The sequence below is a fragment of the Rutidosis leptorrhynchoides genome, chromosome 6 (assembly GCF_046630445.1).
Source record: "Rutidosis leptorrhynchoides isolate AG116_Rl617_1_P2 chromosome 6, CSIRO_AGI_Rlap_v1, whole genome shotgun sequence".
Lineage (NCBI taxonomy): Eukaryota > Viridiplantae > Streptophyta > Magnoliopsida > Asterales > Asteraceae > Rutidosis > Rutidosis leptorrhynchoides.
The window spans coordinates 152409818-152481906 of NC_092338.1; the positions used below are offsets into that span (position 1 = coordinate 152409818).

Consider the following 72089-nt stretch of genomic DNA (forward strand, 5'->3'; position numbering starts at 1 on the left):
TCATTAAATGTTGTTTTTTATGATGGAAAATGATCACTTTCATAAGTTTCATCAAAGTTTGACCTATAACCTATGATTTCGAATACAAATTAAGGTATTTTCAGTTCATATTCTTAAAATTTGACTCCATCCAAGCAAGTGGCAAGTTGAACCAACAAAAACGGAGTTGTAATGAAGAAACTACGACTAAAACAAGATTGGGTATCCGAAGCTAGTTTAGCTACGAAAATATTTGGAGAAAAAGTAAATTAATCATATCTTTTCTAATTAATATGATATTTTATATATAATTACTTATGATTTGATTTTATATATTTCAGGACCACCCGTAAACAACACGAGAAGATTAATCATAAGACCTCATGATTGTACGCAACACGTCATTTGACAACACGGTACTTTATGTACGCAACACGTCATTTGACAACATGGTACCATGGGTCGAGATTAATTCTGATCAATACGAATACGATGGGGTCTTTATTTATTTTATTTAAGCAACTAATTGTGGACCACTAACATCGGACTGCTAACTACGGACTAAGAAAATATTAAAAGTATTAAAAGTATATATATATATGTAACGATTACTTAAAAAGAAAATATGTTGATATATTATATATATGGTTAGGTTTGTGATATCTATAGGAGACCAAGTCGAATTAAATACCTTCAAGGCAAAAGTGAGTTTCATTTGCTCCCTTTTTAATTGCTTTTGCAGTATATATTTTTGGGCTGAGAATACATGCGCTGCTTTTATAAATGTTTACAAAATAGACACAAGTACTGAAAAATATATTCTACGTTGAGTTGTACCACTGGCATATTTCCCTGTAGCTTGGTAACTACTATTTACATGGGTATTGTAAACGCGAATCCTGTTGATAGATCTATCGGGCCTGACAACCCCAACCGGACTGGACGACCAGTATTCAACGGTTGCACAGTACTTCGTTTTGGTGACTACACTTGGTACGGTGTAGTGAGATTTCATAATAAAGGGAATATGCGACGTTGATTAAATGTTAAGTATGGTTACCAAGTGCTCAACCACTTAGAATGCTTTACATACATTTGCGAGTGTATTATGTTTATGATTATGAAATCTTGTGGTCTATTAACATATTGAAATGATTGTTATGATAAACCTATGAACTCACCAACCTTTTGGTTGACACTTTAAAGCATGTTTATTCTCAGGTACGAATTAAGTCTTCTGCTGTGCATTTGCTCAATATAAGGACATTACTTGGAGCCGATCATCGCAATGGGACCAAATGTTGATGACTTCGTCCAGGTGGATTAGGACGGGTCCTTTCGGTGGTAAAACGCTCGAAGAAAAAAATGAAAACATTCATGCATTGAATGTTTTGATTCTAAGTTTATTTGCATCGTTTTGTTTTCATCTTTTGTGAAATGTTTTTTTTCGAAATTTAGCCCGATTTAGAGTTTAGGGTTTAGGGTTTAGTCCGTAAACCCAAAACCTTAAACCCTAAACTCTAAACCGTTCGTGTTAAAATATTCAATCTAAACCTTAATTTCTAAACCCTAAACCCTAATTTCTAAACCCAAAACCCTAATTTCTAAACCCTAATTTTTAACCCCCTAATTTATAAACCCTAGTTTCTAACCCCCTTAAAAAAAATCAGATTTAAAACATTCAATGCATTCACTACTACAGAAAATGTGATTAGAAATGGGTTGTTTGGAACTTTAGAGACGGCGTCTTGAACCCATTTCTAAAAAGGGACGTTTGTAAAACTTTTAAAGAGTCGGTTTCTATTGTCAATGTTTAGAGATGGTGTTCTGATATTCAACTGGTTTCTAAAAGTGTTTAGGAACCTAGTTATTATTTATAACCAGTTTCTCAAACGTTTTAGAGAACACTTTCATATCAAAACACCTATCTCTATTGTATGGAAGATAACAAAGGGAAAGATATTTATAGTTTGATATATATTTATATATAAGAAATGAATTTATATATTCCAGTACATTCCACCTGGACAATATTAAACAGTTACATAATCATAAATAAACTAGTCGTTGTATTTGCAACATTATTACTCGTATAATACAACAAGAAAGAAGAAAGCTGAATAATATATAAAAGCAAATAAAAACTTCATTTTCAATCTCAATTTGGCATAAGAAGCAAAGCAAAAATACCTTCAAAGACTTAATTCATAGTCATACAACAAAACTAACTATCACATGTCTTCATATAATATGATACCCATAAAGCAACAATAATGTCTAAATTCGCCGCTTCGTATGAGTCTATACGGTCCCAAGGGATCTGTTTAATAAAAAATAAATTATAATAATCGTTATGTAACAAATAAGAGGTCGGTTTATTTTGTACTTTATATATAAATGATTTAACAAACACTTACAGTTTACGAAAAATTATCTTGTTTAGAATAGATGAACTGTTCATCCACCGCATCACGCAGTAACCACACTCCAAACCTCCTTTTTGTTGGTGTCACTAATTTCAAAAGAAAGTATCTAAGAGTATCACTATTTAACTCAAACAATTCATACCATAGTGATGAGGTTTGGAGATGGCAGCAATTAAAGTGAATGATCTTCATTTAACCTATCAAGTTCAACACATATTTATACACAACCACATATTTAAGGTACAATTTTATATAATGTAAGCAGATGGGGGTGTCAATTACACGTAACCATCCATTCATAAGTAAATGGAATTTATACTCAAAATTCCGTATCTTATGTTACTTCCCCTCACTTCCCCCCCAAAAGGTAATTCCCTCTTGATTAAATCATATATATATATATATATATATATATATATATATATATATATATATATATATATATATATAGAGAGAGAGAGAGAGAGAGAGATAGTGATTTAATCAAGAGGAAAACACTTTTTCGGGGGGGGGGGGAAGTAAATTTTTTTTTTTTTTTTTAAATTTTTTTCAGGCATCAAGATCACATGAAAATATAAAGATTTAAAAAAGACACTTCGTGATGAATGTTATTATTTTAATGGGAAAAACGCTCAGAGAAATAAATGATAACATTCATTGCAATGAATGTTTTGCTTCTGAGTTTATTTTTTAGAGTTTAAAAATTAGGGTTTAGAAATTATGGTTTAGAAATTAGGGTTATAAACTAGGGTTTAGAAATTAGGGTTTTGGGTTTAGAAATTAGGGTTTAGGGTTTAAAAATTAGGGTTTAGATTGGATTTTTAACACGAACGGTTTAGAGTTATTAGGGTTTAGGGTTTAGGGCTTAAGGTTTTGGGTTTTGGGTTTAGTCCCTAAACCCAAAACCTTAAACCCTTAGCCCTAAACTCTAAATCGGGCTAGATCTTGAAAAAAGCTTCACATATGATGGAAAAAAACACTCGAAGAATAACATTACGCATCCTGCATGTTTTCAGTTTTTTCTTTGGGCGTTTTCCTGTCAAAATAATAATATTTATCACAAAATGTCTTTATTAAATGTTCATATTTTTGTGTGCTCTTAATGTTGGAAAAATAAAATTTCGAAAAAATAGTAAAAATAAATTTTACTTCCCCTTCCCTCCAAAAAAGTGTTTCCCTCTTGATTATGAACATATATATATATATATATATATATATATATATATATATATATATACTAGTATATATATATATATATATATATTTAATTTTATTTTAATTAAATATATTTATTATAATTTTATTTTACTTAGTTGTCAAAAATAATAATCTATATCCAAGTTATTCTTAACTTAGATTAAACTAATACATCAGTTAATTATTTATTTATACTTTGGTTTGAATTAAGATTAGTATTTTAATTATTCTGAATTTAAAAGCATATATATGTAAACCTTTATCATAAAGATTAATGTTTCAATTTTGTATGGTTAAAAGTGTGTAAAAATTAGAAAGTTGGAAAATTGTGTTAAAAGATCAAAAGACCTTCTCCACTAAGGCTTTGTTCTCAAGTTTTGTTTTGAAGAGAAAAGAATGAAAGTGATGGGAAATTAAAAATAAATATTGTGTTCTTGAGTTTTAAGAGGAAAGAAAGGAAATAAAGAGAATGGAATATTTGAGTGCATTTTCCTTTAATTCTTTCCTTCCAAATTGGAAGGATCCAACTCCCTCCCCTTTCATTTCCTTTCACTTCATTTCCTTTCCTTTATAATTTAACTCTGGAACAGACCCTAATAGATTATTAGATTTCCATTAAAGTTAACTCGAGTTTTCTTTTTTCCATCTAAACTGTAGTGACCCGAACTTTTTCATGATTATATATTAAATGAAAACTATTTTTGCATGATTAAATGTTTCCAACATGTTAAGCAATCAAACTTGTTAAGACTTGATTATTTGAAATGGGTTTCATGTAGACAATTGACCACCCAAGTTGACCGGCGATTCACGAACGTTAAAACTTGTAAAAACTACATGATAATATATATATATATATATATATATATATATATATATATATATATATATATATATATATATATATATATAGTTAACATGAGATTATGATCAGTAAGTATCTCCATAAGTATATTAACAATGAGTTATATACATAAAAAATAAAACTACTGAATTAAAGAAACTCGAAACGATATATATAACGATTATCGTTATAACAACGTTTTAATTAAAATAAATACATATGTATTGTATTAAGATATGAACACACTATGTTTAACATGATAAAATGATAATTAGGTATATCATTAAGTGTATTAACAATGAACTACACAAATAAGATGAGACTACTAACTTAAGAATTTCGAAACAACATATATATATATATATATATATATATATATATATATATATATATATATATATATATATATATATATAACGACTATCGTTGTAAAAGTATTTTAACATATATATATATATATATATATATATATATATATATATATATATATATATATATATATATATATATATATGTGATATTAAGATATATTCATACACCATGTTATCATGTTAACATAACAATTTAACATCTCATTTAAGTATAATAACAATGGATTAATTACATTCAACAAGATTGTTAACTTAAAGGTTTCGAAACAACACTTACATGTAACGACTAACGATGACTTAACGACTCAGTTAAAATGTATATACATGTAATGTATTAAGATGTATTGTTACACTTTTGAAAGACTTCATGACACATATCAAAGTACTTCTACTTAACAAAAATTCATACAATTACATTCTCATTCATTTTCATCAACAATTCTACTCGTATGCACCCGTATTCGTACTCGTACAATACACAGTTCCTAGATGTATTTACTATTGGTATATACACTCCAATGATCAGCTCTTAGCAGCCCTTGTGAGTCACCAAGACATGTGAGAACCATCATTTGGAAACTAGCATGAAATATCTAACAAAACAACAAACTAATGGAGCCTATATCACACATGCTCATTCACGTATCTTTACCACCAACCATAAACACTTTCATTTTTCAACTTTCATGCATCAAACACATCTCTCTCAAGTTCTCTCTTGGTGTTCTAAGTGTTCTTCATCATCTTCATCAAAATGTAGCTCAATCTAGCTCATAAATCCTAACCTAGATTAACATACAAAACAACTACTTAAGAAAACTTCAAGAACACTTTCAAGTTTACAAGTCTACTTCCAAGCTTTCTAATCCATTCCAAGTAATCATCTAAGATCAAGAAACCTCTGTTATTTACAGTAGGTTATCATTCTAATTCAAGGTAATACTCAAATTCAAATTTTGATTCAATTTCTATAACTATAACAATCTTAATTCGAGTAGAAATCTTACTTGAATTTGTTTTCGTGTCATGATTCTACTTCAAGAACTTTCAAGCCATCCAAGATCCTTTGAAGCTAAATCATTTCTTGTCACTTCCAGTAGGTTTACCTATTAAACTTGAGGTAGTAATGATGTTCATAACATCATTCGATTCATATATATATATATATATATATATATATATATATATATATATATATATATATATATATATATATATATATATAACTATCTTATTCGAAGATTTAAACTTGTAATAACTAGAACATAGTTTAGTTAATTCTAAAATTGTTTGCAAACAAAGTTAATCCTTCTAACTTGACTTTTAAAATCAACTAAAAACATGTTCTATATCAATATGATATGCTAACTTAATGATTTAAAACATGGAAACACGAAGAACACCGTAAAATCGAACATATGCCGTCGTAGTGAAACCGGGGGCTGTTTTGGGTTAGATAATTAAAAATATGATAAACTTTGATTTAAAAGTTGTCCTTCTGGAAAAATGATTTTTCTTATGAACATGAAACTATATCCAAAAATCATGGTTAAACTCAAAGTGGAAGTATGTTTTTCAAAATGGTCATCAAGACGTCATTTTTTCGACTGAAATGACTACCATTACAAAAATGACTTGTAACCTGTATTTCCGACTATAAACCTATACTTTTTATGTTTAGTTTCATAAAATATAGTTCAATATAAAACCATAGCAAGTTGATTCACTCAAAACGGATTTAAAACGAAGAAGTTATGGGTAAAACAAAATTGGTTAAAAATGGTTAATTTAACTACGGGGTGAATTGACAAAAATCTATACTAAACATATCCTAACTAACTTATATTGTATTATACATATATTCTAACATATATTATGTAATCTTGATAGACCATAGACACGTATACTATGTTTTGACATATCATATCGACGTCATCTATATATATATATATTATTTGGAACAACCATAGACACTATATATGCGGTAATGTTCGAGTTAGCTATACAGGGTTGAGGTTGATTCCAAAATAATATATATACTTTGAGTTATGATCGAGTCTGAGACTTGTATACACTGGGTCGTGGATTGATTCGAGATAATACATATTGATTTATTTCTGTACTACTAACTGTGGACAACTAACTGTAGACTACGAACGTTGGACTGTTAACTTAACAAACTTAAATAGTTAAAACATAATAAAATATATTGTGAATATATTTCGATCATACTTTAATATATATGTATATATTTGTTATAGATTCGTGAATCAACCGTGGCCAAGTCTTATTTTCCGACGAAGTGAAAATACGTGAAAGTGAGTTATAGTCTCACTTTTAAAATCTAATATTTCTGGGATGAGAATACATGCAGGTTTTATAAATGTTTTACAAAATAGACACAAGTACTTAAAACTACATTCTATGGCTGGATTATTAAACCGAATATGCCCCTTTTAGTCTGGTAATCTAAGAATTAGGGAACAGACACCCTAATTGACGCGAATCCTAAAGATAGATCTATCGGGCCCAACGAGCCCCATCCAAAGTACCGGATGGTTTAGTACTTCGAATTTATCATGTTCGAAGGTTGTCCTGGAATGATGGGGATATTCTATATGCATCTTGTTAAGGTCGGTTACTAGGTGTTCACCATATGAATGATTTTTATGCAGATTGCTATATGCATGCATGTTGTTTATGAGAAATGGAAATATGAAATCTTGTGGTCTATTATTACAATTTGATAAATATATAGGTTAAACCTATAACTCACCAACATTTTTGTTGACGTTTAAAGCATGTTTATTCTCAGGTGATTATTAAGAGCTTCCGCTGTTGCATGTTAAATAAAGACAAGATTGGAGTTTGCATGCTTGTATAATATTGTTTTAAAACTGCATTCGAAGACTTAAGTTGATGTGTAATATTATTGTAAACTATTATGTAATGGTCGTGTGAAAATGCTATATGTTATATTATTATTATTTGATAATCGTCGTAATGTTTTTAAACCTTTATCGATAAAATAAAGGTTATGGTTTGTTTTAAAAATCGAATGCAGTCTTTGAAAAGCGTCTCATATAGAGGTCAAAACCTCGCAATGAAATCAATTTATATGAAACGTTTATAATCAATATGAACAGGACATTTCATAAACTGATGAACAATATACACTACTTGTTTAAAGTTTTGAGGGCCAACGGCCTAACACTCCTCTGTGTCCCTCAGGGTCTGTTCCCAAGATTTTTATTAAAAGAAATGAAGTGAAAGGGAAGTAAGTGAAAGGGAAGGGGAGTGGTATCCTTCCAATTTGGAAGGAATAGGAAGAAGGGAAATTAGGCTAAAATTATCAATCACCTCCCTTTCCTTTCTTTTTGCTCAAAAACTCAGGAACCAAAAAGTATAATTTTCTTTCAGCATCTCTTCCTTTCTCTCCATAATACAACTCTGGAACAGACCCTGAGTTTAGTAAAACTTTTAACTAGTACACACCACCAAATTACTCATATAAAGAATAGTGAAAGGCTAGGTGCTCTCCTATTAGGTATTAGCCATAACGGGTGGTGGGTTACTGTAATGTTGAGGGCGTACATGCCAATTACGCTATTTATCGTGGTTTTTTGTTAACTTTATTTTACATTATGTTCTGAAACAATGATTGAACACGTTCTTTTCATTAATTCCATTGCCTCCCTCCACCGTTATTTTTTCTTGCAATTGAACCAACAACCAAGAAGTTTCACCACAAAATGAATGTTAATGGAACTACTAAACAACAACAACAACAAAATCAAATACCACATTAGTGGTGTATGGGGAGGTGAGATGTAGACAATCTTTACCCTATCCGAGTATAAAAACAAGTCATTTCTCTACTCATAATGAAAGACTCTCAAAAGTAGAGAAAGTCATCTCTCTCTATTCGAAGGATAAAGAGATTGCTTCCGAGTGGACCTCCGGCCAATAAGTAGATTTTTTTTTAAATATTAAAATAAAATTGAGACGTCATGAAAATGATAGAATCAAATTTTCATGAGTTTTAAATCCTGTCTGTAATTCAATTTAGAATCTAAACGCCGGTCAAGACGCCAATAAATTAACGTTTGTTGTAAATGGAACTTGATCAATCTTAGATTATCCTATGAAGGCTAATCAAGGATTGAGTGCAATGAGGGGTACAATGGATGTCGATTAGGATCTTGGGACCTTATTGTCATATTTCTTTAAGTGCTAAACGATCAACAACCATGTCTCGGTCTTCGTAAATTACCTTAACCAATAAAGATCAAGTCTCGGGAAAACTCACGAGAGAGATCAATATGGATAGGGCAATTCTTCCAGAATCAACAACCTCAAATGAGAGGCCAAGCTCCGTATTTATAGGTTTGATACTTACGCGGAAGTAAGATGTAAGCGCACTTAGGCATTCCGCACAAGTACTGCGAGAACCCTACGCACTCTTTAATATTCCGCTCAAGCTCACCGCATTCATTAACATTTACCGTGGTTTAATTGTCTTGCATCTTTTGCCTTTAAATAGCCTTTCGCACTAAAAATATACATATACATGTGTATGTATATGTATATGATCAAGTCCCTCCAGTTTATTGTGTTACATTTTTGCAGAAAATGTAATACAATAAACTCTAAAAAATAAAAATTGTAATTGCCTCTCGCTACCAATAGTTTACGCACAATCTTTACACGCAGATGTATTATACTTTTCCAACGGCTATTTTTATATCCGTTGATTAATTATTATTGCATTTATAACCGTTGGTGTAAGTTGCTTTGAGATTTTAGTCTTTCACTATATATAGGACTTGATTCACTATTTCATCCAACACACTTTTCTCACATTTCTTTCTCATTCACATTGAACTTTATCACTTTCTTCCCGTATTTAACGTACTCTTTTCATAAGTAATTTTCACTTGCTCGAATCATCATTATGAAGGTATCAGAGATTGAAAAGAAAGATGATACTAAACAGTTTCTCTCCGAAAGACTAAAGAGCTCGGAATCCAGAGCATCCAGATCTGCGCTTAAGTCTCCTGCTACCAGCGCAGAAACTGAAACACCAAGCAAACGCAAAGCCACATCTCCTCTCATTGGATCTACTGAAAAAACAATTACGCGATCCAGCTCAGTTACTCCCACCGAGCCTAAAACTGGTAATCTTGTACACTTTCACTTTATTATTTATGCTTTGAGTAACACCTACAGCATACTTATACTAATACTTCTTTTTGTTATTTGTTCTCAGCGGAAATAACCATCACTCCTCCACCAACAATGCAACTAAGTTCTCCTGCAACTTTTGATCTTTCCAAATATGAAGATCTCTAGCGCACTCTACCCAGCTAATTAAAATCTATAAAGGTGGACGACCTTCAAGGATATTTATGCGCATCCCCAGAAGCTGCTCTGGATCAAAGACAGCATATGAAATTAGCCCTTCCCCATGAACTGCTTTGCTCAAAATTTCTTTATGACATTTGCATCTGCATTTGATGCAATGTCTCGTCAAGAAAAATTTCTCGATTTTTTGAAAAAGGAACAATCCAAGTTTGCAACTTCCCAATCCGAACTTTTCGCGAAAGATAAACAACTATCTTCCGCAACCACAGAGCTACAGACAGCAAAACAATCTGCAGAGGATTTGAAAAAGGAACTATCAGAAAAATCCATCAAAAAGGATAATCTCCAAGTGGCATATGATGTCATGAAAAATAAACTTATTCAATTCCAAACCGACTTGAATGTGGCCTTATCTGCAAAAGCTACTGCGGAAATTAACTTCGCGAAACTTCGCGAACATTTGCCCGAGCTTGGGCAAAAAATTATGGATTCTCGCCTCGTTTCTCAGCGATTTGAAACGTATGTTACCGTACTACAATAACTTGAGCGAGTCAAATTTTTGGGAGAGATTAGCAAGGTGACTGTATTACCGGATTCAATGCCGGAATACATTGAAAAGCTCATTTGTCCTCTTGAAGAAGCAGAGGAGATGGTCGCATTGGCCAGAGAAGGAATTCACGAAATTCCTATTCCCAAACTGGACGCCATAAGTCAAGACAAAGATGCTCCCATCGAAGATATCATCAAACTAGACTTAGACAGTTAGGAATAGGCTTTCACAACACAAGTACGACAATATGCGCATTTATCATGATTTTGTATCCGCGCAGTAATTTCTGTGATATTATAATAAAATTTTCATTTATCAATTGCAATTGTTATTATTTATATAGTGCTTAAGAGTATTATCCATAATTACTAGCATCGTCCTTTGCAATTTCATTGTTCATTATTGTGCACATAACAAGCAATTACTTTAGGCGAAACAACTTGTATGCGCGTGCATTATGCACATTATGAATCTTCTAAGTCCACCAAAACGATCCTTAGGCACAAATTTGTGTTTCATGCGAAGCATCCAAGTATGGCTAAATCAAATACCTTGGGCAAAATTTTTCGCGTTTCATTCTTTTCGCATACACTTTGAATTATTTTTATTAACTAACAAGTGGTCATTACCATCACTTTGTATAGTTGAAATCTTATTATTAATACTATGTTTGAAGCGTAAATTACGCACAAATATAGCACCACTATATTTGAGAAAAATTGAAACTTTATTCATTTCGCACAACATTACAATCATAATTCTGCTGCATATAGCACTAATCAGTATATTGCAACTTTGCAACAATTCTACGCATTTCTTTTCATTATATGTAGTATCTTTTCAACAAAGTAGCGTGCCACCATTAGGTATGTGCCGCCCTTCAATATCTTGGAGTTTATAAGAGCATGTCGCATTGATTCCCACTATTTGGTATGGTCCTTCGCAATTAGGTCCCAATTTTCCAAGTTTTTCAGCAAGACTTGCTTCATTATTTCGCAAGACCCATTTGCCGACATCGAAGGCTAACGCGCGCACCTTCTTGTTGTAATACTTGGCAATTTGTTGTTTATTGTTTGTCTCTCTTATCGCAGCCATAAGTCTGCGTACCTCAATGAAATTTAAATTTTCACAAATGCCGTCTTCATTCGCACTTTCATCAAAATTAGCAACTCTATGCGTTGGGACAAAGACTTTCGCAGGAATCATTGCCTCTCAACCGTACACAAGGCTAAAAGGTGTTTCGCCTGTACTTTTCTTGAAAGTTGTGCGATGAGCCCATAATACATTTGATAGTTCATCAACCCATCCATTTCGCTTTTCATTCAAACACTTTCGAATTCCGCTGACAATATCGCGGTTAGTCACTTCGCATAGCCCATTTTCTTGCGGATGCGCAACTGATGTGAATTTTTGTATTATATTCAATTCCGCACACCAGCTTAGAAAGGGGTCCTTCGCAATCTGTGCCCATTATCACTTACAAGTTCGCGTGGGATGCCAAACCTGCAAACAATATATTCTCACACGAAGTTTCACACTTGCACTCCAGTTATCGTGCGCAAAGCTTTAGCTTCCACCCATTTAGTAAAATAATCAATTGCGACAATCGGAAACTTTACATTACCCGCTCCTGGGGGAAATGGCCCCACAATATCAATGGCCCATTTATAAAACGGCCATGGTGAATTTATTGGGATCATGTCGTGCCTTGGCTTTCTATTATGCGGCGCATGTCTTTGGCAACTTTTACATATTTTAACTATTTGCGCAACATCACAATACAGGGTAGGCCAAAAGTAACCCATTCGCATTATTTTTGCCGCAATAGTTTTGGATCCTGAATGAAGAGCGCAAGACCCACTATGCACCTCTTCAATAATCGTTGCAGCTTCTGTGGGTCCTACACACCGCATTAATGGTCCCAAATACGATTTGCGATATAATATATCATTTTCAATCACATACATAGGGGATCTTTCTCCCACTAATCGAGCTTCTTTCTTGCCTTCAGGTAGTCCATTATTGCGTAAATAATGCATTATAGGATCCATCCAATTTGGTTATTCTATAGTCGCGACAATCAAACTACCATTAATGGATTTACTAGGAAGCTCTTCTACCCAGACTTGCTTTTGGAAATCTGAAAAAGTCAATGCAGCAAGCTTACTTAGCGCATCCGCCTTTTTATTTTGATTTCTTGATACTTGTGATAATTCAAAAAACTCAAAATTTTCCGCGGCTTCCTGCACTAGCTTCAAATACTTTTGCATCGACATCTCATGAGCTTCAAATGAACCATTAAATTGATTTGCTACTAACTGCGAATCTACATATGCGCGTAACTGTGAAATATTCATTGTACACGCCACATTTAATCCCGCAAGCAGTGCTTCATATTCAGCCTCGTTATTTGTTACATCAAAATTAAAACGCAGCGCGTATGTATGTTCTTCACCAATCGAGCTTGTTAATACCAATCCCGCACCTGCACCTTCAATACACGACTCACCATCTGTATATAAATCCCAAATTTCATGTTGAAGAGGTTTTAATTGCGTTCTTTCATGGATGACTTCAAGCTCACCCGTCATTTCTGCAAGGTAATCTGCCAAAACTTGGCCCTTTACAGATGTGCGCGGCAAATATGTTATTTCAAATGCTCCTAACTCGATTGCCCATTTGGCAAGTCTTCCTGATACCGCGGGTGTACTCAAAACTTGTTTAACTAGAAAGTCAGTTAAAACATGTATCGGATGACCCTGAAAGTATCTGCATAACCTTCTTGATGTCAAAACCAACGCGTAAATAAACTTTTCGATAGGTGCGTAGTTTATTTCACTTCCCGCAAGTGCATTGTTAACAAAGTAAACTGGCTTCTGGACTTTGTTTCGTTCCGCAACAAGCACTGAACCAAATGCTTCATTCGCAATCGAAATATAATGATATAAAATTTCGCCATCCACGGGCACAATCAATGTAGGTAACGTAGCAAGTGTAACATCCCGCCTTTTTCCGTTTACTTTTTCGTTTATTTATTTAAAGTCCGTTATATGATTATAACATCCTTCGTTAATACGCATATTTAAAATATCTCGTTTAGGTAATTCACGCACCCGCAACCGAACTCGAGGGACTAGTTTCGCCAAAGGAGCAAAGATGTGACTAGCTTTTGACTAGTCAACCCCCACCTCCCTTTCTTTTTCATTTCCATTTTCTTTTACTACTTTCACAATTTCTCTCAAACTTCATCACAAAGAATCATCATCAATTTCAAATCTAGCAAGCTTCAATCTAAACAAATTACATATTTGGAATTCTTGCAATTTCCTCTTTGTTTCCATACCGATTACATCTAAATTGGGTAACTTTCTAAAATCACTAGATTTTGTGTTCTTGATATTTTTAACTTATAAAGTTGTTAATTAGCGTCTATGGCTTAAGTCTGACATGAATATATGATTTATATGTTCGATCTTTTTATTTTTAGTAACTAGCATGAACTTGAAAGTTTGGTGTGTTTGATTGATGATTTGATGCTTAAATGTTGTTGTTATGATAAAGTGCAAGTATTAAATGTGTTCCTAGTATCACTAGCTTCAATTTGATGTGTAGGTTGCTTTAGAAAACTTCATGAACTTGATTAGTGATTTTCGTGAAATTGGGTTAGGGTTTGATGAACTTGAAATGGACTTTTGATGCTTTGAATGACATGAAATGTTATTTGTAAGTGTTAGGTTGTATTGTATGCTTGATTACCTTCGAAACGGCATATCGTTCATGTAAATTGGTTGTCAAATCATCGAATTGCATTTATAAACTTGGATGCATTAAATGAGGAGCTTTGAATGTGATTTTGGTTGTTGAAAATGTAAATGTGATTAGTTTTTTTCCTTGTCAAAATACCTTTCCGATGATATAAGATACATGTTTTGGTTGTTTGCGGGTCATAAATGGTGATTGTTTGAAGTTAGGTTCGTGCATTAAACTTGAAAACTGCCAGAATTTCTGCACAGGTAATGGCGCAGCGCGCCATATCCCCGCGCGGCGCGCCAAAGTGGGCTGACCAACTTTTCATTTAGAGGAAAAATGTTTGCTATGCTAGGGACCTCCGATTCACATGAAACTTGTTCTAATATGCTTATATATGAATAACTAGCACAGAAAAATAGTTCGGGACCCGACCCGAACGTGTTGACTTTTTCGTTGACTTTGACCGACAAAAGTTTGACTTTTTGTCAAACTTAACCAAATGATTATGCAATCTTTCTAACTTGTTTCTATACTTGTATCTTGCATGAAACTTGACAATTTGATTCACATGCTACATAATCGAGTCGTAACGAGCCATAGGACTAATTGAACATCTTTGACCTATCGTGTTTACCGTTATTGATACGACCTATTTGTTTAGGTCAAGACTAGCATTGTTCTTTGCACACGTTACTTGTTGAAGTACTACTTACTCGTGCACACAAGGTGAGATCATAGTCCCATCTTTCAAACAACTTTTATGTAGTGACCCGAACTTTTCCATGTTTATATATATTAATTGAGATTGATATTTACATGACTAAATGTTTTCAATGTGTTAAGCAATCAAACTTGTTAAGACTTTATTAAATGAAATAAGTTTCATATAGACAATTGATCACCCAAGTTGACCGGCGATTCACGAACGTTACAAAATTGTAAAAACTACATGTTGTGGTATATATATATATATATATATATATATATATATATATATATATATATATATATATATATATATATATATATATATATATATATATATATATATATGGTTGACATAAGATTATGATGAGTAAGTATCTCACTAAATATATTAACAATGTGTGATATACATAAGAAATGAGATTACTAAGTTAAGAAACTCGAAATGATATATATAACGATTATCGTTATGATAACGTCTACTAAATACATATGTATCATATTAAGATATTGATACACTATATTTAACATGATAAAATGATATTTAAATATATCATTAAGTGTGTTATCAATGAACTACATATGTAAAAACAAGACTACTAACTCAAGAATTACGAAACGAGACTTATATGTAACGATTATCGTTGTAACGATATTTTAATGTATGTATCATATTAAGAGATATTCATACATCATAATATCATGATAATATAATAATTTAACATATCATTTGATATAATAAACATTGGGTTAACAACATTAACTGAGATCGTTAACTTAAAGGTTTCAAAACAACACTTACATGTAACGACTAACGAAGACTTAACGACTCCATTAGAATGTATATACATGTTGTGTTTTGATATGTATTATTACACTTTTTAAAGACTTCAAGACACATATCAAAGTACTTCTACTTAACAAAAATGCTTACAATTACATCCTCATTCAGTTTCATCAACAATTCTACTCGTATGCACCCGTATTCGTACTCGTACAATACACAGCTTTTAGATGTATGTACTATTGGTATATACACTCCAATGATCAGCTCTTAGCAGCCCATGTGAGTCACTAACACATGTGGTAACCATCATTTGGAAATTAGCATGAAATATCTCATAAAATTACAAAAATATTAGTAATCATTCATGACTTATTTACATGAAAACAAAATTACATATCCTTTATATCTAATCCATATACCAACGACCAAAACACCTATAAACACTTTCATTCTTTAATTTTATTCATCTAATTTATCTCTCTCAAGTTCCATCTTCATGTTCTAAGTGTTCTTCATAAATTCCATAAGTATAGTTTCATAAAAATCAAGAATACTACCAAGTTTTCAAGTTTACTTCCAAGCTTTCTAATCCATTCCAAGTAATCATCTAAGATCAAGGAACCTTTGTTATTTATAGTAGGTTATCTTTCTAATTCAAGGTAATATTCATATTCAAACTTTGATTCAATTTCTACAACTATAAAAATCTTATTTCGAGTGAAAATCTTACTTGAACTGTTTTCGTGTCATGATTCTGCTTCAAGAACTTTCAAGCCATCCAAGGATCCTTTGAAGCTAGATCCATTTTTCTCATTTCCAGTAGTTTTATCCATAAAACTTGAGGTAGTAATGATGTTCATAACATCATTCGATTCATACATATAAAGCTATCTAATTCGAAGGTTTAAACTTGTAATCACTAGAACATAGTTTAGTTAATTCTAAACTTGTTCGCAAACAAAAGTTAATCCTTCTAACTTGACTTTTAAAATCAACTAAACACATGTTCTATATCTATATGATATGCTAACTTAATGATTTAAAACCTGGAAACACGATGAACACCATAAAATCGGATATACGCCGTCGTAGTGAAACCGGGGGCTGTTTTGGTTTGGATAATTAAAAACTATGATAAACTTTGATTTAAAAGTTGTTCTTCTGGGAAAATGATTTTTCATATGAACGTGAAACTATATCCAAAAATCTTGGTTAAACTCAAAGTGAAAGTATGTTTTTCAAAATGGTCATCAAGATGTCGTTCTTTCGACGGAAATGACTACCTCTTTAGTAATTGACATGTAACTTAAATTTCTGACTATAAACCTATACTTTTTATGTTTGGATTCTTAAATTAGAGTTCAATATGAAACCATAGCAATTTGATTCACTCAAAACGGATTTAAAATGAAGAAGTTATGGGTAAAACAAGATTGGATATTTTTGATCTTTTTAGCTACGGGAAATGTTTAACAAATCTATACAAATCATATCTTAGATAACTTATATTGTATTATACATGTATTCTAATATATTATGTAATATTGGGATACCATAGACACGTATGCAAATGTTTTGACATATCATATCGACCCATGTATATATATTATTTGGAACAACCATAGACACTCTATATGCAGTAATATTGGAGTTAGCTATACAGGGTTGAGGTTGATTCCAAAAATATATATACTTTGAGTTGTGATCTAGCCTGAGACTTGTATATACTGGGTCGTGGATTGATTCAAGATAATATATATCGATTTATTTCTGTACATCTAACTGTGGACAACTAGTTGTAGGTTACTAACGAGGACAGCTGACTTAATACACTCAAATCTTTAAAACATAATAAAAATGGCTGTAATTATATTTTGATCATACTTTGATATATATGTACATATTTGTATTGGTTCGTGAATCGATCCGTGGCCAAGTCTTATTTTCGAGGAAGGAAATATCTATGAAAGTGAATTATAGTCCCACTTTTAAAATCTAATATTTTGGGATGAGAATACATGCATGTTTTATAAATGATTTACAAAATAGACACAAGTACGTGAAACTACATTCTATGGTTGAATTATCGAAATCGAATATGCCCCTTTTTATTAAGTCTGATAATCTAAGAATTAGGGAACAGACACCCTAATTGACGCGAATCCTAAAGATAGATCTATTGGGCCTAACAAACCCCATCCAAAGTACCACATGCTTTAGTACTTCGAAATTTATATCATATCCGAAGGGTGTCCTGGAATGATGGGGATATTCTTATATATGCATCTTGTTAAAGTCGGTTACCAGGTGTTCACCATATGAATGATTTTTATCTCTATGTATGGGATGTGTATTGAAATATGAAATCTTGTGGTCTATTGTTACGATTTGATATATATAGGTTAAACCTATAACTCACCAACATTTTTGTTGACGTTTAAAGCATGTTTATTCTCAGGTGAATATTAAGAGCTTCCGCTGTTGCATACTAAAATAAGGACAAGATTTGGAGTCCATGTTTGTATGATATTGTGTAAAAACTGCATTCAAGAAACATATGTCGATGTAATATATTTCTATTGTAAACCATTATGTAATGGTCGTGTGTAAATAGTACATTTTAGATTATCATTATTTGATAATCTACGTAATGTTTTTAAAACCTTTATTGATAAAATAAAGGTTATGGTTGTTTTAAAAATGAATGCAGTCTTTGAAAAACGTCTCATATAGAGGTCAAAACCTCGCAACGAAATCAATTAATATGGAACGTTTATAATCAATATGAACTGGACATTTAATTTTATGCTTTAAACTATGGGATGAGAAACATATACATATCATACTTTTACACTTTGAACACAAGTACGAAAACGAACATTCCACGTACGGGTTTGAACAAAAATCCTCAATTCAATTATCATTAGTTACACTTGCAGGGTGTAAACGAGAACTTATATTATGTGATCACATGGGCTTGACGAGCCTCATTCGGACGGTTCGCTACCGTTAGCGGATGAAATATATTTTCGAGTATAGTGTATGTTCTAACACTACGTAACAGGGTACAAAATAGTTAAGTTTGATAATTGGGTGCCCGTGAAACAAATAACAACTTGGGAATGCAAATGATTTTGATAATCATCTTATATTAAATCTTGCGGTTCAAATGCAACGTTTACAAAAACACCTATGATTTCACTAATGTTTTCATTGACAGTTTTCTATATGTTTTCTCAGGTCCTTGAATGCTTAAGGATACATGCTTCCGCTTACTTTTTGATACTTGCTTGGATGTCGAGTATACGTGCATAGTTGGAGCGTCTTTTGACTACTTTTATAAATTGTGTCGCATAGTTTTCATTTGTACGTTAAACATTGAAATGTAACTAGTCATTGAACTACTTTTGTAAACTTGAAACATCCTTTTACTTATGAAATGAATGCGACATATTTTGGTCAAACGTCACGTTAAAGACTTATGACCACGTAACGGGACCTAAGTAGTCGGCGCCGTCAAACATGATTTGATCGGGTCGCTACAGATGGTATCAGAGCGTTGGTTGTAGGGATTTAGAGTTCATTGGTGTCAACCCCGAGTCATAGGGTACATTAGTGAGTCTAGACTACAACCGGCATATAGACTTGAAGTAGGAATTACTTGACTACTTGTGCATTTATACTCGAACGTTTCTACTCATATCTACTCTTATTTCATCTTAATCTCACGTTGTTTAATTTAATTGACACGCCACCTTGACTTAGTAAAATAATGTCGAATGCACATATGAATTAGGGTAATATAATTTCTGGGATTATATTACAGTGACTCATATGAACGTTCCGACATTATGGCATAAAGAATTTAAGTCGAGTCAAGGAAAATTTTTCTCTATCCTTATTCCATATCATGATTAGTATTATTGAAAATACTAATTAACGGTATTCTTGTGTTTTGAAGGAATAATGCCTCCTCGTCGTGTGCCACGCCATGAGACTCCCGAACAAGCTCTACAACGAATGATAGCCACTGCCGTGGATGCGGCCATGGCCGGTCACTCCTCCAACAACAACAATAACAACAACCACAACAACAACAATCAAGGGGCCGATAACTCAAGCGAAGGGTGCTCCTATAAAGGTTTCATGGGGTGCAAACCTCATACTTTTGATGGGACCGGGGGACCGGTTACTCTCACTCGATGGTTCGAACAAACGGAGGCCGTTTTTAGCATAAGCGGTTGTCGGGACCAAGACAAGGTCAAGTATTCTACCCACACCTTTTCCGGTATCGCCCTCACGTGGTGGAACACGTATGTACAATCGGTGGGTACCGATGAAGCTCACGCCCTCTCTTTGGCCAATTTAAGGGAAAGGATGATTGTCGAATTTTTACCTCGTGAGGAAACCCGAAAGCTCGAACAAGAGCTAAGAACTTTAAAGGCGGTCGGAAACGATCTCAAGACCTACAATCAACGATTCGCTGAACTATCCTTGATGTGTCCCAACCTCGTGAACCCCGAATTTCAAAGGGTTGAACTCTATATGGATGGTCTTCCAAAGAGCATCAAACAAGGAGTGATGTCATCCAAACCCGCTAACCTACAATAAGACTTTAACATGGCCCGCCAATTGATCGAAACGGTTGACGAAATTGTAGTTCCGGCACCTAAGGCTGAGGATAAATCAGGCGGCAACAAAAGAAAATGGGACGCCCCCCAATCAAGCAACAACTACAATAACAACTTCACCAAAAAGCCTTTCACTTCTGATGCCAAGAAAAGTTATGGCGAAAATAAACCCTTTTGCAACAAATGCCACAAACACCACTATGGTGAATGTAGCAATCTATTTTACCACCGGTGCCAAAGGGGTGGTCATATGGCCAACGATTGTAGAAGTGCCGCCTCCGTCTCTCAAAAGGTGCCCAATGCACCAAAACCGGGTACTTGTTATGAATGTGGCCAAACGGGTCATTTTAGAAATGCATGTCCGAAGAAGAAAGCCAACCCCAACACACGCGGCCGAGCTTTCAACATCAACACCGAGGAAGCCCGAGATGACAATGAATTAGTCACGGGTACGTTTCTCCTTAACAACACTTATGTTACTTGTTTATTCAATTCGGGTGCCGATAAGAGTTTTGTATCCAAGACTTTGACTCATTCTTTTAGCACTCCACCACTTCCACTAGATACTACTTATACCATTGAAGTGGCCAACAGAAAACTATTGAGTGCCGACACATATTACCGGGGGTGTACGTTAAACATTTTGGGTAATGAGTTTGAAATTGACTTGATACCCATGGAACTAGGAAGCTTCGATGTAATAATCAGTATGAATTTGCTAGCCAAAACAAAATCTCACATCCTTTGTGATCTTAACGCAATCCAAATTCCTATCGAAAATGGTGAACCCTTGATTGTTTATGGCGATAAGAGTTGCACCGGACTCAACCTCGTTTCATGCATTAAAGTTAGAAAACTACTCCGTAAGGGTTGTTTTGCGATCCTTGCTCACGTTAAGAAAGTCGAGTCCGATGAGAAGCACATCGATGATGTGCCAATTGTTAGTGACTATTTTGATGTATTTCCCGACGAATTGCTGGGTCTTCCACCTCATCGACCGGTTGAATTCCAAATCGATCTTATTCCGGGAGCCGCACTCGTAGCACGTGCACCATATAGACTTTCTCCATCCGAAATGTAAGAATTGCAAAGTTAAATCCAAGAACTACTTGACCGTGGTTTTATCCAACCTAGCCATTCACCATGGGGCACTCCGATTTTGTTTGTTAAAAAGAAAGACGGATCCCTACGAATGTGCATTGATTATCATGAACTAAACAAATTTACGGTTAAGAACCGATATCCTCTTTCTCGCATCGATGACCTCTTTGATCAACTACAAGGGTTTTGTGTATATTCGAAAATTGATCTCCGCTCGGGTTATCATCAATTAAGGGTTAAGGGGGAAGATGTCTCCAAAACTACTTTCCGAACTCGTTATGGTAGTTATGAATTTCTTGTTATGCCATTTGGTCTCACTAACGCACCGGCGGTGTTCATGGATCTTATAAACTGCGTGTGTAAACCGTATCTCGATAAATTCGTTATTGTGTTCATCGATGACATCTTGGTCTATTCTAAAAGCGAAGAAGAGCACGAACAACATCTCCGACTTGTGCTCGAACTCTTGAGACAAGAACGACTATATGCTAAATTCTCCAAGTGTGAATTTTGGTTGAAGGAAGTTCAATTTCTTGTTCATGTTGTAAGTGATCAAGGTATTAAAGTCAATCCAACAAAAATCGAAGCCATTAGTAAATGGGAGACTCCTACTACTCCTACTCACATTTGTCAATTTTTGGGTCTCGCCAGATACTATCATAGATTCATCAAGGATTTCTCTTTGGTTGCTCATCCTCTAACCGTGTTAACTCACAAGGGAAAGAAATTCATTTGGGCGACCGAACAAGAACCCGCATTTCAAATCTTGAAAACAAAGCTAACCACCGCTCCTATCTTGTCACTTCCCGAAGGCAATGATGATTTTGTTATATACTGCGATGCCTCGAAACATGGTTTTGGGTGTGTATTGATGCAACGAAAGAAAGTCATTGCTTATGCCTCTCGACAGCTCAAAATTCATGAACGAAGCAACACGACACATGATCTCAAACTCGGAGCCGTTGTCCTCGCACTTAAAATGTGGAGACACTATCTTTACAGAACCAAGAGTACTATCTTCACCGATCACAAAAGCCTCCAACACATCTTTGATCAAAAGCAACTAAACATGAGACAATGACGGTGGATTGAAACTTTAAACGATTATGATTGTGAGCTTCGTTACCATCCCGGGAAGGCAAACGTAGTAGCCGATGCCTTGAGTCGAAAGGAAAGAGCTGTGCCTCTTCGTGTTCGAGCTTTAAACATCACCATCCACACCAACCTTAATAGTCAAATTCGTGTAGCCCAAGACGAGGCTCTCAAGGATGAAAACATCTCTCTCGAACACTTGAACGTCCTCACCTCTCGATTCGAAGTTAAAGAAACCAGACTCCGATATTTCGCCGGAAGAATTTGGGTGCCTAGTTATGGGGACTTGTGAAGCCTTATTTTAGACGAAGCCCATAAGTCACGATACTCGATTCACCCCGGTGCCAATAAGATGTACCATGACCTTAAAGAACAATATTGGTGGCCGAACATTAAAAAGGACGTTGCTACTTATGTTGGAAAGTGCCTAACTTGCTCCAAAGTCAAAGCTGAACATCAAAGACTGTCTGGACTACTTCAATAACCCGAAATCCCACAATGGAAGTGGGAAAGGATAACGATGGATTTTATCACCAAACTACCAAAGACGGTTGGCGGATATGATACTATTTGGGTTATTGTTGACTGTCTCACCAAATCCGCGCATTTCCTAGCCATGAAGAAAATCGAAAACATGGAGAAACTCGCACAACTTTACATTAAAGAAATCGTAACCCGACACGGTGTACCCTTATCGATTATCTCCGACCGAGATGGCCGTTTTGTTTCTAGATTTTGGCGTACTTTACAAGAAGCGTTGGGAACACGTTTAGACATGAGCACCGCATACCATCCGCAAACCGATGGACAAAGCGAACGCATAATTCAAACCTTGAAAGACATGCTACGAGCTTGCATTGTCGACTTTGGAAAAGCTTGGGATAAGCACTTGCCTCTCGCCGAATTCTCCTACAATAATAGTTATCACGCGAGTATTAACGCCGCACCATTCGAAGCTTTATATGGCCGAAAATGTCGTTCACCTCTTTGTTGGGCCGAAGTAGGCGACACACAAATCACCGGACCCGAACTCATTCATGAAACAACCGAGAAAATCGTTCAAATCCGAGATAGGCTTAGGACGGCCCGAAGTCGTCAAAAGAGCTATACCGACAAACGACGCAACAACCTCGAATTTCAAGTCGGTGACCGAGTAATGTTAAAAGTCGCACCTTGGAAAGGTGTAATCCATTTTGGGAAACGCGGGAAGCTAAATCCGCGGTATATTGGTCCTTTCGAAATCTTGGAGCGTATTGGAACCGTTGCTTATCGTTTAGATCTTCCACCTCAATTGAGCTCCGTTCATCCTACCTTCCATGTATCTAACTTGAAAAAGTGTCTTGCCGAACCCGATATCATCATCCCTCTCGAGGAACTTACTATTGATGACAAACTTCATTTTGTGGAAGAACTGGTTGAAATTGTGGACACCTCCGTCAAGACGTTGAAGCAAAGCCGAATCCCGATTGTCAAGGTTCGTTGGAATTCCAAAAGAGGACCTGAGTTTACTTGAGAAAGGCAAGATCAAATGCAAAAGAAATACCCTCACTTGTTCCCGGTTCCGGAAACGCAAGATCTCGAGGAAGAAACAATGACTACTACGCCTACTTAAATTTCGGGACGAAATTTATTTTAAGGAGTAGGTAATGTAACATCCCACCTTTTTCCGTTTACTTTTCCGTTTATTTATTTAAAGTCCGTTATATGATTATAACATCCTTCATTAATACGCGTATTTAAAATATCTCGTTTAGGTAATTCACGAACCCGCAACCGAACTCGAGGGACTAGTTTCGCCAAGGGAGCAAAGATGTGACTAGCTTTTGAGTAGTCAACCCCCACCTCCCTTTCTTTTTCATTTTCATTTCCATTTTCTTTTACTACTTTCACAATTTCTCTCAAATTTCATCACAAAGAATCATCATCCATTTCAAATCTAGCAAGCTTCAATCCAAACAAATTACATATTTGGAATCCTTGCAACTTCCTCTTCGATTCCATACCGATTACATCTAAATTGGGTAACTTTCTAAAATCACTAGATTTTGTGTTCTTGATGTTTTTAATTTATAAAGTTGTTAATTAGCGTCTATGGCTCAAGTCTAACATGAATATATGATTTATATGTTCGATCTTGTTATTTTTAGTAACTAGCATGAACTTGAAAGTTTGGTGTGTTTGATTGATGATTTGATTGCTTAAATGTTGTTGTTATGATAAAGTGCAAGTATTAAATGTGTTCCTAGTATCACTAGCTTCAATTTGATGTGTAGGTTGCTTTAGAAAACTTCATGAACTTGATTAGTGATTTTGGTGAAATTGGGTTAGGGTTTGATGAACTTGAAATGGACTTTTAATGCTTTGAATGACATGAAATGTTATTTGTAAGTGTTAGGTTGTATTGTATGCTTGATTACCTTCAAAATGGCATATCGTTCATGTAAATTGGTTGCCGAATCATCGAATTGCATTTATGAACTTGGATGCATTAAATGAGGAGCTTTGAATGTGATTTTGGTTGTTGAAAAGGTAAATGTGATTGACGAAATGTTATTAGTTGTTTTCCTTGTCAAAATACCTTTTCGATGATATAAGATACATGTTTTGGTTGTTTGCGGGTCATAAATGGTGATTGTTTGAAGTTAGGTTCGTGCATTAAACTTGAAAACTGCCAGAATTTCTGCACAGGTAATGGCGCGGCGCGCCATATCCCCGCGCGGCGCGCCAAAGTGGGCTGACCAACTTTTCATTTAGAGGAAAAATGTTTGCTATGCTAGGGACCTCCGATTCACATGAAACTTGTTCTAATATGCTTATATATGAATAACTAGCACAGAAAAATAGTTCGGGACCCGACCCGAACGTGTTGACTTTTTCGTTGACTTTGACCGACCAAAGTTTGACTTTTTGTCAAACTTAACCAAATGATTATGCAATCTTTCTAACTTGTTTCTATACTTGTATCTTGCATGAAACTTGACAATTTGATTCACATGCTACATAATCGAGTCGTAATGAGCCATAGGATTAATTGAACATCTTTGACCTATCGTGTTTACCGTTATTGATACGCCCTATTTGTTTAGGTCAAGACTAGCATTGTTCTTTGCACACGTTACTTGTTGAAGTACTACTTACTCGTGCACACAAGGTGAGATCATAGTCCCATCTTTTAAACAACTTTTATGCTTTAAACTATGTGATGAGAAACATATACATATCATACTTTTACACTTTGAACACAAGTACGAAAACGAACATTCCACGTACGGGTTTGAACAAAAATCCTCAATTCAATTATCATTAGTTACACTTACAGGGTGTAAACGAGAACCTATATTATGTGATCACATGGCTTGACGAGCCTCATTCGGACGGTTCGCTACCGTTAGCGGATGAAATATATTTTCGAGTATAGTGTATGTTCTAACACTACGTAACATGGTACAAAAAAGTTAAGTTTGATAATTGGGTGCCCGCGAAACAAATAACAACTTGGGAATGCAAATGATTTTGATAATCATCTTATATTAAATCTTGTGGTTCAAATGCAACGTTTACAAAAACACCTATGATTTCACCAACGTTTTCGTTGACAGTTTTCTATATTTTTTCTCAGGTCCTTGAATGCTTAAGGATACATGCTTCCGCTTACTTTTTGATACTTGCTTGGATGTCGAGTATACATGCATAGTTGGAGCGTCTTTTGACTACTTTTATAAATTGTGTCGCATAGGTTTCATTTGTACGTTAAACATTGAAATGTAACTAGTCATTGAACTACTTTTGTAAACTTGAAACATCCTTTTACTTATGAAATGAATGCGACATATTTTGGTCAAACATCACGTTAAAGACTTATGACCACGTAACGGGACCTAAGTAGTCGGCGCCGTCAAACATGATTTGGTCGGGTCGCTACAGCAAGCAGTTGCTTCATTTCCTGAAATGCTTTATCGGCCTCTTCTGTCCATACAAAATTCTTCTGCTTCAAACACTCTTTAAGTGTACGTAAAAAAGGCAACTGTCTTTCCGCGGCCTTGGACAAAAACCTAGTCAAAGCCGCTATCTTTCCTGTCAAACTTTGCACTTCCTTGACAGTCTTAGGCGCGGTCATGTTTTCAATTGCAGTTATTTTCTTAGGATTAGCCTGGATGCCTTGCTCAGTGACATAATATCCCAAGAATTTACCTTCTCTATCTCCGAAGCTACATTTAGACGGATTCAATTTCATATTAATCTTGCGCAAACTTTCAAATGTTTCTTCCATATCAAACAAAATTTGCTCTTGCGTTTTGCTTTTTATGACAAGATCATTAACGTAAGCTTCAAGGTTACGGCCTATTTGGCCTTCAAATGCCTTATAAATTAATCGCTGATAAGTTGCTCCCGCATTCTTGAGTCCAAAAGGCATTTTAATATAACAATAAATGCCCTTTCCAGTATGAAAAGCGGTTTTGTTCTCGTCTTCTTGCGCCATTGGAATTTGATGATACCCTTTTGCGGCATCCAAAAAACATTTATAAGGGTAAGCGTGCAAAGACTCCACTTTTAGATCTATTTCGGGCAGCGGATAATTGTCTTTTGGACAAGCTTTGTTTATGTCTTTAAAGTCTATGCACATCCTCCATGAACCGTCAGGCTTTTTTACCAGTACTGGGTTTGCAACCCATGTTTGATATTTTACTTCGCGTAAAATGCCTGCATTAACTAACTTGGTAACTTCCGCACAGAACCATTTCATGCGATCAGGAGCCATTCCTCTGCGCTTTTGTACAATAGACTTTAATTCAGGATTAGCATTTAATCTATGTTCCACAACGTCACGCGGAACGCCAGTCATATCTTGCCCACTCCAAGCAAACACATCCATGTACGCGACAAGCATTTGCACAATCTTCTTTCTTATTTCCTCATCCAACTCAGTGCCAATTTTCATTTTTTGATCAGGATATCTACAGTTTATAACAACCATGTTATCCTCTGCAATTTGTGCGCAACAGCCGCGTCTTGCGTGCTTATAGCCGCACAAATTGACTGCATAGCCATAGAGTTTATTGTTGCCACACCTTTGCAAGTAGTGAATTTAATCATTCCATGTATCGTAGATGACACTATGTCAAGCTTGCGCAACGCGGATCTTACCAACAACATGTTATAACGCGAAGCCGATCTTATGACATAAAAGTCTAATTGCGCTTATCTTGTCAATTTTACATCTGCTTCATCACGCAACTCAATTTTTAGCGATAATTGCCCCATGGGCCATGCAGATTCACCCGCGAAACCAGACAGAGATATCGCGGTTGCCTGCAGATCCGCTTTAATGCATTCTGGCAATTGTCGAAAGCATTGCTCATATATCAAATCTATGCTGCTGCCAGTGTCGACATGTATTTTCGTAATTGTTATTCCCGTATTCGCAACCTTGCATGATATGACCAACGGCCTATCGGACATATCGCAGTTTTGCTTAAATGGAAAAGTGATGGGCGCAAGTTGCCATTCTTCAAGCATTTCAGCCGCTTTTCGCTTTTTGAGCCCTTTCTTCTTGTGTATTGTACTTACTATTTTCGCATCTTGCTCATTTTGAAGTATTTTTGTTGAATTTTTGGCCAAAAAAGATTTATGCGTTTTACGCACCTTCAAATTCATATTTGCCACATTCACAACATTTTTGGTGGCTAAAAGCTTTTGTTGCTTCGTCATTTTGCTTAGTTTACAACTTTTGTTAAGGAGATTACGTTTTCCTGCAATTTAACAAAGAAAATAACACGATTAGAATTAAGAAATGAGTTTAATAGCTCGATTAAAACGAACGAAAATTTCTCATTTCAATTCTATTCGTGTCCCACGGATGGCGCCAATTGATCAATCCTAGATTATTCTATGAAGGCTAATCAAGGATTGAGTGCAATGAGGGGTACAATGGATGTCGATTAGGATTTTGGGACCTTATTGTCATATTTCGTTAAGTGCTAAACGATCAACAACCATGTCCCAGTCTTCGTAAGTTACCTTAACCAATAAAGATCAAGTCTCAGACAAACTCACGAGAGAGATCAATATGGATAGGGCAATTCTTCCAGAATCAACAACCTCAAATGAGAGGCCAAGCTCCCTATTTATAGGTTTGAGACTTACGCGGAAGTAAGATGTACGCGCACTTAGGCATTCCGCACAAGTACTGCGAGAACCCTACGCACTCTTTAATATTTCGCGCAAGCTCACCGCATTCATTAATATTTACCGCGATTTAATTGTCTTGCATCTTTTGCCTTTAAATAGCATTTCGCACTAAAAATATACATATACATGTGTATGTATATGATCAGAACTACTAAAATTTTTAAATAAATAATTGATTAGAATTATGATTCTATTTATTTAGTTTGAAATATAAAAATGGATACAGTTTTTCGTTCAAGTTATTCGGAGTGTACTAGCATTTTTACTGATATGTACATAGTCTAATCGAGTTATCATGTGATATTTTCGACCTTTTCAGCTTTTCTCCTAACCTAGCCAAGAGATGTCGAAACCTCTTGTGAGGATATCAACCAATATAAGATAACGTGTTCTTTTTCTTTTGATGAATAGGTGTTATAGGTGTTATTGAATACTATAGACTTCAGTCACAAATGTAATGTAATGTTATCATATCATTTAATGACAATATAAGTAAAACCAGCCATGCACTCAAAGAAATAAAATCGGTTTGGCGTATTATATTACTCCTCACAAAGTTCCCCTTTCTTTCTACATTCATATGTGATACAGTACATGATTAGTTTCCTTCAATTCCTACATGATTAGTTTCTTTCAGTTCCAACTATGGTTTATGTAATTGTACCTCTACATTAATGCTTTCACCGTTTGTACTATTATCAATTATCAAAGTCTTTTGAAGGTTTATCTTGAATCATTGATGCTAAACCCACTTTGAAGATCTAACATGATCATGATGATGCATTTTAAATTTTAATTAGCAGACAACAAAAGTTTTGCCTGCCAATAGATGGAAGCCACATAGTTCACTATCATTCCCCTATATTTCACCAATTAAAATGACTAATTCAACTTTTACATCACACAATTTCAATTTCAGTAACTTACTCTTGGAGTGTGCAAGGTACCCTTAAGGATCATAATATTATATTATGCGTATCTAAGAGCGCGTTTGATAAATCAAAATAATTATGCGTTGAATTATTCATAATCTGAATGATTCAAATGTTCTAAATGAAAGAAATTCCGAATGATAATAAGTTGTTTGATAATCGTTATAAACCAACAATATAAATATAAATGAGGTACTATAACATTTTAAATGTATTGAAAATTCAATATAATTATTTGATAAGTGTTCAAGATATGATATAAGTAGGATATTACAAAAAAAAAAAAAAAATAGGTACTTAATGGTTAAGGGAGTGTTTCAACTCTGAATAGTTCAACACTGAATGCTAAACCATTCACCATGATATGTCATTCAAATGTCAGAAACAAACGCGTTGAATGCTGAATGGCTCATCATTCAGCACTGAATCATTTAACTAAAACACGCCCTAAATGTATCATATGCAAGGTTGCAAAATTCGCTATTCGGAGAATAATCGGTCGGGACTTTAAAATGATTAATCGGCAATTCGGGGATTAATCGGTGATTAATCGGGAATTAATCGAAGATTAATCGGATTGTACTTTATACAATTAAATGATAACTTTTTTAAGTTTATGTGTAAATATAAAAGAAAACCATAAACATAAAGATAAACTTTAACATAATTATTTAAAATTATTCATTTTATTCAAAAACTCTATAGTATTAGTTTATATTCATGTTAAAATGTTGATTAATTTTGACTTTGACCGACTTTGATTACCAAATTCGATTTTGAACTATCAATCTACGTTGACCGACTAATTAAACGCGTTTTTTACAACAATGATCATATGTATGTATAGAAAATGGTTGATTCATTAATCAATATCTGGTTGATGTTCTATTCATTTCACTTTTCTTGAACTAGCCCTTTGTCTAATCTAATGGTTAAACATATCTTTGGGCACATACTTTAAGCATAGCAATCATTTTCCAGTTCTAGATCATTCTGATAAAGTATACATGTATGGCTAAAAGAGTAATAAAAATCCTGGTACCTGTTGTTTTAATCGAAATGTAAATAATAAAAAGAAAAACATCCTTCAGATATTCAAATTTGCACTCAACCACTCATCATGTCCCTCCTTTTACTTTTTGGTCACAAAGCATACAATATGTAATTTTTGCAACTGCAACAACAGGAATATAAAGTTGTCTTACTGTCTTATTTGTGCTTAGTGATAGAAAATCCTTATTTTCGGTCAAGAGTCCGAAATCGTGGGTTCTAACTACTACCATCAGCAGCAACAGAAAATAAGCATACGAACCCAATTCTTGACTTCATTTATCATTTAAACAAATTACAATAGGCACAATAATGAATAGAAAGACACATTCAAGCTTGTTGTAGCTACGGCGTTTTAACAACGCCTAAAGTTAAATCTATAAACGAAGGACAAACGTACATAACGGTTACCCTCATACAAAAAACATCGGAATTATGTTAGCATACCTAAAAAAAAAAAAGAAACAATGGCAGTTGAAAATAGAGAATAGATTTCAAATAACATAAACAATGTAAAGAGGATACATATATTAGGACAAACTAGCATAAAACAAAAATTAGACTAATGGAGTTATGTATCAGTTATCCAACCTCTAATGACCCATTTATTTCACTAAACTTTCTAAAAGTTTGAATAATATGTATCATTAATTATCTAGCACTATCAACTCCAACTAGAGAAAAAGTAACCTAAAAGCAAACATCATTGTTCTTATCGATAACACACGTTAAACATATTAACCAACAAATTGCTATATAAATGCTCAATTGTACATACCATACGTCATTAAAGCTGACTAGCACCAGCTGACTAGCACCAACGAGACCAAATATAAAGAGTAACTTTTCTGTTAACGAAATAACTTCAATCACATAATTGATAGTAAAATCATAAGCGCGCAAGCAGCTTCTTGCATCCAAGAATACCTGAAAATATTGATATAACAGCCACTATAGTACCCAGTCTCGAAAGCCAAAATTCTGTCCACGTCAAGGGCTTAGTAACATGATTTAAGATCTTCTTAAAATTTTCATTTAAGTCCTCTAAAGAACCGTTGTTATCGATCACTATATCTGCTTTTGACCTTTTTAAATCTAGAGGCATTTGAGCGTTTATCCTGTTTTGAGCATCTTGAGCAGACGTTCTGTCTCGGGACATTAGGCGTTGAAGCTGTGTTTCAGGATCAACCCATACAACGATGATTGGGTTTGTCCAACGATCCATATTGGCCTCGAATAGTAAAGGAACATCAAGAACGATGATATTACAACCCTTTATCCATAACTTGAATACCTCCCATAATATACCATATGATATGTAAGGAGCAAGAAGCCTACAAACAAATTTACAAAACTACATGATTTTAAAGTAATATTAAGTATTAACTACAACAATCAATGAAGTGTTGCAGAACTCGGAATTACTTGGAGACTGGCGAATCTAGGATGAAAACATAATGTCGTCCCGAATTTTTTTCCCAAAACTAATTATATTTAAATGGTATTTTGGGTGGTTGTTTACTTTCAGAAAACCACAAATCTTAAAATTATATGGGATCCCGTTGACAAATTTAGTGGTGTCCTATACAATTTGAAGAGTACTTTGTAAAAAAAAAAAAAAATTCAAACTAGCGGTGCCACATGACCCCGCCCATTATAACATAGATGCACCACTGCTTGGCGAGTACTCTGTTTTTGCAGCTCGGGGAGTGCTCAGAAAGTATCAGCCAAACTCGGTCAACACAGTCAAACTCGGTCAAAACTCAAGATTACTCGGAAAAAGGGTCAAAACTCGGCCAAATATCAGAATTACTCGGGAAAATGGTCCAAACTCAGCCAAATATCATAATTACACAGAAAACGGGTCAATTCTCGGTCATTGTGGGTCAAAGTCAAACTTGGTCAACATCCGAGTACTCCCTGAGTTTCGAGCACTCCTTAAAAAATCCCAACCGAGTACTCCCCAAGTAGCGATTTTTGCAACCTTAATCCAATCCGTATCTTTTCCAAAATACAGTGGTGAATCTAGGATAAAAACTCAAAGGGGTCCTAAGTGGGCTAATTTTAAATATCTTAATGACCCATACTACGAAACCATAAATCTCAAAAACATATAGGGTCCTACAATTATATTTAGTGGTGCCTATACCATAAATCTTATTATCCAACTTATTTCACATAATTAGTGTTGTCACTAGGACTCCACACTATATAGCCTATAATCGCCCCTGTCAAAATATCATATGCTGTAGTTATTTGAAGACACCTTTTCAGCTTCACTAACAGTGAGCAAATTTCAATTATCAATTAGATATGATAATTCTTTGATATAACATTATTTATCCTTAAGTGTACCTATTGAGAAGCTGACGTTTCGAAGGATCAGTAAAAACAATCTGTCCCAACTTTGCCCGATCTACTTCCCCATTATCTGCCAATATGTCATCTCCAAAAGCTGCTACAACCTTTCTCCAACCACCACTACCTCTCTTCAACACGTCCTGAAATGTGAACCGCCACAAATGTTATTAACATTTAACATCTTAATGATTAAATATACATATGCAGTAACATAATTGGAAGAACATAAAAAGTAAGACGGCTAGAGCATATAAAACACCGATTCCTCAAAACTAGAGTTTTATCGAGAAATTTATGAATGAACTGCACGTCCATCTCAGAGTCTTCTCGTGCTATTTTTTGAAACAAATGGCAAGCTTGTTGGGTTACATATGCAGAACAGCATCTTAGTTCCTAATGAAAAAGGTAGTTCTTTCAAGGAAGATAAGGATAATTGTAGCATATTTCAAGAAAAGAATAAGGCAGCAGTCTTGTATGGAAACAAATTTTAGGCTTATGTGGACTCAGTCACTCAGTTCCCTTTGGGATGAGAAGAAAATGGTTCTTGGATTGTGCAGGACTTAAAGTAACTGGTGATGCAATTTACTCATAAAGGAATAAAGATGGTGTAAGATTTTAAGGGTTCCAAAAGTGCTAACTCGGCCTGATCAAGTCTCATCAATTTAATGTATTGATGCATAAACAATGCAGTTTGACCATAATACACTTTGTTTTCTATTGAAAACTTTCACAACCCTTTACAATTAGACCTCAAACATATGACACGAACATTTCACCAGGATCTGAACGTCTTTTACCCAAATATCAAATTTGATGACCGAAAACGGTCAAGGAAATACTATAACTTTTCAGCTTTATATATATATATACATTGGTTCAAAAGGATAATATTGAGCAACTTACTAGTAAGGTGAAAAGCTTACAGAGCAATAGCTTGTTTATCTCCCCTGTCGTTTTTGGTAAAAGAGAAAAAAAAAAAGACGGATGGTGGTGAATGCATGTGGAGAACATGGTCAACAAAAAAATTACAGGTTTCGCGTTCCACTTATTAAAACGTTGCTCGATGAATTGTATTAGATGCCCTATTTTCAAACCTCGCCTTCAAGGAATCAGAAACCAATTAATCGGTACTGAAAGATCCTACTTTATCATCATTTCAGAAGTGTAATTTATTTTTTATATTTAATAGTAGTATTCAAAACTAGGGTTTTATTTGCAGATCAATAACAAGCAAGTCGAGATATAAACAAATTAAGAGAATGTGAAAGGGAACTTACACGGGCGATGACATCAGCATCGACAACAGGAAAACCATTAGCTTTGAAAAGATTGGAAACAGTACTCTTCCCGCTCGCAATTCCACCAGTCAATCCTATTACCCTCATCTTTTTATTTATTCCAAATTTAGTCAAAGCAAACTTTTTGCAACTGCGATAAATGTGATGAATCAACAATAAATTACCAAATACAAAATTTAACAAGCAGGTCACTTTGACCCATCAATTTTATCCTAAAGAAAGATCCTTGAATATGTAACGTCATGAAATATGAATGACAGCACATTAAACATATAATCGGAAACATCGAACACAATCATATCAGTATTATTAATATTAATGCAAATAATAATTGTCGAAGAACTAACTGCAGGACTCACGTGCATGAGACGTACTGCTGCTCCCAGTAATTCAACTACAACTCTGTTTTCTGTATCAAAATTTCATATTTGAAAGCCTAGCAAGATCCAATTTAGTTAATTATTCACCTCTGATCCAATAATTTGACTATTCCTTTTCATGGGTTTGTCCTAAGTTAATTTACTGAAATGAAACAGTACAATAGAATAAAATGTGATATTAACTACACGAACTTTATCCTACTTTTGCAACTGCAAATCTAGTTGATGCACTTGTATCATTATCATCAAATTGGAACGAAAATTAAATTATCAATATAAACAAAGCTGTTTGATGTATTAAACAAAATCTGATTCGAGACAACGAAAACAAACTGAACACGCATATCATGAACAACTTAACTAAATGCACAACTGGAAACAAACATATAATCAAAATATTTATTCATTACAATACAGTTTGCGTATAAAGCAGCATAAATTGAAATTTCGAATTTAACTAATTGACTCTGATAAAACAAATCCACACCTGCGAGTAATTCTTTAGAATCCACTTATTACAGACTTGAAATCGTAAATACGATGGCTAGGGTTTGAATTTAAGAAGTATATCACATGAAAACTTGAAAAGGATCGGAAAAAATGTAAGATAGGGTTTCGGCTTCTCCCAATTTCTGCAAAAAGACAACGAACAAAGGAGCAGAAAGAACGTTTTTCTTTCCGTTCTATCTTACCAAACCACAAACGGACTTTGACCCGACTCGTTTTGCTTAAAATTACAAAACATTCCTCTGGTTTTCTTAAAATTACATCTTTAGTCACTAAAGTATTTATGGACAATATAAGTCTGTGTGATATGCAAATGTTACAAAAATAATCCCTCTATTTGACCGACGTTGAAATATTTCGTTAGCTTTCATCGCATGTGATTCACTTGAGGGTATAATCGTCCTTTTGCCTTTCAATTCTGATACGCTTTCTGCCTAACTTCAATTTAAAAGGGACCTCTTTCCACGTCCGTCTCATCATTTCAAACAAAAAATAAACTATGTAAAAATCAAACAATTAAAAAACTACAATTCCAATATAAGTTATTCATTGCAATCGTCCTTTTGCATTTTGATAGCGGTAACGTGACAAATGTGATGTTAACAAGGGAATAGTGGAAAGGGGTGATGGGAGTGTGATGAGTGACGTGCCAAATAAATTAAGATCGGAAGTAGAAAGTAAAAGATGGTAAAAAAAAAAAGTTGAAAATAAAACTAAATTATTATAAAAAAGTTTAAAAGTGACGTGAAGTTGAGTAATGAAATCACAAATTCTGCTGTCTTCCTTCTTGTATTCTTCGGTTGAAGACGTTACTTTTTTCGAAAATGTTTTTGATTTTATACAAGTTATCGTTATTTTTGTCAAAAAAATAAATAAATAAATAAAAATAAAAATTAAAAATGTAAATATTTCTAAAATTTATCATTTCAAAATAATTAATTTCCCATCACCTTTGTGAACTACTCCGTAGATGCTTATCTAGGGTGTGTTTGGCGCGTAGCTTATTGCAGCTTATGGAAGCTTATGAGAGCTTGAGCTTATGATTTTAATAAGCTCCAAGTCATAAGCTTCGTTTGGTAGAAAAAAAAAAGTAGAGCTTATAGAAATTATAAGCTCTGAAAAAATAAGCTACTTGTAGTAGCTTATGAAAAAAAGTAGAGCTTATGAACTGAAAAATAAGCTCCAGCTAGTTTACCAAACATTTATAAAAAATAATAAGCTCCAGCTACCAGCTTCAAAAATAAGCTCCAGCTCCAGCTACTTTCGTCCAAACACACCCCTAAGATGAAAAACAGAGTATATTTATGTTTGTTTACTAAATTAATTTACATTAACCAATATTTTCTTTTTTATGTTCAGCATGTAACGGTTACATAATAGCCCGGGTAAAATAAAATTCGAAGTATGGTGTAATTGACAAGGTTGACGAGATGATTTCTAGACCAAAAGAAAGAAGCAAAAAACGGCCTACTCAAACCTCTTAACTCGTCGTTTGTTATGTCGTAGTTTTTGTTGCTTATTGATCATGTTCGTTAGTTAGCTTGTGTTTTTGCTCTTGTAGTTGGTTGTTAGATTTTGATTATATTGTGTAGGTTGGTTCGTTTTGTGTTCGGTGATTGGTTTCGTTTGGCTCAGTTATTAGAGTTAACACATACTTAAGTTGGTATAGTTGGTCTGCTCTTTTCAAGCATTTCGTTCGTGTTGTTTGCTTTTTTATCTTGTATCGTTTTCGGGTCCTTCACCTATTGTTGATCTCTTATAAACCAAAGTATCGAACATTCAAGATCGCCATTTTAATCACTGTATATCCAACACTTGCAGTTTGGTTTTTTTTCATTATTTGTAAAAACTTCTAAAACATTAAGAGTACAAACTAACAAAATGCTCAATCGCATATATTGGTGATGAAACAAGTTGTATTATACAAAATTTTCCAGAGATCGATTATTAATGGAGTATCAGATATAGTTGAACTCAAAATCAAGAACACTTGAAACAACAAATTAATAATTTGACCCAAAATATCAAAGGAATAACAGTATTCATTAACTATACCAAAACCTACTAGATACGATCATAAACAACACTTTTATCCTAACAAATCAAAACAATAAACAGCAGTATCATTTTATCTGAGCTCATATATCCAAACAAATTTTACCAGCAAGGTACAATTCAATTATAAACAAAACTAAACGGTAAATTCACCGAGCTTGAACGTTAAGCTCAATCGATATTCTGTACTTCGAACCCATCTTAATTAAGTACTTCAATTCGCTGCCTTATAATTAAACGCGAATAATTGCAAAGCATAGTTCGTCTTCAACGCCCCGAAACGACCAAACCTGAATGTTCATATCTTTCGACAATTTATTTTGTTCCACAAACGCATTCCACATGGTTTTCAACACATAATTAGTCGCCCGACCCATCTGCCATAATGTAAGATTCAAATTCAATTTATGCCTTCTTGAATCGAAAACCGTCACGCTTAAATTTCTGCTATTCCTTTCCATGATCATCTTATCATTTGAATTTAACAGCATGAAATCTGAATATTCTAGTTGTTTCCCAGGCATCAACAACCGTCCTAGATTTGGATCCACATCTGATTTCGTTAGTTTCTTCTTGATGAACAACCTTGCCTGCGTACCACCATTGCTTGCTATAAATTCTTTAACATTATCCACCCTAATAATTAATCCATCACGGATGATCATTCCCAAACTAGGGTTTTCAGAAAACACAACATCAGATACTTCGATCATATTGTTTCTCTCGAGATCCATCATGACATCATCTTCTTGGTGACCAACATTCATCTTATAACAAGAACCAGTTCTTGAATAGTTTTCAAGATTAGGGCTTTTTAAACACCCAGCATAGTTTCTTGAACCAAAGGTTTCAAAATTCTTTAAATCCGTGATGACGTCATCTTCTTGATCGCCAAGGTTCATCTTATTAAAACCATTACCTGGGTTATATCTTGAATACATTCCAGAATTGGGGTTTTCTGAACAACCAACATAATTATTTCTTGAACCCAAAAATTCGATATTTTTTAACTCCGTGATGACGTCATCACCACGCTCACCAACATACATCATCATGGAACTACAACTAGGGTTATATTTATATTTCTTGAATCTTGTAACTTTCTTTTTTTGTTACAAGATTCTACTACTAGGGTTTTAGAAAGTGGTGGTGATTCGAGAGGAACAATTACTGATGAGGGCGATTCTTGATCACGAACACACCTTTTCCCCCCGAATTTGATAACAATTCGCTTTTTAGTTGGAAGATTCTTATTATGAACAGCAGCAGAAATAGGAATGGTATTAGCGAAATTACCAGTCTTTTTTACTTGATTTTGACTACGCAGTTTTGCAAGCATACCCATAACTCTAACTTCAGTAGCAATGTCATCTTTGAAACCCATTAAGGACAAAATCTGTGCGAAGTTCTTCTTACATCTTTTTTCATTTAATCTCTTACTCTTCGCCATTGATTATGATCGATTGAACAGATTATTGATTGATGGAATGAGAACTGAGAGATGGTTTTTTTAAAGGAGTATTACAAATTGGAAATTCAATTATGAGAGAGAAATTGAACTAATGAGATGATTATGAAAGATTGGAGTTTTTCTTGTTTTATTTATTTATGGAAATTAAAGGTTAAAGAATGGTTATACAGATTAACACCCAACGGTATAAAAATATGTACAAAGGCCTCTTTCTAAGAGATTTCTTGAGAAAAGCCCACAAGTCTTGTAAATGGACTCACTTAGTTCAAGCCCATATTTTGTTTTAATTCCCAAACCCATAACGGCATAGCGATTTACAAGCGAGCCAAACCAGGCCATAAGACAAGCAACAACAACCACGACTACTACTAAAAGACTAAACCGTTACACGATCATGAACAAAAGCTAAAAGCTAACCGACTAAACGTATACCATGAACAACTATACCAAGGCAATCACAACAACAACATCATCAACATAACAAAAGAAACAAGCCAAGGGTCTAATGATTCTTGGCACCCGAGTTTACCACTTTACCATCAATCTTGTCGCGCTGAACCTCTTTTTCTGAACGATTATCAAATCTAACGATAATACTGTTAAAATAAGTTGTAGATTTTATTTAATTAATTATGATTGATTAGTTATATTTAAAAGTAATATAACGTTTATATTTGTTGAGGGAATTTTTTGGTATATTAGATTAGGTGGGGAAAACTTTTTAAAAGTAATGTTTTTGTATTACTAATGAAAGTGTTTCTTTTATTTGTTATTGTACACACTTGCAACACAATTGCCTATTTATAGGCCTAGTATGTCGGTTATCTTCATATAGATATTTTGATACATTATTCTAGTAAAGTCTAGTGTATACATTACTTAAATATCTATTAGCACTAATTTTAGAAAACTCTAGAAAAATATTAATGTTTTAACACTCCTCCTTAATATTTTTCGGGGTTACTCCGAGCATGTTGCGTAGGAACTCGAACTTTGGTCTTGGTAGTGCTTTGGTGAAAATATCTGCAACCTGTTCTTCGGTCTTGCAGTATTTTAATTCAATATCTTTTTTGGCTGAAACTTCTCGTAGAAAGTGATACTTGATGTCAATATGTTTTGTTTTACCATGGAACACTGGATTCTTTGCCATCGCGATTGCAGACTTGTTGTCGCAATATATCTTTGTAGCTTCGTCTTGTTTTTCACCCATGTCTTCAAGTATTCTTCTTAGCCATATAGCTTGATTAGCTGAGTTTGCGGCTGCGACGTACTCGGCTTCTGCTGACGATTGTGCCACCGTTTCTTGTTTCTTTGATGCCCAAGAAAAGACACCAGATCCAAGTGTGAATGTGTATCCTGAAGTACTTTTCATGTCATCCACCGATCCGGCCCAATCGCTATCTGTGTATCCATAAAGCTTCGAGTCTATTGTGGGCTTGTACCATATTCCATAGTCCATGGTACCTTGCAAGTATCTTAGTATCCTTTTAGAAGCTCCGTAATGTATTTGAGTAGGGTTTTGCATGTACCTGGATAGTAGACTGGTTGCGTACATGATATCTGGTCTTGTAGCTGTTAGATATAGTAGACTTCCAATGAGACTTCTGAATCTTGAAGCATTCGCTTTCTCCGATCCATCTTCTTGTCTCATCTTCTCATTGACAACTAGTGGCGTCGCGACGGTTTTACAACCGTATAGTTTAAACTTTTTCAGGAGATTTTCTGTGTATTTCTTTTGGCATATGAAGATGCCTTCCTTTTCTTGACTGATTTCGATGCCAAGAAAATAGCGCATCAAACCAAGGTCGCTCATCTCAAACGTTTTCATCATGTCTTCTTTAAACTCTTGTATCATTCTCTCATTGTTTCCCGTATATATAAGATCATCGACATACAAGGAAAGAATGAGAGTGTCAGAGTTACCTTGGGTTTTGATGTAGAGTGTGGGCTCACTTTGACTCCTCCTGAACCCTGAACTTGTGAAGTAGCTGTCAATGCAGCTATACCATGCGCGTGGCGCTTGTTTAAGTCCATATAAGGCTTTCTTTAGTTTTAGGACTTGATTTTCTTTTCCTTTCTGAATGAACCCTTGTGGTTGTTCTACGTATATTTCTTCTTCGAGATACCCATTTAGAAAGGCTGATTTCACATCTAATTGGTGAATCTTCCACCTTCGTTGAGCTGCTAATGCCACAAGAGCTCTTATAGTATCCAATCGTGCTACGGGTGCGAAAGTTTCGTTGTAGTCGACTCCAGACTGTTGTGAATAGCCTTTAGCTACTAGCCTTGCTTTATGTTTTTGTATAGAAACATCAGGATTGAGCTTTGTTTTGTAAACCCACTTTACTCCAATGATTTCTTTATTTTCTGGAGGATCAACTAACTCCCATGTGTTGTTTTTCTCGATCATTCTTATTTCTTCGTTCATAGCAGTCACCCATTTTTCATCTTTGGCTGCAACTTCATAGCTTTCAGGTTCTATAGTTGTAAAGTTACAAGTCTCGTATATCTCTGCTAACGCTTTGACTCTTCCAGGTGTTGACTCTGGACTTGACTCGTCTTGCGCCAAAGGTAATCTTGTTGATGGAGAAGTTGGTGTAGCAGGGCTTGTTTCACCGGTACTTTCCTGTTGTTCAGAATGCTCCATTTGTAATGGTTGTTGTGCTGGAGTTTCTATAGATATTCGCGGAAGATATGTTTGTCTTTCAACTTTGTCTTTCTCCCAGTTCCAAGAAGCATCTTCATCAAACTCTACGTCTCGGCTGATCACGATGTTATTAGTCTTCAGGTTATATACTCGGTAGCCTTTAGACTGTGTGCTGTAGCCCAAGAATATTCCTTTTTCTGATTTTTCTTGGAGCTTGTGACGTTTCTCCTTAGGAACGTGGATGTAGCAAATACTCCCAAATACTCGCAGATGTTTCGCTGACGGTTTCCTTCCACTCCATGCCTCTATCGGAGTCTTGTTTTCTACAGGTTTCGTGGGACATCGATTTAGTATATATACAGCTGTGTATACAGCTTCAGCCCAGAAACTGTTTGGAAGGCCTTTTTCGTGTATCATTGTTTTGGCCATTTCCACTACAGTTCTATTTTTGCGTTCAGAGACGCCATTTTGCTCAGGAGCGTAACCAACAGTGAGTTGACGTTTAACTCCTTCATCGTCACAAAATTTATTAAACTGTGTAGAGGTATATTCTTTTCCTCTATCACTCCTTAGCGTTTTTATATAATGGCCACTGCTTTTTTCTACGAAGTTCTTAAACTTCTTGAATATCGTAAATACTTCCGATTTTTCACGCATGAAATAAACCCACGTCATTCTAGAATAGTCATCGATGAAGAGAATAAAGTACCTGTTTTGGTTAAGTGACGGGGTCCTCATTGGTCCACAAACGTCAGTGTGCACCAGCTCCAGTATACCTTTCGCTCTCCAGGCTTTGTCACGAGGGAAAGGTTTTCGATGTTGCTTGCCCATCATACAGCTTTCACACGTGTCAGTGATTTCTTCTATGTTCAGCAAGTCTCTCATCATATTCTTCTGTTGGAGGATTTTTAGTGCGTGAAAGTTAAAGTGGCCAAATCTTCGATGCCATAGCCATGATTCTTCAACTTGAACTTTCATGGCTGTGTCTCTGATATAGTTCCAGCGAAGCGGAAAGTTGCGGTTCTCCATTGGCACTTCAGCTATTAATTTGTAGTTGTTTTTCTTGTCACGAATAACACATGAATTTTCTTCAAAGAGTAAAGAGTAGCCATGCTCCATCATTTGTCCAACACTTAGCAAATTACTTGCTAAGCTTGGTACTAGAAGAACGTCATTAACAGATCGAGTGGCGTTATTAGTTTGAACAGTAATTGTACCTTTGCCTTTAGTGTCAACAAGCGCTCCATTCCCTAGTTTGACGCGGGACTTTACGGACGTGTTGATACTATCAAATAACTTTTCATCTCCTGTCATGTGGTTGCTGCACCCACTGTCGATCAACCAAGTATCGTCCCTCTGTTTATTTGCGACATGGCAGGCATAGAATAGCTGATTTTTGTTCTCCGGTATATCTTCACTTTCTTCCGTGAAGTTAGCTCGATGATTTTGTTTTAAACGGCAATCTTTTTCAACATGCCCAAATCTTTTGCAATTATTGCATTGTGGCTTCCCTTTGTGAAAACAATCCTTCTCCAAGTGATTTGTCTTTTTGCAAATGCCACATGGAGGATAGCTTTTTCTTCTCTGATCTAACCCGGTTCTGGATTTTTCTCCTCCTTTTGTTTCTTCAAAATTTCTTTTCCCCCCATTATTATATTTTTGAGACCGTAATTTGAGTTTAGACTGAAAGGCACTTTCAAGTGAGTTTTCACTACGCCGACTCAGTCTAGCCTCATATGCTTCAAGAGAGCCAATTAATTCCGTTACTGACAGAGTCTCGATGTCTTTTGACTCTTCAATAGCGGTAATGACATGATCGTATTTTTCAGTCATACTGATAAGTATTTTTTCTACGATCCTCTTATCAGTTATGTTATCTCCGTAGGCTCTCATTTGATTTACTATTTCTTTAATTCTAGAATAGTAATCTTTTACGGTCTCAGTGTCTTTCATGTTTAAGTTTTCAAAATCACGTCTTAGAGTTAGTAGTTTGACGGATCTCACCTTGACATTTCCTTGAAATTCTTCTTGAAGGATCTTCCACGCCTCTTTGGCTGTCGTAGCTCCCATGATTCGTGGAAAGATAGACGGTGTCAAGGCTTGTTGAATATATCCTAGAGCGGCAGCATTTCTTACAACATTTTTGTTGTATTTTTCCCGTTCTTCCGCGGACAGAGTTTCGTCGTCTTTTGGATTTGTAAACCCGACTTCGACAATATCCCACAAGCTTTGTGCTTGGAAATATGTCTTCATTCGGATACTCCAAAAATCATAGTTGTCGCCATCAAAGATGGGGACGGGAATATTGTATGCACCAACGGTAGTCATGGTGTCTTCGAACAACGCCCAACCTGGCTCTTGATACCACTTGTTAAAATAAGTTGTAGATTTTATTTAATTAATTATGATTGATTAGTTATATTTAAAAGTAATATAACGTTTATATTTGTTGAGGGAATTTTTTGGTATATTAGATTAGGTGGGGAAAACTTTTTAAAAGTAATGTTTTTGTATTACTAATGAAAGTGTTTCTTTTATTTGTTATTGTACACACTTGCAACACAATTGCCTATTTATAGGCCTAGTATGTCGGTTATCTTCATATAGATATTTTGATACATTATTCTAGTAAAGTCTAGTGTATACATTACTTAAATATCTATTAGCACTAATTTTAGAAAACTCTAGAAAAATATTAATGTTTTAACAAATACATTAGACGAACCGTTGCCGATCAACTTAGCCGTCGAGAGAGGTAATACACCCCAATCTTCTTCGCATCAATCTTCTCCCCGTTATCCCTAATCGCAAAATCCTCTTCAGCCTCCAAAATAGCCTTCGAAGGCGACTGGGCAGAAACCGAAACAGGGTCCGTGGCATTACCAATCTTTTTAACAACGATGCAAACTTCCAAAAAGGATCACGCTTGAATCTTGATCAGTCGCTGTATCCACTTCAAGAACCAAATTGTCGTTACGATTGCTACTCGCATTAACCTCTCTTCAACATGTCCTGTAATGCGAACCACCACAAAAATTATTAACATTTAACATCTTAATGATTAAATATAAAGTAACATATATAATTGGGAGAACATAGAAATCCAGACAGTTAGAGCATATAGAAACACTAAATCCTCACAAATAAAGTTTTATTATTCAATCGGATGATACAACCAATATATCAAGGCCAAAGACTAATTAACACTGATCCAGATGCGATTGTCAAATTCATTCAACTTTGGGCAACAGGAGGAAGTATTATGAAAGTACTTGTATGACTTGGTGGCTGTAAGAAGCAGATTCTGGTGCTATTTTCTAAAACAAACGGCAAGCTTGTTGGGTTATGTATGCTAAGCAGCAACTTAGTAGCACTAATAAAGGTGGTATTAGTGCCTGTATACAATCACGCACAAGTCGACCTTCAGATCAACTCAACTCTAATAAAGATCAAAATTATTCTACAAAAATGACTAAAGTTGAACATATTTTCAAGGGTTGACTATTTTTGTGACAATGAGGTGACTGGTTGTGGTGAGACGAAACTAGTATATATTTCAAGAAAATAATGCGGCAGCGATTTCACAAGGAATCGAATTTAAGGTTTATCAACTCATTTCCACTGGGAGGACAAGAAATGGATCTTGAAATATACTGATTAGATTATTTGGGTCCCACTGTGTGGGACTTCAGAAAACTGGTAATGCAGTGTACTCATCAAGAAATAAAGATGATGTGACACTTGAAGGGTTCCAAAAGTCCTAAAAAAAGGCACCAACATTCTACCAGGATTTGAATTTCTTTTATCCAAATACCTAACTAGTATCCATTTTGATCACTGAATGCTCAAGGAGAGGATAGTAAAACTATTATTATTCTAGCCAACAAATATTCATTGGTTCAGACTTCAGAAAGATGACTTTCCCTCATGACTTTCTATAAGGGAGGTCAGGAGTTCGACCACCATGAGCTGCAAAATATTTCCCTTGAGGTTACCCACTCATTTCATGGGCTTCTAAAGTCCCGGACGTATTGCACTTGAGCCTCACCCGAAGGGTTTTACCACACGCGATTTCCGTATAAATTCCCCTGTTGTTTTTGATAAAAGAGAAAAAAGACGGATGATGGTGGTGATTGCATGTGGACTACATGGCCAACGACAATACAAGATTCACATTCCACTAATTAAAAAAGTGCTCGATGAATTAAAGTAGATAACTATTTTTCAGTACTGGTCTTCAAGAAACCAGACACCAATTTTTGGGTACCGAAAAATCTTACTTTATCGTGATTTCTTTTATAGAAATGGGGTTTGAGTTCCAGAATCTAGATAACCGGATTGATATTTGAATAGTGATTCACTTTCTGAATCAAGTTTTTCGACCCAATTAGTCATGGGTTGCACGAAATCTCGATTGGGATAAAACAAATACAACTTAATCTCTTGACTAAAAGAGAATTAAGAAAGATGATTGTAATGAATATTTCTGAGTGTTGAAAGGACCCGTTCATATACATTATAAACGATTCACAATAGTTGATTACATTGCGAGGTATTTGACCTCTATATGATACATTTTACAAACATTGCATTCGTTTTTAAAAGACAATCTTTCTTTAAATCAAAAATTGACAGGCATGCATACCATTTCATAATATCCACTATCCAACTATAAATTGATTTAATAATAATCTTTGATGAACTCAATGACTCGAATGCAACGTTCTTCGAAATATGCTATGAAAGACTCCAAGTAATATCTTTAAAATGAGCAAATGCACAGCGGAAGATTTCTTTAACACCTGAGAATAAACATGCTTTAAAGTGTCAACCAAAAGGTTGGTGAGTTCATTAGTTTATCATAATCATTTATTTCCATCATTTTAATAGACCACAAGAATTTAATTTCCAGTTCTCATAAATATATGACCCATGCATAGAGACAAAAAATAATCATTCATATGGTGAACACCTGGTAACCGACATTAACTAGATACATATAAGAATATCCCCTATCATTCCGGGATCCTCCTTCGGACATGATATAATTTCGAAGTACTAAAGCATCCGGTACTTTGGATGGGGTTTGTTAGGTCCAATAGATCTATCTTTAGGATTCGCGTCAATTAGAGTGTATGTTCCCTAATTCTTAGATTACCAGATTTTAATAAAAAGGGGCATATTCGATTTCGATAATTCAACCATAGAATGTAGTTTCAATTACTTGTGTCTATTTCGTCAAACATTTATAAAAGCGCATGTATTCTCAGTCCCAAAAATATAAAGGGTAAAAAGGTAAATGAAACTCACCATACTGTATTCCGTAGTAAAAATACATATAACGTCATTGAACAAGTGCAAAGTTGGTCTCGGATTCACGAACCTAAATTAATTATATATATTTATGTGTTGGTCAATATTTGTCTAACAAATTAGGTCAAGTCATGGTGTACCACAATCCTAATGCTCGAGACTAATATGCAAAAGTCAACAAAAGTAAATTTGACTCAAAATAATTTCCAAAAATCTATACATGATTAATATATAGTTTAAATATCGTCGTTTTATATTTTTAAATATTTTTAAAAGATTTATTAGAGTAAATAATATAATTTATTTATTAATAAATAAAATTTTATATTATATTTATATAATAAAATATACTTTTATATATATTAAGTAATAAAATTTATAGGGTTCATTTAATATTATAAAGATAATATGATAGGTATTATTAAAGTAAGTTATTACACGTAGTAAAATATGTTTGTATCAAATATTTATTTGATAAAATAATATCTATAATGATAGTAAGTAAAAGTTGTATTATTTTGTAATAATAATTATTATTATAAAAATATCAATATTTATAATTACTAAGATGACATTATGATAAAACGATAATTCTAATTATGATAACTTTAATATTTACGATAATTTTTAATATTATCTTTAAAATAATAATTCTATTTAAAATAATAATAATAATAATGATATTTTATAGTAACAATGACATTTCTATTAAAATGATAATTTTTGTTAAAATGATAGTTTTAATACTAACGATAATTTTAATAATAATAGTAATGATAAAAATAATAAGAACGATAATTTTATCTAAATCAATATCTTATAATATTTTAATTTCATCATGATACTCTTACCCATTATTTCCTAATCGTTTCGTTTAATTGCTTTTAATCGTCTTTTATATCGTGTTCGTAATAATGATAATAATAGTAATCAAAATAATTAGGTGTTACAAATATTTGTTTTAATTACACTAATATTAATAATGATAGTTACTATAACATTATTAACGATAATACTAATAATTATCTTAATGATAATATAGTAATAATAATATTAACAATAACAATAACCATTTTTAAATAATGATATATATATATATTAATAATGATAATAATAATAATAATACCAATAATAATAATAATAATAATAATAATAATAATAATTGGATAATAATAATAATACTAATTATAACTTTAACGATAATAACGATAGTAATAATAAAAAAAATAACAATTTTTTAATGATAAATCCTTTTATTGATAAAGATAATAATAATAATAATAATAATAATAATAATAATAATAATAAGATAAACTAGAACGACAATAATAACGACGATAATAATAATCATTTTTAATAATAATACAAAAATTCGATGGACTATAACTTCAAATCCGTTCATCGAAATCATTCGATATCTAAATGAAAAGTTCTTAATTTTTCGCTAGCTTTCCAACGGCATGCATATCTTATACCTTATCTCAGTCGCATATATAACTAATTCAGGATTCAACATAACCTAACTAAAGGCAATATCAAAAGTACAAACATGCATAATCCTATATACTCGAGCACTAGTCAGGGATACACTATTAGTATGTAAAAGTTAAATTATGAGTACTCACGTATCAATATTGAGATTCAATATTGCAGGAAAGGTACGTAGACGTAACGGAGATGATAAACACTATATTGACCTCACGAGCATACCCATGAACCATACCCAATCACCTCCATAGCTATAACCCATAATTTCCTTAATCCAATCCCATTCGGAAAAAAAATTCGAAATCACTCGGACAGCACTCTGACGTAATATTTTATGTATACTAATAATATCTTGAAATAATACGGAGTAAATATATATATGTAAATCGATTGACAGAGTTTAGAGAAAAATATTTTCAAGTTTCTATGAAATAATGAAACCTATTGAATTCTATTTATAATAGATTTTTGAATTATTAAAGTGAATTATTAAAGTATGAATTATTAAAGTATGAATTATTAAAGTGAATTATTAAAGTATGAATTATTAAAGTGAATTATTAAAGTTAAAGTAAAGTAAAAATAAAGTAAAGGTAAAGTTTAAGTATAGTAAAAGTATAAAACTATGTACGTATAATACGCGTATAAATATATATAATATTAATTTAAATCGTTATATATATTTAATAAAATAAAATATAAATATCGTTATCTTTATCATACTGGTTAAGTAATGAGTTGTCAAAAGTGATTCTAGATATTTATAAAAGTTATATACGTTTTAATAATAAAGTTCTTTTTAAACTGAAAACGTTTTTGTACGTTTGAAACTAAATCAAATAAATATAATAATTTTGTTTTCCAAAACCAAATATATTTTTAAGAATCATTTTGTTTAAAGGTTAAAATAATGGAAATCGTTATATCATAAAATGTTTTAGAAAAGTAGAATCATATATATTCATAATAGGTTTCAAGTTTTTAAATTACAGTTTGTTGGTGAAGCATGAGATAAAGTTCAAAGGTTAAATAAACGTATGAAATCATCTTAATGAAAAATGTCGAGTTACTTAACTTGTCGATATCCAACATCTAAGTTATTTACACTTCACGTTCTTACTTATAAATCACTTTACCATTTTCTGAATGTTGTCAAAAAGAATAGATTTCTTAAATCACAGTGGACCTCATAACATAGACCCGTAATCATATCATAATGTATCTGATAAATCAATCATTTGATATTATCTTCTAATTCCATCGATAAACATATTGAAACAAATACGTTCATGTAAAGTATTATACGTTTAATACTTTATTAATATTCTCAAGTTATAATATATATATATACATATATATACATATTTATTTATATATAACGGTTCGTGAATCGTCGGAATTTGGTCGAGGTTATAATGAATGTATGAACACAATTTAAAATTCTTGAGATTTAACTTAACAAACTTTGCTTATCGTGTCGAAATAATATAAAGATAAAGTTTAAATTTGGTTGGAAATTTCCGGGTTGTCACAGTACCTACCCGTTAAAGAAATTTCGTCCCGAAATTTGAGTGGAAAGGTCGTGAATGATAATAAGTATGTTTTCATGATGCATACAGGCTGAAAATTAGAGTTTTATCATCAGCGAATAATTTGGATAAACAACCCATTTATATGAAGAGTACGAATGAAGCTAACATAGAAGAGTGAAATGAGTAAGTGTAGATTCATCTTATCATTTGACGTAGATATGATTGATTTCCAGATTTCAAGGGATTTGAAGAAAATTTTTGTAATAAGATTTGATTCTCCGGTAACAAAAGGAATTAGGATTCGCTTTAAATGCGATCGTCCATTTTAATTGTTCCGTCGAAGATTTTCTTATAAATTCACCTCCTTCTTTTTCTTACAAATCACACATTCTGTTGATGCATTTTATGCAAGTCCCTAGACATCTACCCACGTCCATTGCAGGTACAACAGTTTACAGGCCACCATGATTGTTCGTTATTATCCTATCCGTGTTTGTATGTAGTTACAGCAACTGCAGGAACGAGATTTGGATGTTTGACTATGTTAGACTTAGTCAGACGTCCGAGTGAAGCCTCACTCATACGGCTGATAGGCTCATACGCACGGTTGATACTGAGCTAAGTCACAATTACAACCTAAATGAGAAGACACGAGTGAGTGATCACCCGTACGGCTGATGAAGCCAACTCGTATGTGTGATGGATGAATCGTACGGGTGAGTCAACAGCAGGGGTATATAAAGTCTTATGTTCTTCATTTTAGGTTAAGCCTCTCATTTGTTACACACACTCAGATCTGGTGAGCTCCTCCGATTCTCTCTCAACCCAAATCACCCAGGTAGTGAATAATAGCTCTAGGTGTTGATCTAATCATACTTGATTTAGTTATGATATGACTAAATTAATCCCAAAAAGCTTAACCTATTTACTAGAGGGTTTGATTCACTTATTCCGTCATTGTGTGAGTTAAATCTGTTAATTTCTAAGTTCCTAGTCATGTTTGATCACCTTCTATTCTTTCCCCCCTCAACTCATATTTTAAAGTGTTCATCAATATGCTCCATCCAGTTCTGATTCTCGATATACTTATAACTTTCATATCGGTCATTCTTCTTTTTCATCTACCACCGGAAGAATCTATTTACTTCTACTATACTCTTGGGTTTATAGTGTTTCTAGTTCTCCCGTGTCTTTATATTGCTATATGCATCGATATATATGGTTTATAATTTTTGGTTTGTCGTTGAGCTTTATATCTTCCCTTATATTTCAAAATCTCTGTTTCTATCTTCTATAATCATTTTCATCCACAGTTAATGCTCTCTTTTATTTGCTGCAATTTATACCCCAATTTCTATTTCGGAGTTTTGTCCTTTCGTTTCTTCTTCTTGCGATTAAGCACCGCTTGTAATGGTCCAGAATTCACAGATATGAATTTCGGAATGAACATTGTTAATGTTTAGGAAGGAAATTGTGATGGCACGATCTTGACTTGTCAAATTACTAGAATACCTTGGAAAAGGCCGAATCATCAAGAAATATTTTCTTGATATTTTAGAGGTTAAATAGAATACAAGAGTCGTATAACATGGCACATGATGATGTTATGATCTGTGAATCATCACGTTCCATTTAGAAACTCAGCATGAATTACTGTAATATAATCACGTTGATCAAGTGTCATTATATTATACTAACTCATGCTTCAGTTTCCAACACTACTTCAAAAACATTCATATTTTAAACTCAAAGGTTTACAGAGTATAGGAACTAAACAGTTTCCTTTTTGATGTAATATAGATAGCGCAAAGAGATAAATAATTCCAGATAAGAATAGTTATGGAAATATCTTCAGAAATATGGAGGATATTTATAATGAAAGATACGATGATATCTTAGAATTTCTAATATCAGAGGATGATGAAGAATATTGTCTGTAAGGATTTAGTGTCAGGAGCAAGGTATTCGTTAATGACTTCAGCAGACACTGAATCATTTGGATTCTTTGAAGGCAGGTTCAGTCTTTGTGATTTGTCCACAGCCTCCTTCATACTTTGCTCAATCCGTTTTCCAGTTCCAAAACTTTTCTATTTCTGAGCTTTGTTAATACACTAATCTTTATCATCAAACTTTTTACTGCTAAGGTCGTTTACAGTTTTTGTTGCTTCATCAGCATTTCGAGAACTAGTTCGCAGTTCAGAGTGTTTTTCAGAAACTTCACATTCGAAGTATGTAAGCCTTGGAAATAGACGTTATGTATAACTGTTGGCGTCAACATACTGTGAGATTTCAAAATACTGATTGCTAATTCCCAATGATTCGTATGGCAATTCTCGTTACAAGAGGCAGATGAGTAAATGATGAGGTTTCGATAAATATAAAGATTCTTCGGAATGCCCAAGATCAGTGAAGTTGTTGGTAAGTTTATTGCTAATGTGGTGGAATATGAAAGGTTCTCCGGTAACAAAAGGGTAATCACATATATCAAAATTATGATAAGGCTACTCCGAATGAAAAAATTGAAGTTGTCTTGCTGGAGCTGTGATATAATTTGCTACTTTGCAAAGGAATTGCAAGGATATTTTTTTTGCTAATAAATGCCAAAAGATCTGACACATATATGTGTTGAATTATGACTTTGGTTTCGAGAGCTTTTTAAGTACATAACTGTGGGTAATATGTGGTTGGATCATCATCTCGATTGCTCATTATTTGAAGTGTCTTCAGAGATTTTCGAAGGGTTTAAACACAGATTGTAATTGTTTGTATACATTTGATGTTCTAACACACTTTTGAAGTCAAAGTATAGCTTTGAAAGATGTAGGAATCTAAAAGTGATGGTACCGGTTATATCTCGAATTGAATTCTGAGATTTTAAAATCAGAATATGTAATTGGGTTTGAATGAGTATGGTTGTTTTGATTTCTATGAAAGAATGTATATTATTGTGAAAGTAGGAAGTATAATTGATAATTTGCTTAATCTGATTCGAAGAATGTAACATATTAATTGTGAATTTATATATATCTCTCGGGTATTACCTACCCGTTAAAAAATTTTCACAATTAATATTTTGTACATAAGAATTTTATTACAGTCTTTATGAAAATATATATGTATATATTCTCCTCAGATGTAACATAGATTTTAATGAGTTAATACTAAATTAAACTCATTCGATTTACGGTTGGAACTAGAATTGAATAATTCCTTGAAGGCTTTAGAGGTTACATAAGTATTTCTTCAATAATATTGAAATTATGAATCAATACTTCGTTATTTGTTGAGATGTGATGTTGGTTTTCGTTAAATTCTTGTGAACTTCGCAAAGTACGAATGATGTTATCTGAAAAGTTTCGGTTACATCAATGATGAAGTGTAAAATCAAATATATACTTGATTTATTAGGAATTGGAATTTGTTGAATTGAGACAGAGATTGTAGTTAACGATGGTTAAGTCGCGGGCGAGGACGTACATTATTGCATATTTGTAATATGAATTAACCGAGTAGTTAAGATTCACACACAATAGCTTAGCACGGAAAGATTTATTTTTTATTTCAAAATATATATATATATATAAAATATATATATAATTTCTTCAGAGGGAATGAGTTAATTCTTCATAACTTGTTGATACAATATACACGTTATTGATTCGTAATGATGTCCACAGTGATTCTTGAACTGACGGAGTTTGTGATATTATAGGTGTTGTTGATTCTGATGTTGACTGTACTGACGATGCTGGTGACGTTGACGGTACTGTTGATGCTGTTGGTAAAACAAGTTTAACTTGTTAATCACACACCATTTTTGTCAGGGTTTCTACTCTTCCTTCTATCATTTTGGTTCGCTTAACTGATTTATGGTTAGTGCTAGATTAGATAATCTCTAAGACATTAGAGATTATATAATCGCCGCGGAATGTTTCTCCAATAAAGTTATGAATTAATGCTTCGTCAGTTATTGTTGTTGGTACTCCTTGGTATCTATGGTGCGTATGACGTTGATGCTAGTGGGACAGATTGTGAAGTTGAGGTTTACAACGCGGTTGTGGTAGGAGGTGGTAATGGTACTGTTGGCATTGATGATGGTGGTACTGGTTATGCTGCTGGTGCTGCTGCTGGTGTTTGTAATCTCTGCACCATATTCTCCAAAGCCACTACCCGAGCGCGAAGTTCGTTGACTTCTTCTATTATTCCAGGATGATTGTCGGTCGGAACGAGAGGATAAATAAAATCTAGAATTTGATGTAGTATATAATCGTGACGAGATACCCTGGAAATAAGAGAGAAAATGGTGTCTCGAACAGGTTCGCCGGTAAGTGCTTCAGGTTCTTCGCCAAGAGGGTAATGTGGTGGATGGAAAGGATCGCCTTCTTCTTGTTTCCAATGACTGAGGAGGCTACGAACCCATCCCCAATTCATCCAGAATAGGTGATGACTGATTGGTTGATCCATTCCGGTCACACTGCTTTCAGAGCTTGAGTGAGATTCCATTTCGGAATCCGAGTGACTTGAACTGATGACAAATTCCATTTCGTACGATTGGATAAAGGATTTTCGATATAAAATGATTTTTCGGCTATCGGGTGGTATTCTATTTACATAGGATATCTATATATAGAGATCAAAAGATTTCATAGATTACGGAGGAATTTGCAGGATATGTCAGGCAAAGTTTAAAGTAACAGATACGATAAGATATGATTTAGCAGATACGCTAAGATATGAAATTTGTCTATACACTACTCATGCAATTAATGTAGCAAGACGTGTCTAGACTAATAATAATAAGCAGGTAATTTCCTATGGATGATAAGCAGATGATTTTCGACTAGAAATGATAAGCAAAACTTTTGACATGCAGACACGGTCGAAGTCCAGACTCACTAATGCATCCTAACGACTTATCAGTTAGACACACTAATGCATACCTGGTTTGCTAAGACCACCGCTCTGATACCAACTGAAAGGACCCGTTCATATACATTATAAACGATTCACAATAGTTGATTACATTGCGAGGTATTTGACCTCTATATGATACATTTTACAAACATTGCATTCGTTTTTAAAAGACAATCTTTCTTTACATCAAAATTGACAGGCATGCATACCATTTCATAATATCCACTATCCAACTATAAATTGATTTAATAATAATCTTTGATGAACTCAATGACTCGAATGCAACGTTCTTCGAAATATGCTATGAAAGACTCCAAGTAATATCTTTAAAATGAGCAAATGCACAGCGGAAGATTTCTTTAACACCTGAGAATAAACATGCTTTAAAGTGTCAACCAAAAGGTTGGTGAGTTCATTAGTTTATCATAATCATTTATTTCCATCATTTTAATAGACCACAAGAATTTAATTTCCAGTTCTCATAAATATATGTCCCATGCATAGAGACAAAAAATAATCATTCATATGGTGAACACCTAGTAACCGACATTAACTAGATACATATAAGAATATCCCCTATCATTCCGGGATCCTCCTTCAGACATGATATAATTTCGAAGTACTAAAGCATCCGGTACTTTGGATGGGGTTTGTTAGGCCCAATAGATCTATCTTTAGGATTCGCGTCAATTAGGGTGTCTGTTCCCTAATTCTTAGATTACCAGACTTTAATAAAAAGGGGCATATTCGATTTCGATAATTCAACCATAGAATGTAGTTTCAATTACTTGTGTCTATTTCGTCAAACATTTATAAAAGCGCATGTATTCTCAGTCCCAAAAATATAAAGGGTAAAAAGGTAAATGAAACTCATCATACTGTATTTCGTAGTAAAAATACATATAACGTCATTGAACAAGTGCAAGGTTGGCCTCGGATTCACGAACCTAAATTAATTATATATATTTATGTGTTGGTCAATATTTGTCTAACAAATTAGGTCAAGTCATAGTGTACCACAATCCTAATGCTCGAGACTAATATGCAAAAGTCAACAAAAGTAAATTTGACTCAAAATAATTTCCAAAAATCTATACATGATTAATATATAGTTTAAATATCGTCGTTTTATATTTTTAAATATTTTTAAAAGATTTATTAGAGTAAATAATATAATTTATTTATTAATAAATAAAATTTTATATTATATTTATATAATAAAATATACTTTTATATATATTAAGTAATAAAATTTATAGGGTTCATTTAATATTATAAAGATAATATGATAGGTATTATTATTACACGTAGTAAAATATGTTTGTATCAAATATTTATTTGATAAAATAATATCTATAATGATAGTAAGTAAAAGTTGTATTATTTTGTAATAATTATTATTATTATAAAAATATCAATATTTATAATTACTAAGATGACATTATGATAAAACGATAATTCTAATTATGATAACTTTAATATTTACGATAATTTTTAATATTATCTTTAAAATAATAATTCTATTTAAAATAATAATAATAATGATATTTTATAGTAACAATGACATTTCTATTAAAATGATAATTTTTGTTAAAATGATAGTTTTAATACTAACGATAATTTTAATAATAATAGTAATGATAAAAATAATAAGAACGATAATTTTATCTAAATCAATATCTTATAATATTTTAATTTCATCATGATACTCTTACCCATTATTTCCTAATCGTTTCGTTTAATTGCTTTTAATCGTCTTTTATATCGTGTTCGTAATAATGATAATAATAGTAATCAAAATAATTAGGTGTTACAAATATTTATTTTAATTACACTAATATTAATAATGATAGTTACTATAACATTATTAACGATAATACTAATAATTATCTTAATGATAATATAGTAATAATAATATTAACAATAACAATAACCATTTTTAAATAATGATATATATATTAATAATGATAATAATAATAATAATACCAATAATAATAATAATAATAATAATAATAATAATAATAATAATAATAATAATAATAATAATAATAATAATAATAATAATAATAATAATTGGATAATAATAATAATACTAATTATAACTTTAACGATAATAACGATAGTAATAATAAAAAAAATAACAATTTTTTAATGATAAATCCTTTTATTGATAAAGATAATAATAATAATAATAATAAGATAAAACTAGAACGACAATAATAACGACGATAATAATAATCATTTTTAATAATAATACAAAAATTCGATGGACTATAACTTCAAATCCGTTCATCGAAATCATTTGATATCTAAATGAAAAGTTCTTAATTTTTCGCTAGCTTTCCAACGACATGCATATCTTATACCTTATCTCAGTCGCATATATAACTAATTCAGGATTCAACATAACCTAACTAAAGGCAATATCAAAAGTACAAACATGCATAATCCTATATACTCGAGCACTAGTCAGGGATACACTATTAGTATGTAAAAGTTAAATTATGAGTACTCACGTATCAATATTGAGATTCAATATTGCAGGAAAGGTACGTAGACGTAACGGAGATGATAAACACTATATTGACCTCACGAGCATACCCATGAACCATACCCAATCACCTCCATAGCTATAACCCATAATTTCCTTAATCCAATCCCATTCGAAAAACAATTTCGAAATCACTCGGACAGCACTCTGACGTAATATTTTATGTATACTAATAATATCTTGAAATAATACGGAGTAAATATATATATGTAAATCGATTGAGAGAGTTTAGAGAAAAATATTTTCAAGTTTCTATGAAATAATGAAACCTATTGAATTCTATTTATAATAGATTTTTGAATTATTAAAGTGAATTATTAAAGTATGAATTATTAAAGTATGAATTATTAAAGTGAATTATTAAAGTATGAATTATTAAAGTGAATTATTAAAGTGAATTATTAAAGTGAATTATTAAAGTTAAAGTAAAGTAAAAATAAAGTAAAGGTAAAGTTTAAGTATAGTAAAAGTATAAAACTATGTACGTATAATACGCGTATAAATATATATAATATTAATTTAAATCGTTATATATATTTAATAAAATAAAATATAAATATCGTTATCTTTATCATACTGGTTAAGTAATGAGTTGTCAAAAGTAGTTCTAGATATTTATAAAAGTTATATACGTTTTAATAATAAAGTTCTTTTTAAACTGAAAACGTTTTTGTACGTTTGAAACTAAATCAAATAAATATAATAATTTTGTTTTCCAAAACCAAATATATTTTTAAGAATCATTTTGTTTAAAGGTTAAAATAATGGAAATCGTTATATCATAAAATGTTTTAGAAAAGTAGAATCATATATATTCATAATAGGTTTCAAGTTTTTAAATTACAGTTTGTTGGTGAAGCATGAGATAAAGTTCAAAGGTTAAATAAACGTATGAAATCATCTTAATGAAAAATGTCGAGTTACTTAACTTGTCGATATCCAACATCTAAGTTATTTACACTTCACGTTCTTACTTATAAATCACTTTACCATTTTCTGAATGTTGTCAAAAAGAATAGATTTCTTAAATCACAGTGGACCTCATAACATAGACCCGTAATCATATCATAATGTATCTGATAAATCAATCATTTGATATTATCTTCTAATTCCATCGATAAACATATTGAAACAAATACGTTCATGTAAAGTATTATACGTTTAATACTTTATTAATATTCTCAAGTTATAATATATATATACATATATATACATATTTATTTATATATAACTGTTCGTGAATCGTCGGAATTTGGTCGAGGTTATAATGAATGTATGAACACAATTTAAAATTCTTGAGATTTAACTTAACAAACTTTGCTTATCGTGTCGAAATAATATAAAGATAAAGTTTAAATTTGGTTGGAAATTTCCGGGTTGTCACAAGTGTTTTTGCAGAGAAAATGTGTGAAAAACTTTATGAACAAATGTGGTGGTTGTCACAAGTTATAACAATAAACTGCCCAAAAACTGTCATAATCAGGTACTCGCACGGTGTGCCACAAAGTGGCACGGCATGCCACTTCATCCCTGACTTCAGCAAAACCTGGCTTGGCACGGCGTGCCACTTGAGTGCTCCTTCTGATCAGGTTCGCTTTGGCACGGCGTGCCACCCTCAGTCTGGTCATTCAACATATGTACAAGCCATGATTTGATCACCACATTCTCGTTTCATTTCCACAATCTATTTCGCTCTTTACGAACATGCACTCCGCACTTCACCGAATCCGTTTAAGAGTATCAATAGATCACTCCTTTCTCTACTTAGTAAATCCAATTACACCAAAATCCTTGATTAGATGATTAAATCACCAACAAATCCCCTAATGAAACGGAAGTAAATTGCAAAAGTGATAACTGTTTTCACTGAATTAAAATGATCAGAGTACACTGATACATATATATATCTCTATCTAATCTAACGACCTAACCACTTGTATTAACAAAAGTACCAGCTAACAAACTATTCTAAATAATTACAAGTAACACCCCTACACTATGTTACTATGTACATTTAGAGCAGAAGTATAATATTCCATATCCTCCCCTCAAGTTGGAAGTTCTTGAAAACCCAACTTGGAAGATAACACTAGATGCTTATTTCGACCAAGAGCTTTAGTCATCAGATCAGCTAATTGCAAGTTTGTTGGAATATAAGCTGTCTGCAAGAACCCATCTTGAATTTTATCCCTTGTAAAATGACAATCAATATCAAGATGCTTTGTTCGTTCATGGAAGCAAGGATTAGCAACAATTTGTTGTGCTGCCTTATTATCACAAAACAAGGTAATTGGCACCTTGACTGGAATATGCAAATCTTGTAACAAATAAGTCAACCATATCAATTCACAAGTGGTTGATGCCATGCTTCTATATTCAGCTTCTGTGGATGATCTTGACACAGTAGCCTGCTTCTTTGTTTTCCAAGAAACAAGAGAATGTCCCAGAAAAACACAATAGCGTGTTAATGACTTTCTAGTCATTAAACATGAAGCCCAATCTGCATCTGAAAAGGCTGCAACTTTCAAATTAGGTTGAATAGGGTAAAACAAACCTTTTGAAATTGTCCCTTTGAGATATCTGAGTAAGTGAATAGCAGCATGCATATGCAGGTCTGTAGGAGATGAAATAAACTGACTCAAATGTTGAACACTATAAGAAATGTCAGGCCTGGTCATAGAAAGGTATAATAATCTCCCAACTAATCTCCTATACCCTTCTGGAGTGGACAACTGTTGACCCTTTGATAAAGTCAACTTTAACTGTGATGGTAAAGGGGTTGACACAGGTTTACATGCAGTCAACCCTGCATCCTTTAGTAAATCCAAAATATACTTTCTTTGATGCAAGTAAGTCCCTTTTGTGGTCCTGCACAATTCTATTCCAAGGAAATACCTTGCTAACCCCAGATCTTTAATGGTAAATTTGTTGTCCAAATCAGCTTTGACCTTTTGAATTTCTTCTTCAGAATTGCCTGTAACAAGTATATCATCTACATAGACTAAAAGGGCAGTAAAAGTATCATTCTCTATTTTGATGAAAAGAGAATAATCATGCTTAGATTGGTTGTAACCAATTGAGATGAGATATTTAGTCAACTCTTGGTTCCACTGCCTTGAAGCCTGCTTCAAACCATATAATGATTTAGTCAATTTACATACTTGACCAGGTTTGACCTTATCATATCCTTCTGGTGGAAGCATGTAGATATCATCATCAACAAAACCATGTAAAAAAGCATTGTTTACATCTAATTGATGTAGTGGCCATTCTTTTGCTGTAGCTATTGCTATGATAACTCTTACAGTAGCAATTTTAGCCACAGGAGAAAAAGTGTGTTTGTAATCCACACCTTCCTTTTGATCAAAACCTCTCACCACTAATCGTGCTTTTAATCTTTCCACTGTGCCACCGGCTCAGTTATTAGAGTTAACACATATTTAAGTTGGTATAGTTGGTTTACTCTTTTCAAGCATTTCGTTCGTGTTGTTTGCTTTTTTATCTTGTATCCTTTTCGGGTCCTTCACCTATTGTTGGTCTCTTATAAACCAAAGTATCAAACATTCAAGATCGCCATTTTAATCACTGTATATCCAACACTTACAGTTTGGTTTTTTTCATTATTTGTAAAAACTACTAAAACATTAAGAGTATAAACTAACAAAAAGCTCAATAGCATATATTGGTAATGAAACAAGTTATATTATACAAAATTTTCCAGAGATCGATTATTAATGGAGTATCATATATAGTTGAACTCAAAATCAAGAACACTTGAAACAACAAATTAATAATTTGACCCAAAATATCAAAGGAATAACAGTATTCATTAACTATACCAAAACCTACTAGATACGATCATAAACAACACTTTTATCCTAACAAATCAAAACAATAAACAGCAGTATCATTTTATCTGAGGTCATATATCCAAACAAGTTTTACCAGCAAGGTACAATTCAATTATAAACAAAACTAAACGGTAAATTCACCGAGCTTGAACGTTAAGCTCAATCGATATTCTGTACTTCGAACCCATCTTAATTAAGTACTTCAATTCGCTGCCTTATAATTAAACGCGAATAATTGCAAAGCATAGTTCGTCTTCAACGCCCCGAAACGACCAAACCTGAATGTTCATATCTTTCGACAATTTATTTTGTTCCACAAACGCATTCCACATGGTTTTCAACACATAATTAGTCGCCCGACCCATCTGCCATAATGTAAGATTCAAATTCAATTTATGCCTTCTTGAATCGAAAACCGTCACGCTTAAATTTCTGCTATTCCTTTCCATGATCATCTTATCATTTGAATTTAACAGCTCGAAATCTGAATATTCTAGTTGTTTCCCAGGCATCAACAACCGTCCTAGATTTGGATCCACATCTGATTTCGTTAGTTTCTTCTTGATGAACAACCTTGCCTGCGTACCACCACTGCTTGCTATAAATTCTTTAACATTATCCACCCTAATAATTAATTCATCACGGATGATCATTCCCAAACTAGGGTTTTCAGAAAACACAACATCAGATACTTCGATCATATTGTTTCTCTCGAGATCCATCATGACATCATCTTCTTGGTGACCAACATTCATCTTATAACAAGAACCAGTTCTTGAATAGTTTTCAAGATTAGGGTTTTTTAAACACCCAGCATAGTTTCTTGAACCAAAGGTTTCAAAATTCTTTAAATCCGTGATGATGTCATCTTCTTGATCGCCAAGGTTCATCTTATTAAAACCATTACCTGGGTTATATCTTGAATACATTCCAGAATTGGGGTTTTCTGAACAACCAACATAATTATTTCTTGAACCCAAAAATTCGATATTTTTTAACTCCGCGATGACGTCATCACCACGCTCACCAACATACATCATCCTGGAACTACAACTAGGGTTATTTATATTTCTTGAATCTTGTAACTTTCTTTTTTTGTTACAAGATTCTACTACTAGGGTTTTAGAAAGTGGTGGTGATTCGAGAGGAACAATTACTGATGAGGGCGATTCTTGATCACGAACACACCTTTTCCCCCCGAATTTGATAACAATTCGCTTTTTAGTTGGAAGATTCTTATTATGAACAGCAGCAGAAATAGGAATGGTATTAGCGAAATTACCAATCTTTTTTACTTGATTTTGACTACGCAGTTTTGCAAGCATACCCATAACTCTAACTTCAGTAGCAATGTCATCTTTGAAACCCATTAAGGACAAAATCTGTGCGAAGTTCTTCTTACATCTTTTTTCATTTAATCTCTTACTCTTCGCCATTGATTATGATCGATTGAACAGATTATTGATTGATGGAATGAGAACTGAGAGATGGTTTTTTTAAAGGAGTATTACAAATTGGAAATTCAAGTATGAGAGAGAAATTGAACTAATGAGATGATTATGAAAGGTTGGAGTTTTTCTTGTTTTATTTATTTATGGAAATTAAAGGTTAAAGAATGGTTATACAGATTAACACCCAACGGTATAAAAATATGTACAAAGGCCTCTTTCTAAGAGATTTCTTGAGAAAAGCCCACAAGTCTTGTAAATGGACTCACTTAGTTCAAGCCCATATTTTGTTTTAATTCCCAAACCCATAACGGCATAGCGTAAGGCACAAGATATTATTTCAGAATTTCGGTTAATCTTCACAACAGTTTGTAAGAGGTGAAGTTTTACTTCATATGGTTCCAAAAGGCTTTTAGTCTTTACATTGTAAAACTTAATTAATTTTTGGTTAACAACCTATTTGAGATAGTGAATGTTTTATTTTCATTGAGTCACACAAATTTATTTTAATTTGTAAATCTTATAAATAAAGATTATCCATTCGAAAACGGGACGTGAATAGTTTAAGAATAATACTTATCCACTGTTAATACATAAAATGCCATGTCTTTATAATAGTGGAGATAAATAATACAATGATTAAAGATGATGACAATAATGATAATCATAATGATAATGATAATGATTCATATTAAAATGAACGCTAAATGTATTTTTTTATTTATTTATTTTTTTTTTTTTAAATTAACACGAATACTACTCCGTAAAGGCCAATTATCGAAAGACGAAATAGTCGAGCAAGAACGCAACAAAATTACGTTCGGAACTAGAAAACGGACACACCCTAACCGAGTAACCGCTATTTACAAGTGAGCCAAACCGGGCCAAAAAGCAAGCAAGCAATAACAACCACGACTACTACTACTAAAAGACTAGATGGTTACACGATCAAGAACAAAAGCTATAAGCTAACAGACTAAACATATACGGTGAACGACTATACCAAGGCAATCACAAACAAAGGAAACAAGCCAAGGGTCTAATGATTCTTGGTACCCAGTTTCACCACTTTGCCATCAATCTTGTCGCGCCTAACCTCTTTGCCCGAACGATTATCAAACGCATATGATGATACATCAGACGAACCGTTGCCAATCAAAGTAGCTGCCAAGGGAGGTAGTAATACACCCCAATCTTCTTCGCATCAATCTTCTCCCTGTAATCCCTAATCGCAAAATCCTCTTCAGTCTTCGAAGGCGACGGGGCAGAAACGGAAACAGGGTCCGTGACATCACCAATCTTTTCACAACGATGCAAACTCCCAAAAAGGATCCCGCTTGAATCTTGATCATTTGTTGTATCCACGTCAAGAACTGAATTGTCGTCACCATTACTCGCATTAACCTCTCTTCAACACGTCCTGTAATGCGAACCAACATAAAAATTAGATGATCATTTTTACTGACGGAAATTTATAAATGAATTGCACGTCCAGCTTAGAGAATTCTGGTGCTATTCTCTGAAACAAATGGCAAGCTTGTTGGGTTATGCAATTTACTCATCAAGAAATAAAGATGATGTAAATAAAGATGATGTGAGACTTGACCCAAAGTCCGAACTCAGCCTTATCAAGTCTCAATAATTTAGCGTGTTGATGCATAACAGAGTAGTTTGAGCATAATGCACTTAGTTTTCTAATTTTCTTTTATCCAAATACCTAACTAGTATCCATTTTGATCACCGAATGCTCAAAGAGAGGATACTAAAACTATTATTATTCAAGCATACAAATATTCATTGGTTCAGACATCAGAAGGATGACTTTCCCTCATGACTTTCCATAAGGGAGGTCAGGTGTTCGACCACCATGAGCTGCCCGCTTATTTCATGGGCTTCGGAGGTCCCAGACGTATTGCGTTTGAGCCTCACCCGAGGGATTTTACCACACGCGATTTCCATATGGGGGTTTCCTCCTGAGGGGCGGTATGACTGTAAGCAAAATGAAGTCGAGATATAAGCAAAATAAGAGAATGTGAAAGGGAACTTACGTGGGCGATGACATCAGTATCGACAACAGGAAAACCGTCAACTTTGAAAGATTGGAAACGGTACTCTTCCCGCTCTCAATTCCACCAGTCAATCCTACGACCCTCATGTTTTTATACCCAATCTAGTAAAAGCAATCTTTTTGCAACTGCGAGAATGTGACGTGATAATACTAGAATAAGCTTCGATTCATGTATAGGTGCAGGATTTGGTTTAATAATGATGATGAATATGAATGTGATATGAAGAATGTTTAGGATGATGATGAACAAGATACAAACTCAGATCTGGAAATATAACATGTATTATTTCAATGAATTTGTACAATGATTAGCACATGAATTCAATCAAAATTAGATTGAATCCACAGCTTTCTTCAACATTCAATTTGATATGGATCAAATTGAAGTCACAAGTCAACTCAAGTCTCCAACAATGTGTTAGAGAGTTTTAGGGGGAAACACCTTGAAGGTGTGTGTAATTGTGAGCTAGGAAAGGAAGGCTTTAGCATTCTAAGGGTGTGACTTGGTATTTATACTCATACTAAGTCACTTACAATTTAGCACATAAACACTAAGCCTAGAAAGCTCATCCCTTGATCAATCACTAATCTATATATATTATTATTAGGAATTTCTATTCCTAACATGACGAATCACAATAAATTGCCAAATACATGAATACACAAGTAGGTCACTTTGACCCACCAATTTTATCCTGAAGAAAGATCCTTAATCATGTAATGTCATGAAATATGAATGACACCACATAAAAGATATAATTAGAAACATCTAACACAATCGTATGAGTATTATTAATATTAATGAAAATAACCATTGTTGAAGAACTAACTGCAGACTCACGTGCGTGAGGCTGCTCCCGGTAATTCGACCACTACTCTTTTTATTTATCAAAAATTTCATATTTGAAAGCTTAGCAAGATCCAATTTAGTAAATTACTCACCTCTGATCAAAGAAGTTGACTTACCCTTTTAATGGGTTCGTCCTAAGTTAATAATGAACACTACAATAGAATAAAAAAGTGAAAAATGAACGAAGCATCCCCACAACTACACCCAATCAAGTGCATAATTCATAACTACAAACATACAATGTTTTGAATTCTAAGGGCAGGGAATCATTTTCCTGGTTGATTACGTGACATGTAATTTGAAAGGAATATTTTTTTTTTTTTTTTTTTTTTTTTGAAAGGCAAGAAATTTGAAAGGAATTTGATTATATGAAATTAACTACAGGAATTTATCCTACTTTTGCAAATACAAATCTAGTTGATGCACTTGTATCATTATCATCAAATTGGAACAAAATGTAATCTATCAATATAAACAAACCTGTTTGATGTATCAATATCAGGAACAACTTAACTAAAAGCACAACTGGAAACAGCATATAATCAAAAACATTGCTAGATGAATTATAGTATTAGATACCCTATTGAAAAAGCTAGTCTTCAAGGAATCAGAAACAAATTAATCAGTACCCAAGATCTTAATTTATCATCCTTTCAGAAGTGTAATTTATTTTGATAATTAATAGTAGTATTCAAAACTAGGGTTTTATTTGCAGATCAATAACAATGAAGCCGAGATATAAACAAAATAAGAGAATGTGAAAGGGAACTTACGCGGGCGATGACATCAGCGTCGACAACAGGAAAACCATTAGCTTTGAAGAGATTGGAAACAGTACTCTTCCCGCTCGCAATTCCACCAGTCAATCCTATCACCCTCATCTCTTTTTATTCCGACTCTAGGACCAGTAAAGTTTTTGCAGCTGCGATAAATGTAATGAATCAACAATAAATTACCAAGTACAAAATTTAACAAGTGGGTCACTTTGGCCCACCAATTTTATCCCGAATAAATCCTTAATTATGTAATGACATGAAATATGAATGACACCACATAAAACATATAATTAGAAACATCGAACAAATCATATCAGTATTATTAATATCAATGCAGATAACTATTGTTGAAGAACCAACTGCAGACTCACGTGTATGAGACTGCTCCCAGTAATTCAACTACAACTCTGTTTTCTTTATCAACAATTTCATATTTGAAAGCTTAGCGAAATCCAATTTAGTTAATTACTCACATCTGATCGAAGAATTTGACTTATCCTTTTACATGGGTTCGTCCTAAGTTAATTGACTGGAATTTTTTTTTTTTTTTTTTTGAAAGGCAAGAAATTTGAAAGGAATTTTATTATATGAAATTAACTACAGGAATTTATCCTACTTTTGCAATTGCAAATCTAGTTGATGCACTTGTATCATTATCATCAAATTGGAACAAAATGTAATCTATAAATATAAACAAAGCTGTTTGATGTATCAATATCAGGAACAACTTAACTAAAAGCACAACTGGAAATAGCATATAATCAAAAACATTGCTAGATGAATTATAGTATTAGATACCCTATTGAAAAAGCTAGTCTTCAAGGAATCAGAAACAAATTAATCAGTACCCAAGATCTTACTTTATCATCCTTTCAGAAATGTAATTTATTTTGATAATTAATAGTAGTATTCAAAACTAGGGTTTTATTTGCAGATCAATAACAATGAAGTCGAGATATAAACAAAATAAGAGAATGTGAAAGGGAACTTACGCGGGCGATGACATCAGCGTCGACAACAGGAAAACCATTAGCTTTGAAGAGATTGGAAACAGTACTCTTCCCGCTCGCAATTCCACCAGTCAATCCTATCACCCTCATCTCTTTTTATTCCGACTCTAGTACTAGTAAAGTTTTTGCAGCTGCGAGAAATGTAATGAATCAACAATAAATTACCAAGTACAAAATTTAACAAGTGGGTCACTTTGGCCCACCAATTTTATCCCGAATAAATCCTTAATTATGTAATGACATGAAATATGAATGACACCACATAAAACATATAATTAGAAACATCGAACAAATCATATCAGTATTATTAATATCAATGCAGATAACTATTGTTGAAGAACCAACTGCAGACTCACGTGTATGAGACTGCTCCCAGTAATTCAACTACAACTCTGTTTTCTTTATCAACAATTTCATATTTGAAAGCTTAGCGAAATCCAATTTAGTTAATTACTCACATCTGATCGAAGAATTTGACTTATCCTTTTACATGGGTTCGTCCTAAGTTAATTGACTGGAATTTTTTTTTTTTTTTTTTTTTGAAAGGCAAGAAATTTGAAAGGAATTTGATTATATGAAATTAACTACAGGAATTTATCCTACTTTTGCAATTGCAAATCTAGTTGATGCACTTGTATCATTATCATCAAATTGGAACAAAATGTAATCTATCAATATAAACAAAGCTGTTTGATGTATCAATATCAGGAACAACTTAACTAAAAGCACAACTGGAAATAGCATATAATCAAAAACATTGCTAGATGAATTATAGTATTAGATACCCTATTGAAAAAGCTAGTCTTCAAGGAATCAGAAACAAATTAATCAGTACCCAAGATCTTACTTTATCATCCTTTCAGAAGTGTAATTTATTTTGATAATTAATAGTAGTATTCAAAACTAGGGTTTTATTTGCAGATCAATAACAATGAAGTCGAGATATAAACAAAATAAGAGAATGTGAAAGGGAACTTACGCGGGCGATGACATCAGCGTCGACAATAGGAAAACCATTAGATTTGAAGAGATTGGAAACAGTACTCTTCCCGCTCGCAATTCCACCAGTCAATCCTATCACCCTCATCTCTTTTTATTCCGACTCTAGTACCAGTAAAGTTTTTGCAGCTGCGAGAAATGTAATGAATCAACAATAAATTACCAAGTACAAAATTTAACAAGTGGGTCACTTTAGCCCACCAATTTTATCCCGAATAAATCCTTAATTATGTAATGACATGAAATATGAATGACACCACATAAAACATATAATTAGAAACATCGAACAAATCATATCAGTATTATTAATATCAATGCAGATAACTATTGTTGAAGAACCAACTGCAGACTCACGTGTATGAGACTGCTCCCAGTAATTCAACTACAACTCTATTTTCTTTATCAACAATTTCATATTTGAAAGCTTAGCGAAATCCAATTTAGTTAATTACTCACATCTGATCGAAGAATTTGACTTATCCTTTTACATGGGTTCGTCCTAAGTTAATTGACTGGAATTTTTTTTTTTTTTTTTTGAAAGGCAAGAAATTTGAAAGGAATTTGATTATATGAAATTAACTACAGGAATTTATCCTACTTTTGCAATTGCAAATCTAGTTGATGCACTTGTATCATTATCATCAAATTGGAACAAAATGTAATCTATCAATATAAACAAAGCTGTTTGATGTATCAATATCAGGAACAACTTAACTAAAAGCACAACTGGAAATAGCATGTAATCAAAAACATTGCTAGATGAATTATAGTATTAGATACCCTATTGAAAAAGCTAGTCTTCAAGGAATCAGAAACAAATTAATCAGTACCCAAGATCTTACTTTATCATCCTTTCAGAAGTGTAATTTATTTTGATAATTAATAGTAGTATTCAAAACTAGGGTTTTATTTGCAGATCAATAACAATGAAGTCGAGATATAAACAAAATAATAGAATGTGAAAGGGAACTTACGCGGGCGATGACATCAGCGTCGACAACAGGAAAACCATTAGCTTTGAAGAGATTGGAAACAATACTCTTCCCGCTCGCAATTCCACCAGTCAATCCTATCACCCTCATCTCTTTTTATTCCGACTCTAGTACCAGTAAAGTTTTTGCAGCTGCGAGAAATGTAATGAATCAACAATAAATTACCAAGTACAAAATTTAACAAGTGGGTCACTTTGGCCCACCAATTTTGTCCCGAATAAATCCTTAATTATGTAATGACATGAAATATGAATGACACCACATAAAACATATAATTAGAAACATCGAACAAATCATATCAGTATTATTAATATCAATGCAGATAACTATTGTTGAAGAACCAACTGCAGACTCACGTGTATGAGACTGCTCCCAGTAATTCAACTACAACTCTATTTTCTTTATCAACAATTTCATATTTGAAAGCTTAGCGAAATCCAATTTAGTTAATTACTCACATCTGATCAAAGAATTTGACTTATCCTTTTACATGGGTTCGTCCTAAGTTAATTGACTGGAATTTTTTTTTTTTTTTTTTTTTTTTGAAAGGCAAGAAATTTGAAAGGAATTTGATTATATGAAATTAACTACAGGAATTTATCCTACTTTTGCAATTGCAAATCTAGTTGATGCACTTGTATCATTATCATCAAATTGGAACAAAATGTAATCTATCAATATAAACAAAGCTGTTTGATGTATCAATATCAGGAACAACTTAACTAAAAGCACAACTGGAAATAGCATATAATCAAAAACATTGCTAGATGAATTATAGTATTAGATACCCTATTGAAAAAGCTAGTCTTCAAGGAATCAGAAACAAATTAATCAGTACCCAAGATCTTACTTTATCATCCTTTCAGAAGTGTAATTTATTTTGATAATTAATAGTAGTATTCAAAACTAGGGTTTTATTTGCAGATCAATAACAATGAAGTCGAGATATAAACAAAATAAGAGAATGTGAAAGGGAACTTACGCGGGCGAGACATAAGCGTCGACAACAGGAAAACCATTAGCTTTGAAGAGATTGGAAACAGTACTCTTCCCGCTCGCAATTCCACCAGTCAATCCTATCACCCTCATCTCTTTTTATTCCGACTCTAGTACTAGTAAAGTTTTTGCAGCTGCGAGAAATGTAATGAATCAACAATAAATTACCAAGTACAAAATTTAACAAGTGGGTCACTTTGGCCCACCAATTTTGTCCCGAATAAATCCTTAATTATGTAATGACATGAAATATGAATGACACCACATAAAACATATAATTAGAAACATCGAACATATCATATCAGTATTAATAATATCAATGCAGATAACCATCGTTAAAGAACTAACTGCAGACTCACGTGTATGAGACTGCTTCCAGTAATTCAACTACAACTCTGTTTTCTTTATCAACAATTTCATATTTGAAAGCTTAGCAAAATCCAATTTAGTTAATTACTCACATCTGATTGAAGAATTTGACTTACCCTTTTTCATGGGTTCGTCCTAAGTTAATTGACTGGAATGAAACAGTAAAACGGAATAAAATGTGATATTAACTACACGAATTTATCCTACTTTTGCAATTGCAATTCTAGTTGATGCACTTGTATCATTATCATCAAATTGGAACAAAATGTAATCCATCAATATAAACAAATCTGAACACGCATATAATCCAAAACTTTAGTAATTACAATACAAAGTGCGTATAAAGCAGCATAAATTGAAATTTCGAATTTAAAACAAATCCACACCTGCGAGCAATTCTTAGAATCGACTTATTACAGACTTTGAAATCGTAAATACGATGGCTAGGGTTTGAATTTAAGAAGTATATCACGTGAAAACTTGAAATTGATCGGACAAAATGTAAGATATAGGGTTTCGGCTTCTCCCAATTTGTGCAGAAAGAACGTTTTAATTTGCATTACCAAACCACAAACGGACTTTGACCGGACTCGTTTTTAGTACTAATAAAATAAAATTGACATAATTGCAAAAACATTTCTCTGGTTTGCTTAAAATTACATCTTTAGTCAATAAAGTATATATTGACAATAACAGTCTGTCTGATATGCAAATGTTACAAAAACAATCTTTCATTCGACGGACGTTAAAATACTTCGTTAAGCTTTCATCACATGCGATTCATATGAGGGTATAATTGTCCTTTTGCCTTTCAATTCCGATACGCTTTCTGCCTAACTTAAATTTTAAAAGTAAAAGAACCTCTTTTGAAATTCGTCTTTTCATTTCAAACAAGAAAAAAACTCTAAGTCTACGTAAAAATCATATGATTAAGAAAGGGATAATTGATTCAAAATGCATCGAACTTTCATCAAAATCCTATTGTATGTATTCAACTTTCAAAAGTTCTATTGTATGCATTAAACTTTGGTTTTTATCCTATTGTGTGCATTCATTTACCCATTACCGGTTGTTTGCTGATGTGTAACAAGTCACTCTTTTTTAATCCTAGTCAAATCCTAGTCATTTGCCACATAGATATAATCACTCCTTTATATAACCCTAAATACCCCCATTTACTTATTATCCCCAAATTAAAAAAAACCCTAATGGAAAATCGCAGAAGCATAACTCGTCGTCATTCCT

At 33.4% G+C, this 72089-nt stretch overlaps 2 protein-coding genes across 3 annotated transcripts; both read right to left on the reverse strand.

The window, feature by feature from the left end:
- Positions 1 to 11571: 11571 nt before the first annotated feature.
- LOC139854174 (uncharacterized) lies at positions 11572 to 11937 on the reverse strand. Its single transcript, XM_071843495.1, has one exon. It carries the CDS (start codon positions 11935 to 11937, stop codon positions 11572 to 11574), a length of 366 nt encoding a protein of 121 aa, XP_071699596.1.
- Positions 11938 to 31703: 19766 nt separating this feature from the next.
- On the reverse strand, positions 31704 to 35658 carry LOC139852769 (dephospho-CoA kinase-like). 2 transcript variants are annotated; one of them, XM_071842099.1, is made up of 4 exons: positions 35495 to 35658; positions 34607 to 34757; positions 33324 to 33481; positions 31704 to 32302 (listed from the first exon to the last, which is right to left on the reverse strand). In XM_071842099.1, exons 2-4 carry the CDS (start codon positions 34712 to 34714, stop codon positions 31858 to 31860), a joined length of 711 nt encoding a protein of 236 aa, XP_071698200.1. In that variant the 5' UTR covers positions 34715 to 34757; positions 35495 to 35658; the 3' UTR covers positions 31704 to 31857. The 2 variants fall into 2 exon arrangements, with proteins under 2 accessions (XP_071698200.1, XP_071698201.1); XM_071842100.1 differs by having other exon boundaries at positions 33324 to 33469; positions 35495 to 35657.
- Positions 35659 to 72089: the final 36431 nt, after the last annotated feature.

Bases quoted from the DNA above. Each gene is read 5' to 3' on its own strand.
- LOC139854174 (XM_071843495.1), bottom strand. From the start codon at position 11,937: ATGATTCCTGCGAAAGTCTTTGTCCCAACGCATAGAGTTGCTAATTTT.
- LOC139852769 (XM_071842099.1), bottom strand. From the start codon at position 34,714: ATGAGGGTAATAGGATTGACTGGTGGAATTGCGAGCGGGAAGAGTACT. The intron at 33,482-34,606 runs GTAAGTTCCCTT...CATTTGTGGCGG, and splicing joins ATGCTGATGTCATCGCCCGT to TTCACATTTCAGGACGTGTT. The intron at 32,303-33,323 runs GTACACTTAAGG...ATTTGTTTGTAG, and splicing joins AAACGTCAGCTTCTCAATAG to GCTTCTTGCTCCTTACATAT.